The 72,089-nt window shown below is 41.5% G+C and overlaps 1 protein-coding gene across 1 annotated transcript; it reads left to right on the top strand.

The window, feature by feature from the left end:
- The first annotated feature begins 29,137 nt into the window (after positions 1–29,137).
- Positions 29,138–63,098, top strand: CBLN4 (cerebellin 4 precursor). Its single transcript, XM_058177956.1, has 3 exons — positions 29,138–29,428; positions 43,088–43,204; positions 62,901–63,098. The coding sequence occupies exons 1-3, from the start codon at positions 29,138–29,140 to the stop codon at positions 63,096–63,098; spliced, it is 606 nt and encodes a 201-aa protein (XP_058033939.1).
- Positions 63,099–72,089: the final 8,991 nt, after the last annotated feature.

Here is a 72,089-nt window from a genome sequence, read left to right as displayed (position 1 = left end):
ATGGGGACTCCTGGGAGGGGTGGTGTGGGCAGCGCCAGCCAGAGTGGGATTTGGGGGTTCTATGAACTGCATAGAATCTTAGCTAGAGGTTCTCCCGAACCCCTGTGAAATCCCAGCAGCCCACCCCGGTCAAATCCTTCTGTAGCTTAAGCCTATTTTTGGAAGCGTTGGGTATTCCTGCTAGCTTGGGAAGCCCCTAAACTGATTAAGCGCCACCAAAGCTATTAATGTTAATTCACATCTGATTTGTTCTTTTCAAAATGATTCCTGCTTCACTTCATGAATCTGCTTTAAAGTGAGGATATGATGAAAATTCCCTAAACTCAATCACCAGTTAAAATATTTGCACAGCCCCATTTTGTATGTATGTTTGTTTTTACCTTATTCAGGGGGAATCCACGGACTTTATGGGCATTACGGAGACCTGGTTGGGCGCAGAAGGGGGTGTGCCCCTAGTTGAACTGTGCCCTCCAGGTTTCCGAGCATTCCATCAACCGAGGGCCCAGGGTAGGGGTGGCGGGGTGGCGGTTGTTATGAAAGAGGGTCTGGAGCCGAGAGAGACCACTGTTCCTCAGATAGCCGGCTGCGAATCCCTTCTTGTGAAGTGGGGCCATAAGAATCAGATGGGTCTGTTGATCGCGTACCTGGCTCCTTGCTACGTGACTACAGCCCTGCCTGAGCTGCTGGAGGTGCTAGCCGGGGTGGCGGTGGAGATCCCCAGACTCTTGGTCATGGGTGACTTCAACTTGCCATCGGCCGGCTTGTCGTCGACAGTGGTTCAGGAGTTCCAGGCTTCCATGACGGCCTTGGACCTGGTTCAAATAACTGATGGCCCCACCCACACGGGGGGATCCGCGCTGGACCTGATTTATATCTCTGGACAGTGGTTTAATGATCTGGTAGTAAGAGATTTAGTGACGTTACCGGTGTCATGGTCAGATCATTTTCTCCTCCGCCTAGACTTTCAGACCGCTACTCACCACCGCAGGGAGACGGAACCAATACGTTGGTTCTGTCCCAGGCGCCTGATGGACCCTGAGAGGTTCCAGACGGAGCTTGGGCCGTTTCCTGAGGATCTTGCCCATGGCACGACTGAAGAACTAGTTGGCTGGGGCTTTGGACCGTGTCGTGCCTTTGCGGCCTCTGACCCGGCGCAGATCTCAATTAGCTCCTTGGTTCTCTGAGGAGCTGAGAGAGATGAAACGCCGGAGAAGACGCCTAGAGAGTGTGTGGAGGTCCAGCCGTTCCAAGGCTGATCGGACACTAGTTAGGTCTTTTTCAAAGACCTACCTAGTGGCACTGAGGGTGGCGAGGCGCTCCTACGCTTCCTCCCTCATTGCGTCGGCAGATAACCGCCTGGCCGCCCTGTTTCGGGTGACCCGTTCCCTCCTTCACCAGGGGGAGCGGGATGACCCCTTACAGGGACGTGCCGAGGAGTTTAACGGTTATCTATACGATAAAATCGCTCAGCTCCGGGATAGCTTGGACCAAGATTGCGATGATCCGGATGAGATGACTGAGGCGCGTCTTGTTGATATCGTTTGGGATGAGTTCGATTCTGTGACTCCCGAGGACGTGGACAGGCTGCTGGGAGGCTGCATGCCACTACATGTTTACTGGACCCGTGCCCCTCCTGGCTGGTGCTGGCCACTCAGGAGGTGACACGAGGCTGGCTCCAGGGGATTATAAATGCTTCTTTGATGGAGGGGATCTTCCCCGCCGCCTTGAAAGAGGCGGTGGTGAGACCCCTCCTCAAGAAGCCTTCCCTGGACCCAGCTATTCTGGGTAATTACCGTCCAGTCTCCAACCTTCGCTTTATCGCGAAGGTTGTAGAGAGTGTGGTGGCGTGGCAGTTTCCTCAGTACCTGGAGGAAGCTGTCTATCTAGACCCGTTCCAGTCCGGCTTCCGGCCCGGGCATAGCACGGAGACAGCTTTGGTCGCGTTGGTGGATGACCTCTGGAGGGCCAGGGACAGGGGTTGCTCCTCTGCCTTGGTCCTGTTAGATCTCTCATCGGCTTTTGATACCATCGACCATGGTATCTTGCTGCGCCGGTTGGAGGGGTTGGGAGTGGGAGGCACCGTTTATCGGTGGTTCTCCTCCTACCTCTCTGACCGGTCACAGACGGTGTTGACAGGAGGGCAGAGATCGACCGCGAGGCACCTCACTTGTGGGGTGCCGCAGGGGTCGATTTTCTCGCCTCTCCTGTTCAACATCTATATGAAGCCGTTGGGCGAGGTCATCAGTGGCTTTGGGGTGAGCTATCATCTGTACGCTGATGATACTCAGCTGTACTTTTCCACCCCAGGCCACCCCAGCGAAGCTGTCAAAGTGCTGTCCCGTTGTCTGGAGGCCATACGGGTCTGGATGGGGAGAAACAGACTCAGACTCAATCCATCCAAGACGGAGTGGCTGTGGATGCCGGCATCTCGGTACAGTCAGCTGCAACCGCAGCTGACTGTTGGGGACGAATCATTGGCCCCGACGGAAAGGGTGCGCAACTTGGGCGTTCTCCTGGATGGACGGCTGTCGTTTGAAGACCATGTGGCGGCCGTCTCCAGGAGAGCTTTTTACCAGGTCCGCCTGGTTTGCCAGTTGCGCCCCTTTCTGGACCGGGATGCCTTATGCACGGTCACTCATGCTCTCGTCACTTCTCGCCTGGATTATTGCAATGCTCTCTACATGGGGCTACCCCTGAAGTGCACTCGGAGACTTCAGCTAGTCCAGAATGCAGCTGCGGGTGATTGAGGAGCCCCACGTTGCTCCCGGTAACACCACTCCTGCGCAGTCTGCACTGGCTACCTGTGGTCTTCGGTGCGCTTCAAGGTTTTGGTTACCACCTTTAAAGCGCTCCATGGCTTAGGGCCGGGTACTTACGGGACCGCCTGCTGTTACCCTATGCCTCCCATCGACCCGTACGCTCCCACAGAGAGGGTCTCCTCAGGGTGCCGTCCGCCAAGCAATGCCGGCTGGCGGCCCCCAGGGGAAGGGCCTTCTCTGTTGGAGCACCTACTCTCTGGAATGACCTTCCCCCCGGTTTGCGCCAAATATCTGACCTTCGGACCTTTCGTCGGGAATTAAAAACTTACTTATTTATTCAAGCGGGACTGGACTGATTTTTTAGACTTTTAAAATTTCTAAATTTTAATTTTAAATTTTTAAATCTTCTGTAATTTTATATGGGGTATTTTAGGTTTGTCAATTTGACGGTTTTAATTTGGCCACCATTGAATAAGTTTTTTAAATTGATTTTTAACTTTGTATATTTATTGCTTTTTATCTTGGCTGTACACCGCCCTGAGTCCTTCGGGAGAAGGGCGGTATAAAAGTTTAATAAATAAATAAATAAATAAATAAATAAATAAATACCACATTCTCATCCCCCACCCACTAGTGACATCTAATGATATTGAGGGGCAATGGGGAGCCTACTTAGAAAAGCAAGTTGAAATATCCAGCCATTTCCTACTGCTTAGAGAATTAGGAGAGCCATGTAATTTTATTTAGCGAATAAGATGCTCCTTTGTAGTTGTAATCCTTCACAAGAACGTATACATTTCAATGATTACCTTGCCTCCATTTATGTTCCCAAGACTAAGTCTTTTCATTTTTCAACATACTTTCTCGGTTTCATTACTCTACTTAGAGCTAGATAGCGCCTGTAACCAAAGTTAAGCTGATTTAGAGGAAAGCTATTTTTCTTAGGCCTGTTAAGTTCTACGTGGTAAACATCTCTTCATTTTCATCTGAATCGTGTAAAACAACACTGAACCCAACTGGTATTTGATATCATAACCCTCATATCTTCTAGTGCTATAGGCCAGGGGTGGGGAAGCATGGCCCTTTTATGATTTAGGGATCAATTCCCAGAATTCTTGAGCTAGCATGGGAGTTTTGGGAGTTGAAGTGCACAAATCATAAAAGGGCCATGGTTCCCCACCCATACTATAGGGCCTTCCTTCCTTCCTTCCTTCCTCCCTCCCTCCCTTCATTCCTATAAATAATCAGGGATTAGGGATGCGGTGGCTCAGGGGCTAAGATGCTGAGCTTGTCAATTGAAAGGTTGGCAGTTCAGCAGTTTGAATCCCTAGTGCTGCCATGTAACGGGGTGAGCTCCCGTTACTCGTCCCAGCTTTTGCCAACCTAGCAGTTCAAAAGCACATAAAAAATGCAAGTAGAAAAAATAGGGACCACCTTTAGTGGGAAGGTAACAGTGTTCCGTGCGCCTTTGGTGTTGAGTCGTGGTGGCTACATGACCATGGAGATGTCTTCGGACAGTGCTGGCTTTTCGGCTTTGAAACGGAGATGAGCACTGCACCCTAGTCGAGAACGACTAGCACATACGCTAGTCTTTACCTTTTAGGCAGGGATTAATGGAGAAAAAATAATGAAAATTCAAAGGTGGAGCCCTTTGAGCTTGGTTGTTTATTGCAGAAAATTTCATTACTCAACTAGTTAACATCATTATTTTATCATCATTTCCTTCCTCCCTTCCCAGCCAGCGGTCATACAATATTTCACTCAAAGAGAGAGAATGAGTAATATATACATATGCTTGCATGAACATATTGTTCTCAGAGGTGGGTTTCAGCAGGTTTTGACCAGTTCTGGAGAACCGGTAGTGGAAATTTTGAGTAGTTCGGAGAACCGGTAATAAAAATTCTGACTGGCCCCACCCCCATCTATTCTCTGCCTCCCAATTCCCAGCTGATCGGGAGGAAATGGGGATTTTTGCAGTAATCTTCCCCTGGATTGGGGACGGAATGGAGATTTTACATATCCTTCCCCTGCCATGCCCACCAAGCCACGCCCACAAGCCATGCCTCACCCACAGAACTGGTAGTAAAAAAATTTGAAACCCACCCCTGATTGTACTATAGCAAGAAAACTTTGTAAAAGGACAGAAAACCAAACCAAACTGGATAGCACAGCTCAATTTTCCCTTTTTCCTGCCTGCCAAAGAATTCATCCCTCCCGTTTTAAACAGCTAGAGCAATGCAGCTCACGCAGCATCAGGTCACAAACTCTCCTCAAAATCCCCAAGAAAGCCACATGTCGCAAACATCAATGCTGCGTGTGAGGTTTCCTGCAGTTTAAGGTGTGTCATTTCAGCTATGACATGCAAGCATTTCTTCTTCTCGGGAGGCAGTCGAGGGTCAACCAGAAGCTCCCCAATACAGCTCACAGATTAAAAATGGATGCTAACAGCAGAGAGAAAGAAGGAGGGAAAAAGGGAAGGAAAGGGGGAAAAAGCAGGAGAAGGAAAAAACAGCACATCCAACTTCAGGAAGAATCAAAGGATCACTTTGATCACAAGGATTGCTTGTCCATTGTCTGCTGCCTCTTCTTCCAGAAAGGATGCCACACAAAGTGATCATTTAGCTAGAAAAAAAAAAGGGTGGGGAAAGCATTTCATTGGGAATGTAATCAAGACAGTGTTATTATCAGATCCTCAGTCTCCAGTGCAATCTATTACAAACCCTCCCATCTTTTTCTTTAAAAAAATGGTTTTAAGAAGCTTACCATTAGAATATGCCTGAGTTGAGCCCAGAGCAAATGAAAGCTGCATCTACTGATTAGGAGAGGAGGAATAGCACCTTCTACTAACCCTATCCATGTGACAGAGGGTCGTATCTTCTACTGGCTATCCATGAAGCGTTAATGGTAAATCTGACCCTCTTTGAAATATTAAGCTATAAGCATTTAGATCTATCTGACAGGCTGGGGGATCCTGGTCTATTCTTATTGTAAGAAAGAGTGCTTTGTTGACCTATTTGCTGGGCTAAGTATCTTCAAGATGGCTCTCTCGCAATGTGTTGAAGCTGCAACTCTCAGAATTCCAAGGAAGCCTGGAGGGAGGGTGTGGGAGAGATCTTTTGTATGGTAGAGCAACATAACACCAACTTGGGAAAACACCAGACTTCAACTCCAGATTGTTTTAATGAAAGCAACGTTGATTTGGGAATGATCAGAAACGAAGGCCACAGAGCCCTCATGGAGTCAGGTGGCACAAGTTGCATTCAGAGTTTAGGCTCATAACAGATAAATGTGGTCTGAAATATGGTTTGTACAACTTATTGGGTGCCTTTGAATCTGTTGGGATCCTGGACAGAAAGATAAGGAGAAGGAGAAGCTTAGCCCACTCATTGTCAATTAAATAAAAAATGATAGAGGCTGAGCTGGCATTTAGGAGCAACAGCTGAAAGCCAGGCCCTATTGTGACCCAGGCCCAAGTAAGGTAGTTGGAAACTCAGAGTAAAAATAAACTTTATTCGAACAGCTGAGAATTACTTCATTCTCAGCATAGTTCAACTAACTTAAAGCAAATTCCTTCCAACACAAATTCCTGTCCTATCACCAACCTTGGTCCAATTAAAGCCAAAGGCCTTTCTTGGCAAAAGTTCAGAAGACACCGATGCAAAATAAATGCAAGAAGATGAAGTTATAACATTGTTTTCCGGCAAAGCCCAAACATCATTGCTGGTCTTTTAAGCCTTATGGGAGGGGCCAATCATCTCTTGGCCCTACTCCCGAGTCGTCCTCATTGCTTGAGCTGCTCTTGCCTTCTGGCAGCTCTTCTCATGTGTGCATTAGAAACAGGCTCCTCCTGTTCCTCTGCCTCACTACTGTCAGCCTCTGGAGGCTCTGGAGTCCGCACCTCACTCCCCGATGGCCCTGGCCCCACCTCAGTCTCCAATGCAGAGCTGTCATCTGGGCCTTCCCCAGCCTCCAGGACTGGCCCACACTCTTCCTCAGCCTCATCGCTGTCCGACTCCATTGCGAGCTCTGCAGGTTGCTGGCAGACCACAACAGGCCCTCTGAAGTTTTGCTGATTGGGTAGAGGGGTTGAGACTGGGATTGAGACTGTGCTAAAACACAAAACTGGTACAGAGTATCAGCCTCACATTCTTTGAGAATGACCCACTTCCTGTCTTCTATTTTACCTCCACATACCTGTCATCACCATAATACTTTGGTACACACACACACACACACACACACACACACACACACACGTCTCCCCAAAAGCAGCACCATCCCCCAATCTATGCTGTGCAATTTTCTGGTGGTGATCCCCTTCTGTTCTCATGTCATTCATCCCAGGGAGGGGAAGCCAGGCATAGAGAAGTACTTTAGTTTCATCGGCTAAATATTCCCTGTTTTGGTTAGGTTTCAACAAAGTTTTAAACTTACAGATTTTACAAGCTTCCTTGAATACTTTCAGAAGGCGTATAAATGCTGAAAAGCAAACCAGAAAGCAAACTTACTAATGTGAGACAAAGCCTGGAGGACATAGCAAGCTATTGCAGTAACATAACAATGTACCTTTATTACTTTGAGTGTATCCAATTTGCTTCTTGTCCATGGGACTGAAATACTCTGCAGCTAGAAGGGAAATGCAAAACAACAGGAATTTTAAACCAGGAATTTTATCCTTGAAGTTATCTAAAAAGTTCCTAGAGACATTATAGCTAAGGTCCTGAGCATCCTTGCTTTGAAATGAGATTCGGTCTCTTTCAATAGGAATTATTTTCTAAACAAGTTACAGATTGCAAGCTATAGCTTGGGAATGCAAGCAACACTGTATGCTTTGTAAGATAATATTCAATCATGGAAAAGATAGCGATGGATTAAAGTATCATTGGTAAGGCAATAATAGGTAGGAGATGCCCATAGACTCAAAGTAAAACATGGTTGATGCCTTCAAAAGGACACTGGGTTTCCATATTTCTGTTTCTAATCACCTTTGGAAACTGCTTGTTTCCAGCTATTAGGAACTTTGGATAGAGAAGCTAGAGGTGAGTTTCCTTTAATTCTTAGTGAAAGACGTTTTAAATGTAAGTTCAAAAACTTACCCCATCCACCAACCCCACTCCCACCCCCTGGTATACAGAGCCAAAGGTTGATTTTATCAAGTTACAAACAGACTAAGTTCCAGATAAATCTGAAATAAAATTTTGGAATTAATTTACAGTAGCTGTAAAGAATACTTCCTATGAGAAAAATGCATTTGTTTTGAATTATTCTAAAGAAAAAAATATGATTAGATTTTTAAAATTTATTACAATTTTAAAGATTACAGTTAAATGAGAGGAATCCTCAAACTTTACTTACTAGAATGAAGCAAAATATTTTAAAATTGAACATATTGAAATTTATTTTTGAACAATGAGCTCAGAAATTAATTTTAAGAATGTCTGCTTCTAGAACAGGGGTCTCCAATCTCGACAACTTTAAGACTTGTGGACTTCAACTCCTAGAATTCCTTAGCCAGCAAAGCTGGCTGAGAAATTCTGGGAGCTGAGGTCCACAAGTCTTAAAGTTGCCAAGGTTGGAGACCCCTGGTCTAGAGATAGACTCAGTGGTGGGATTCAGCCAGTTCACATCACTTTGGGAGTACTGGTTGTTAACTTTCTGAGCAATTTGGTGAATTAGTTGTTGGAAGAAATCATTAGGGCAGAGAACTGGTTGTTAAATTATTTGAATCCCACCACTGGATAGACTGTCTGTAAAAGTTGCTGTGGAAGAGGTACAAGTAAGGTTCTACATTTAGGCAAAAAAAAAAAAAGTACAGGTACGGTATATGTGGTACCTTGCTCAATAGTAGTAACTGTGAGAGGGATCTTGGAGTCCTAGTGGACAACCATTTAGATATGAGCAGCAGTGTGCAGCAGCTGCCAAAAAATCCAACACAGTTCTAGGCTGCATAAACAGAGGGATTGAATCAAGATCACGGGAAGTGTTAATACCACTTTATAATGCCTTGGTAAGGCCACACTTGGAATATTGCATTCAGTTTTGGTCACCACAATGTAAAAAAGGTGTTGAGACTCTAGAAAGAGTGCAGAGAAGAACAACAAATATGATTAGGGGACTGGAGGCTAAAACATAAGAAGAACGGTTGCAGGAATTAGTTTAATGAAAAGAAGGACTAGGGGAGACATGATAGCAGTGTTCCAATATCTCAGGGTTTGCCACAAAGAAGAGGGAGTCAAACTATTATCCAAAGCACCTGAGGGCAGGACAAGAAGCAATGGGTGGAAACTAATCAAGGAGAGAAGCAACTTAGAACTGAGGAGAAATTTCCTGACAGTTAGAACAATTAATAAGTAGAACAACTTGCCTCCAGAAGTTGTGAATGCTCCAACACTGGAAATTTTTAAGAAAATGTTGGATAACCATTTGTCTGAAATGGTGTAGGGTTTCCTGCCTCAGCAGGGGGTTGGACTAGAAGGCCTCCAAGTTTCCTTCCAACTCTGTTGTTGTTGTTGTTGTTGTTGTTGTTACCTTATATGAATTGAGACTGATTTAAAAGTGGATTTAAAAATAACAGGGTACAAGAATGATATGGAAAAGGATGTTATGATGGACATACAAAAGACACCAGCTCATATGTTACTAATTAAAAGGAATATACAGATAACAGAACAAAAGAGTGACCTGGATAATTTTCTTATATTGGATCTACAAAAGAGGCTAAATTTGAAGAATTTTGTGAACGGAAAAAATATATATAAAGTTGATTTATTTGATCAAGCTTAAAATAGATCTGTTGTTATCTCTGTTAAGCCTGGATGGACTTTGGCTGACATCAGGACTGAAATGATTATGCTTTCTGGATTTGTTTATAGATAAGATATAGAAAATGGAGATCATTTGTTGCATTTGACAGGATGATAAATTACCAAAATTATTTATACTTGTTATGAAGAAGGAGGAAGTCACTCTTTTATATATTTATTTTCTTTTTCTTCACTGTATTCTTATTTTTTTCTTTTTCTCTTTTTTCTTTTCTGCACATTCTTTTTTCTTTTCTTTTTTTACTTTGCATTAGTTTTTATTATTGCAAATTGTAATCTTTACTAAAATTTCTATAAAAAAAGAGAAAAAACTAATAGTATGCCTTTCTAGCTTGTTTCATGCTGATGTTTCTTAAGGGTGGAAACAAAAGACATTAACATGAAGAGAGAGAGAAAAAAATGCACAAATACTCCTGCCTACTATAATTGCCTGATTCTTGAATTTTTGAACAGCTCTTTAATGCTATTCATATGGATGAAAAGCTCATATATGCATATATTATTTCCTTGGCATTAAATGCTTTAACCACGGAAAACCCTGGAATTTTATTAATATTCAGCATCAGAAATATACCAATCTTCAATGGCTGTCAGGGATTAGTGAATTTTGGAAAATCTTGCACCATATTTCACTAACTGAGCCACTTTCTTCTTGATTCATGTCCCTAGCTATTTTCCTATCCCATAAACCTAAAATTATAATACTATTATTAGACAGAAATTATCACTGAAAACAATAAGAGGTAAAGTTTAGCATAGCAGTTTGTGAATGCTAAAAGGCACCTTCCTGATCTTTGTAAACTGCTGAATACAGCTTAGGCACCTTAGGGGAAATGGTTTCTCTGCATTTATTGGGCGTAGCCTGCTGATTATGTCAAAAAGAAAGAATAAAATCACAGTCTTATTGCTCCTTAAGATTAAACTTTATATTAATTCAGCTGCCGTCTCTTGCACCATAACAGCAGGCCCTGATGGGGCTGTGGATCTCCATCTGCATCAGAGTCACCAGCAAATTGGTTTAATAATGATAATCTGAGTGTAATAAACTGACTGCAGAGTTGCCTCACAGATTGACATTTATTGTCATAATAGATGAATAGAGGAAACTGTCCTGATTGCATGAAATACAACATTAAACACATGCTACAATGCAAGCTGTCTATTGTTGGGTCAATCCCCTGGGGTCTCTGGCCATCTTTACTGTCAATTTTGGTAGAGATTCTGTCAGGTCCCATAGATCCCTATCAGGATACTGCCATTCTGGTGGGGAGGGGGCCTCGGGCAGTGGTGGGATTCAATTTTTTTTACTACCGGTTCTGTGGGTGTGGCTTGGTGGGCGTGGCATGGCTTGGTGGACGTGGCAGGGGAAAGATACTTTAAAATCTCCATTCCCACCCCACTCCAGGGGAAGGTTACTGCAAAATCCTCATTTCCTCCCGATCAGCTGGGACTTGGGAGGCAGAGAATAGATGGGGGCCAGTCAGAGGTGGTATTTACCGGTTCTCCGAACTACTCAAAATTTCCGCTACCGGTTCTCCAGAACCTGCTGAATACCTGCTGAATACCACCTTTGGTCTGGGTGCATTTTTTAGTTTATAGCCTTTTTCCTGGTGCCTATCTATCCTGTTTTTTGATTTACCTTCCTGGGAATGTAAGTGGGGGAGGACCATCCGTTTTGTCTCAGCTCTGGAGCCTCCAGCAAGCAACGCCTGAGAACAACTTCTTATCACCTTCTCAGCCTAAAATCTTCTTAGCCTAAAACAACTTCCCGCCTGTGGATTGGCCTATTCAACACCGGACTGAGGGGAGGAGTTTCTAACTGCTTTAATCTAACGGAATTGGGCAGGAATCCTCAGATGCTGCTTTTTTTTGTCTTGCTTCCTTTCAATAAAAGTTTCCTTTTGAAATGCTAAGTGCTAAGTGCTTCAAGAGTTCTACTTTCCTGAGTGGAGGGGAGAGGCAAGTCCTTACAGATTCTCTACTTTACTTGTCATCAGCACTCACAGTAAACTGCAGTGATGGCAAAATGGTGACAATTGCATAATGACGTAAAACACAGATGCCACAATTGTCCCAAAGGTGTTTTTTCCAAAGGCAAAAACTCTTGTTTTCTGTTGCTTCATTCAAGAAGCTTCATTGTCAAAGAAAAAAAAAACCCAAGAAAGTCCAGTTGCCTTTTAGAAAAAGCACCTTTGAGACAACCATGTCCTGAATGGTTGAGAATCTCCATAGACCAGGGTTGAAATCCAGCAGGTTCTGACAGGTTCTGGAGAACCGATAGCAGAAATTCTGAATGGTTTGGAGAACCGGTAGTGGAAATTTTTGAGTAGTTTGGAGAACCAGCAAATACCACCTTTGGCTGGTCCCAGAGTGGGGTGGAAATGGAGATTTTGCAATATCCTTCCCCCAGAACTGGGGAGGGAATGAGGATTTTGCAGTATCCTTCCCCTGCCACGCCCACCAAGCCACACCCACAGAACCAGTAGTAAAAGAAAATTGAATTTCACCACTGCCATAGACACATGCCACAATTGCATACTTTATTAAAATGTTGATGAAGGCACACAGGTTGTGGCATGTGTGTGATTACGTGACCATGCATATGTCATAATTTGCCTGTTTTTGATCTTCTGCAGACAAAAGATGAACACTGCAATTGATCTACAGTATGTTTTAATTTACAAGAAGATTGAAATTACAATAACAAGAGCAATAGCACTTAGATTTATATATCTCTTCATAATATTTTCAGCCCTCTCTAAGCAATTTACAGAATCAGCCCCCCAACAATCTGGGCCCTCATTTTACTGACCTTGGAAAGATGGAGGGATGAGTAAACTTTGAGCCGGTCAGGATCAAACTCCTGGCTGTGGGTAGAGTTAGCCTGCAATACTAGATTCTAACCATGGTACCACCACAGCTCCACCTTAAGTGATATATGTGCATCAATGGACCAACTTTATTTTAGGGTAGTATTATTTGAAAAAGTTGCTTAGATCATTGCTTATGAAAAATATATTAATAATATAATGACATTAACAATAATGCTAATAACTGAATGTTAGCCAATTATTTTGTCACTTTGGTTGCCGCAATGTAAAAAAGGTGTTAAGACTCTAGAAAGAGTGCAGAGAAGAGCAACAAAGATGGTTAGGGGACTGGAGGCTAAAACATGAAGAACGGTTGCAGGAACTGGGTATGTCTATTTTAATGAAAAGAAGGACTAGGGGAGACATGATAGCAGTGTTCCAATATCTCAGGGGTTGCCACAAAGAAGAGGGAGTCAAACTATTCTCCAAAGCACCTGAGGGTAGAACAAGAAGCAATGGGTGGAAACTGATCAAGGAAAGAAGCAACTTCTAAGGAGAAATTTCCTGACGGTTAGAACAATTAATAAGTGGAATGACTTGCCTGCAGAAGTTGTGAATGCTCCAACACTGGACATTTTTAAGAAAATGTTGGATAACCATTTGTCTGAAGTGGTATAGGGTTTCCTGCCTGGGCAGGGGGTTGGACTAGAAGGCCTCCAAGGTCCCTTCCAACTCTGTTGTTATTATTATTTAAAATAATTTAACCTTAATAAAATATAATAGAAATAAAGATGATAGAAATAAAATGCTACTTATGAAAAATACCTTTAAAAAGGTGATTCCCTCAGAGAAAGTGTCATGCACTCAAACAAGATGCATTTATTGGATATTGGAAGCTCTTTATTTCTGTACCTTCTTTCCATTGTCAATTCTTCCTGAGCAATTCAGCCTTCTTTTGTAAACTATATTATTTTGCAGTGTGCTCGTCTGTGTCTTTGTCTGTCTTCTCAGCAACTGTGAAATAGAACAGATTAAATATCATAATTTAGCTCTTGAAACTAAAGTCGTCATCAGTGTCTTAGACATCAATTTCAGAGGTGGCAGGTTTTATACCCCTCACATAGGATAGATCATTGGAAAACATATTCAGACCTTCTCTTGACAGGAAACTTAAACTTCTGGATGTGAATTCATTAGGTTTCCATATGGTAGTTCATAAGAGAGGTAATTGATAAGCTTACTGAGTTTCTTATCCTTCCAGAATGGAAATCTTGAAGGGAAACAGAAAATTGGATACATAAGGCATCCAGCAGCTCAATTGTTGCAGGTGTCCCTGATAATGATGATGGACAACTATCTTTATCATCATCTTCTCAGTTCCCATGAGATCATTGCATTGTACAAGATCTTGAAATTTGATGGTCCAGTGGTAGTCAACCTGGTCCCTACCGCCCACTAGTGGGCGTTTCAGCTTTCATGGTAGGTGGTAGGGGTTTTGTCCGATACTGAAGCACTTTCCTTTTTTTTAATTTAATTGACTTTTAAAAAAAATTTCATAGCATTATTTAAAAATATTTTCATTAGGTTTTCATAAAATTCCCCGTGACAATTTAAATTTCTGAAAATATACTATTTGTATCGCCCATGCAAGTTTAGTTCATGTTATGTAAGTGAAACTAAATGGCGCTATAGTGTGACCGCAAACAAAAGAGCCTTGTCCCAGAATAGCTCGCACATCTCCCCCCACACCACTCAGCTGTAACAGACAAGCAGAGCTGGTAGCCGGTGCCCCCCTCCCTAACCCTACTTTATAAATCCCATTACTGTGGAACCAGTGGGCGGTTAGAAAATTTTACTACTAACAGAGATACAAAAGTGGGCGATAGGTATAAAAAGGTTGACTACCCCTGGTCTAGTTCTTGATGATCTCGTTCAAGAATTCCAACATTTTGCTAAGGCCATCTAAAATCTCAAGCAATGTTGGCATTTTTACCTCGGTGCAAAAATGCTGAAATCTTACAAGATGAAATGTTGGTCCTCTTTGATTTTGTAAATAATATTTTTTTATTGTTAAATGTCTGTAGATGCCATTTTGTAGTTCAGTATGTGTCCTGTTGGGTGGGTATGACTTCCTCCATAACTCCTTAGCATATCATCTTCCAGGAATTGTTTCTCAAATTTCTCTCTCACAATCACTTTCTTCAAATTTCTTCTCACATTACTCCTTTCCTTTCTGTCTTTTAAAGCAGAGATCCTCACCTAATTCCAATTCTTACCTTCAAGCATCACTAGTTAAATATGTGTCACTATGGTGCTGAGTGTAGTTGTTTGCTTGCAGACATTTCATTATCCAAGTAGCAACATCATCACATAATTGGATAATCTTATTATAATGTTATCTAGATGGACAATGAAACATCTTGTTGTGACCCAGGCCCAGGTAGGTAGTAGGAAACTCAGTCAGTATAAAAACAAACAAACTTTATTATAACATCTGAGAATTAACTCATTCTCAGCCTAGTTCAACTAAACTAAAGCAAATTTCTCCCAGTTCCTCAGTTCTATCACCAACCTTGGTCCAATTAGGCAATCTGCCAAAGGCCTTTCTTGGCAAAAGTTCAGAAGACACTGATACAAAACAAATGCAACAAGACAAAGCTATCAATGTTGTTTTCCGGCAAAGAGCCCAAACACCGTTGCTGGTCTTTTAAGCCTTATGGGAGGGGCCAATCATCTCTTAGCCCTACTCCTGAGTCGTCCTCATTGCTTTAGCTGCTCTTGCCTTCTGGCAGCTTTTCTCATGCGTGCATTAGGAACAGGCTCCTCCTGTTCCTCTGCATCACTACTGTCAGCCTCTGGAGGCTCTGGAGTCCACACCTCACTCCTCGCTGGCCCTGGCCCCACCTCAGCCTCCGACGCAGAGCCCTCATCTGCGCCTTCCCCAGCCTCCAGGACTGGTCCATGTTCTTCCTCAGCCTCATCACTGTCTGACTCCATTTCCAGCTCCGCAGGCTGCTGGCAGACCACAACACATCTGCAAACAAACAACCACACTTAGAAAGCACCAAGGATCCCACAGTTCAACCCTGAGTAACAAATATTATCTTCTCTTGGAATACGTAACTATCTCTGCTTATAACTAAATATCTATGGAGATTCTCAGTCATCTAGGTCATGGTTGTCCCAAAGGTGCTGTTTGGAAAGGCAACTGGATTTTATTTTTCCTTGAAGATGTTTTGCTTCTCATTCAAGAAGCTGAAGAAGCTTCTTGGATGAGAAGCGACATGTCTTCAAGGAAAAACAAAGTCCAGTTGCCTTTCCAAAAAGCACCTTTGGGATATCTCTGTTTATGTTAATCTCTTACAGTCTTTCTCTCCATTTTTGGAAAAGGTTAAACTATAAATGCCTTGGGCTTGAGACCTAAGGCATTTATATTTTTTTATTTATACTTTAACCTTGTAATCTAATTTACATAATGGATACTTGCCATGCACATGACAATGGAAGAGTAGTACTGCCCCTGCAATTTTAAAGGCATTAGCTATTTGTATATAAATGAAGATAAGGATTATGAATTTGATATGGCATGCCATTAAAATTACGCTTCTTTATCAGTCTACAAGGCAGTGGCTCAGGTGGTATTTAACATGTAACAAAATCCATTTTATATTTTAATCTATTTTTTACATTTGTAATTACTCCAAATTACTCTCCAGCCATTATATGATTCCTCTTCTCCTTTCCCATTCTCTGCCCTCATCTTGTTCTCATAGTTCTTTTTATGGAGAATCTTAAAAGTTCTCCAGAAGTCATTATGGAAGGGGAGATCGGAACCAGGTCTTCTTGGTTGGGGACTTATATTGTGATTACTACATCACAGTAACTCATTGATTTTGGAGAATGGGTAGAACTTTCTTTTGTAAAATAACATCTTAAACAATCTTAAAGTTCTCCAGAAGTCATTATGGAAGGGGAGATCTGAACCCAGGTCTTCTTGGTTGGGGACTTATATTGTGATTACTACATCACAGTGACTCATTGATTTTGGAGAATGGGTAGATCTTTCTTTCGTAAAATAACATTAAAAAGAAAGGATTTAATTCAAAGATCAAAATGCACAATGTCCCATTTTTCAGCCCTGAAGCCATATTCGAGAATCTTCAGGGCAGCCACAGCAAGGCCGGTTGAAGCTGTGGGAACAGGAGTGGGGTAGATAGAGTTAACTGGGAATGTGTAGCTAAAACAAAATTCTTTCTCCTAGGAACCAAGGATGTTCTCACCAGGTGCTGGGAAGGCGTGGACTGAAATCAATTGGAGTTGGGACTGTGATCTGGTTGAGCCATGTGATGGACGTGTGACCTGGGGACAAGGAGTTTTGAGTTTTACTTCGGGTCTTTCAGAGTTGGGTTTTCACCAACTGTGCCAATATAATAATAATAATAATAATAATAATAATAATAATAATAATAATAATAATAATAATAATAATAATAATAACAACAACAACAACAACAACAACAACAACAATAATAATAATAATAATAATAATAATAATAATAATAATAATAATAATAATAATAATAATAATATTATTTTAATTTGTATACCGCCCTTCTCCCGAAGGACTCAGGGCAGTGCACAGCCAAAATAAAATACAAAAAACAACACATACAATACTAAGAACAACCCTTAAAAAACGTATTCAATTGGCCACATTTAAAATACAATATCACCCTATAAAATTTATAAAAATTTAAAACCCATAAAATCAATTTAAAATTTTAAAAATTCAAGCCAGTCCAGCAAGGCAGAATAAATAAGTTTTAAGTTCGCGGCGAAAGGTCCGGAGGTCAGGTAATTGTCCGGAGGTCAGACCTACCTAGTGGCAATGAGGGAGGTGAAACGTTCTTATGTTTCCACCCTCATTGCATCGGCAGACAACCGCCCGGCCGCCTTGTTTCGGGTGACCCGTTCCCTCCTTCATCAGGAGATTCGGGATGACCCTTTGCAAGGACGTGCTGAGGAGTTTAACGGTTAACTATACGATAAAATTGTTCAGCTTCGGGATAGTTTGGACCAAGATTGCGATGATCCAGCCGAGATGACGGAGACGCATCTTGTTGAGGTTATTTGGGATGAGTTTGATTCTGTGGCTCCCGAGGACGTGGACAAGTTGCTGGGGAGGTTACATGCAACTACATGTTTACTGGATCCGTGCCCTTCCTGGTTAGTGCTGGCTGCTCAGGAAGTGACACGAGGCTGGCTCCAGGGGATTATAAATGCTTCTTTGTTGGAAGGGGTTTTCCCTGCCGACTTGAAAGAGGCAGTGGTGAGACCCCTCCTTAAGAAGCCTTCCCTGGACCCAGCTATTTTGGGGAATTACCAAAACCTTCGCTTTGTGGTGAAGGTTGTAGAGAGTGTGGTTGCATGGCAGCTCCCTCAGCACCTGGATGAAGCTGTCTATCTAGACCCGTTCCAGTCCAGCTTCCGATCCGGTTATAGCACGGAGACGGCTTTGGTCGCGTTGGTGGATGACCTCTGGAGGGCCAGGGATAGGGGTTGCTCCTCTGCCTTGGTCCTATTAGATCTCTCAGCGGCTTTTGATACCATCGACCATGGTATCCTGCTGCGCTGGTTGGAGGGATTGGGAGTGGGAGGCACCGTTTATCGGTGGTTCTCCTCCTATCTCTCTGACCGGTCGCAGATGGTGTTGACAGGGGGGCAGAGGTCGTCCGCGAGGTGCCTCACTTGTGGGTAGGAGCCCCCACAGAGAAGGCCCTCCCCCTGGGGGCCACCAGTCGACATTGCTTGGCTGACGGCACCCTAAGGAGTCCCTCTCTGTGAGAACGCACCGGTCGCTGGGAGATAGAAGATGGCAGTAGACGGTCCCGCAGATATCCCGGTCCTAAGCCATGGAGCACTTTAAAGGTAGTCACCAGTACCTTGAAGCGCACCCGGAAGACAACAGGCAGCCAGTACAGTCTGCGCAGGATGGGTGTTACATGGGAGCTCCGAACTGCTCCCTCAATAACCCACGCAGCCGCATTCTGGACTAACTGGAGTCTCCAGGTGCTCTTCAAGGGGAGCCCCATGTAGAGAGCATTAAAATAGTCCAAGCGAGAGGTAACGAGAGCATGAGTGACCGTGCATAGGGCATCCCGGTCCAGGAAGGGGCGCAACTGGTGGATCAGGTAAACCTGATAAAAAGCTCTCCTGGAGACGGTCGTCAAATGGTCTTCAAAGGACAACAGCCCATCCAGGAGAACGCCCAAGTTGCGCACCCTTTCCATCGGGGCCAATGACTCGCCCCCAACAGACAGCCGCAACTGCAGCTGACTGTACCGGGATGCCGGTATCCACAGCCACTCCATCTTGGAGGGATTAAACTTGAGCCTGTTCGTCCCCATCCAGACATTCCTAATAAATTCATACTTTGAGGAAACTCCAGGCCTGAAGAGTTTTGATTGCATTAGGTTTGTTCTTTGGAACCCTGACACCACTGCAATTGAACCACCTTAAAAATTGAGTATGGACAAAAGGAGGAAGATTTCACTTGTCGGGTAGCCTAGCTTCAGGAATCTTCTATCAAGTCTCTTAAAGGTAAAGGATCCCCTCGCACATATGTGCTAGTCGTTCCCGACTCTAGGGGGCGGTGCTCATCTCATTTCAAAGCCAAAGAGCCAGCACTGTCCAAAGACGTCTCCATGGTCATGTGGCCGGCATGACTCAATGCCAAAGGCGCATGGAATGCTGGTACCTTCCCACCAAAGGTGGTCTTTATTTTTCTACTTGCATTTTTTACGTGCTTTTGAACTGCTAGGTTGGCAGAAGCTGGGATAAATAACGGGAGCTCACTCCATTACAGGGCACTAGGGATTCGAACCGCTGAACTGCTGACCTTTCGATCAACAAGCTCAGCGTCTTAGCCTCTGAGCTAAGAGGCTAAGATACTGTGTAGTAACTCTGGTGTAGATGGTTTCTAAAAGGGGATTGGATAAATTCATGGAAGACAGGCCTATTTAGGCTAAGAGTCTGAAGAGTGATTTTTTTTTTTTTGCTTTGGTTTGGTGAGAGCTTGTTTTGACCTACCAGCTGCAGCAGAACAAGAACAACATGAGAAGGCAGGTTTTTATCACCTGTTGGTGATCACTCCAGCTGCTGTAAGAAACAAAATGTTGGACTGACTTGAATCTTACCCTAATCAGTTGGGCTGTTCCCATATTTTTAATTAGCCTTCCTTCAGAAATGCAGAAGCAATGGTCTTTATTTCCAAATTAACCACAGAAAAAAATATTTGCTTTATTCAAATATCACCACGGCAAATAGAGTTGGGAAGTGAGGTAGTACCATGAGGCAAGCGTTATACATTTGAATCACAATTCTTTGATAATTTAGAGCAAAGGTCTTCAAACTTGGAAGCTTTAAGACTTGTGGACTTCAACTCCCAGAATTCTGGGAGTTGAAGTCCACAAGTTTTAAAGCTGCCAGGTTTGAAGACCTCTGCTCTAGAGCCATGATGAGGCTAGATTATCATTTATAGGGTTGATTACTGCTTTAAAAAACACTTTAAAACAACACTGTGAACATGATGAGCAATTAGGAAAGGTTTAATGTGATTGCCATTTGATTCAGCTTCTCATTGCATCAGCGTGCATATTTCTCCATTTTGGGATATTTATGCACAAAAATACTACAGGGAAAAACTGAACTGGAAAACAGTAACTGTAAAATTTAGTTTCTTAATTGGTTTGCAACTTGCTCCCAAAAAGAAAACATATAATTAGAAATTTAAACACATTAGCACACTTCTGTGTAAACGCATTACACTCTGTGTAATGAAAATGGGAAATTCAGAACGGATCACATAAACTGATTAAGTTCGTTGTCTCTTTAATCCGAAATCATTATTCAATTCTTCCAATCAAGCAGTTGAATTCACACCATTTTTTTCTTCTCTGGTCTAAAACTTGTATGTTATTTCCTAAATCTGATAAATGCACTGCCTCAAATAGAGGTTGAATTTTTCTCATAGCCAATGCACCTGCTTTTGTCTTGGCAATTCTCTACATTAATACGGGTCCATACATAGATGTACATTTATGCACGTAAGTTCTTATTTTTTTTCTCACTTGCACATTCAGCTAGAATGCATCTAAAGGTGATATAAAAATGAAATTAAAAAAAATAAAATTTAATTTTAAATGCTCTGTCAAACCTTCTGTCATTGGGGTTACTTATAAAGTAATAAAGGCAGGATAAAAATCAAATAAAAAAATAAATTAGTGCTGTTTGTCTTCCAGGTCAGTACTTACATATCCTGCAGACAGGCATCCATTGTTTTATCCTAGAAGCAGAAACTATAAACAAAACCTAAGCTAGAAATGTAGCAAGATTTGAAAAGTTCACTAGGGGCTACATTAAAAACATGGTTTGGGTGCAGTTAACATGCTGATATTTTTTTTAATCAACCTTTCTTTTTTGTTTATCCTACAGCAAGAGATCAATTTATTTTATGGCATTGCTGACACACAAGACACTTAAGAGGGAACCAATGCGCTTTTTGAATATAATAATATAACAACATTGCTTTCTCCTTTGAAAAATAGAGCTTGGGGCATGCTAAAATCCACAATCCTATGAATTTTAAACCGAAAATATTGTTTATGATGATGATCTCATCTCAAAGTTCAAGAATAAAAGGCTTTGCTAGCTAATTGGACTGTATTATATATAAGCAGTTAAATTAATATGGAACTCGCACTTTCATGGAAATTCATATCAGCCATCTTTTATTATTTGAAGTGTTGCGAGTCAGGGTGAGAGAATAAAGGAAGAGCTGCAGTGACAACTGATGTCATGTCAGAGAAGAGAAGACAAGGAGGATTGCCAATGATATAATTATACATCAGGGATGCTAAGGTCCTTGGTAAACTGCTAAAATCACCTCCCATCATGGCATCAGGTAGCTTCAACTCGGCAAATAAACAGAGGTATTTCAGATAACTACTTATAGAAGAAGGAGAATTAAAAGGGGGAAGGAGAATGAACTGAAATCAATTCAATCTATTCACACAACACATCTTGCCTGGTTATCAACTTGGCTTATTTTCTGGTTGATTAAGTTAACCAAGTGGGATGAATTAACATAGAATTCTAAACTATCACCATCTCACCAAAATAACCCAAACAAAGACTTTCAATGTGTAGAGCAAATGCAGATGAAAGATGTTTACCTGGCCTGGTTAAGTATATTGTGTGCATATACCTAGCATATAAGAGGAAATTAGATCTCCAGGAGTCCTCGACTTATGACCAGTTGCTTGGTGACTGTTTGACATTACAATGTCCAGGCCCCTCTTGCATAACTGTATTTTGGGTGCTGAGCAACTGACCTGCATTTATGGCAATTTGCAGTGTCCTGTAATCACATTACTGTAATCTATAATGTTTTTGCCGGAAATAGATATTTACTTTCCAGTTTCTGGCAAAAACTCCCCATAGTGAACAATGGGTTTGCTTAATGGCTATGGTGTTCACTTAAAGACCATGGCATTGCTTTACAGACATTACAAAAAAGGTTGTAAAATTGATCACAGTCACGTGATAACCCATTTTAAAAGTATCATGATTTACGACCAAAATTTCAGACCCAATTATGATCATCAGTCCAGGACTACCTATATTTAAGGCCAGTTAAGTCCTAACTTAATTTTTTAAAATGTCTGTGGAGATTCTAGGTCATCCACGTCATAGTTGTCTCAAAAGGTGCTTTATACAAAAGGCAGATGGACTGGGTCTTTTCTGGGGTTTTTTGAAGAAGAAGAAGAAGAAGAAGAAGAAGAAGAAGAAGAAGAAGAAGAAGAAGAAGAAGAAGAAGAAGAAGAGGAGGAGGAGGAGGAGGAGGAGGAGGAGGAGGAGGAGGAGGAGGAGGAGGAGGAGGAGGAGGAGGAGAAACTTCTCATCCAAGAAGCTTCGGTTCTAATACGATGGGTGTGTGCGTGTGTGGAAGGATCATATTTCTTTACAATCTTTTAAATTTTAACACCCACCATGGCCCCCTGAGGTCAAACATGGTCCTCAATGAAATCGAGTTTGACACCCCTAGTCTAAGAGAATGAAGATAAAAGAAAGATCCTATGTACAGAGAAAAAAAACCCCATACAACTATTCCTCAATTTAAAACCACAATAGGGACCAGAAATATTTTTGTTAAGCAGCATAGTTCTTAAGTGAGGCGTCTCATGATACCATCCAATTTTATGAACATTTTTTGCCATGCATCGTTAAATGAATCAGTATGGTTGTTAAGTGAGACATCACTTAACATATGACCTTTCCTACTGGCTTTCCCATTGACTTTGCTTGTCAGAAGCCAGCTGGGAAAGTCACGAATGGTGATCACTTGACCATGGGACTCTGCTATGATTGTAAGTGTGAGAAAGGTGTCAAGTGATAATTTGTTATCTGTATAAACTGTATAAACTGTTACTAAATGAATGATGGTAAGTCAAGGACTACCTGTAGTCACGAAAATGTAGTCAAAGAGCAAGAAATGCTTATGACTTACAGAGGCAGAGAAATACAGTTATTTTGAAAGTTGGTGAAAAGGGCTAAACAAGGAGTCTCCATCTGAATAAATCGAATTAAAAGAGGTAAAGTTATCTGGGATGAAAGTGAAATTTGAGAATGATTGAATGAGCATATCAAAGGTTTATATGGGAATTATAGTGAGATGCCAAAACCTAGAGTAAAAATGAAACGATAAATATTAGGTCTCCTTTTTTAAAAAAAGAAAATGCTATGAGGACACTGAAAAATAGAAAGACTTCAGAGGTAGATAGTGTAATCATGGGTGAAACATGTAGATGTGGGTGTAGTTTGCTCAGAGTGTCTGTCATTCATTTAATAGAGTGCGCAGAGCACATTTGTGGTTAATGACTGGAAGAACGCTATTATTTCCCACTTTACGTAAAAGGAAAAGTGAATGTAAAATGTGAATTTAAAAACCTTGAAGTAATTAATTTGTTAAGTTACCCAGAAAGATTTCGGCAGAATTTCATTTGAAAGGTTATGTCAGCCTTGATAGTTGGGACAGGAAGCACACTTAAATGAACTAATTCTAAGTTATTATAAGTTTACATTAATAGAACCTTGTATTTTCCCCATAACCTTTACAACCCAAGAAACTAGAAAGGGTCCATCTCAGACATCTGTCATGCCCATATTCCAGGCTCAGCTGCCTCTTATCTGACTATTCCTCTGGCTTCAACTCTTTCCCTTGTCTCCCAAGGTCATTCTCATATATCATTACAGGATATGAGAGGGAACAGTGAGCTAATTTTTTTAAAAAAACCAATAGAATGGCCTTATGTCACATCTGTAGAAGCATAGAGATGTCCTTTGAGAAGCTAGGCAGAGGCAGTGATTGTTGTGACCCAGGCCCAAGTAGGTAGTAAGAAACTCAGTCAGTATAAAAACAAACAAACTTTAGTATAACATCTGAGAATTAACTCATTCTCAGCCTAGTTCAACTAAACTAAAGCAAATTCCTCCCAACACAATTCCTCAGTCCTATCACCAACCTTGGTCCAATTAGGCAAACTGCCAAAGGCCTTTCTTGGCAAAAGTTCAGAAGACACCAATACAAAACAAACGCAACAAGACAAAGCTATCAATGTTGTTTTCTGGCAAAGAGCCCAAACACCGTTGCTGGTCTTTTAAGCCTTATGGGAGGGGCCAATCATCTCTTGGCCCTACTCCTGAGTCGTCCTCTTTGCTTGAGCTGCTCTTGCCTTCTGGCAGCTTTTCTCATGCAGGCATTAGGAACAGGCTCCTCCTGTTCCTCTGCTTCACTACTGTCAGCCTCTGGAGGCTCTGGAGTCATCACCTCACTCCCCGATGGCCCTGGCCCACCTCAGCCTCTGATGCAGAACCCTCATTCAGGCCTTCCCCAGCCTCCAGGACTGGAGCATGTTCTTCCTCAGCTTCATCGCTGTCTGACTCTGTTGCCAGTTCTGCAGGCTGATGGCAGATCACAACAGCGTTGGCACATAAAGAGGATTAAACTTTAAGCCTAGGCGGCAGTGAAAAAGCAAATGATAAAGTGAATGGACCTGAATTATGGAAAGTTTTCAGTTATTAGAAAAATGACAATTAGTTGTTACAGGCTATAAAGTAATACATAATGGAAGCAAAGCATGCCCAAAATTAAACAGATTCTTTAGAATATGGTTCAAAATGAAATAGCACAGATGTGTGCTACAAGTTGTGATGAATGATGAACTTCGCATCGTCACATTGGAAACCTTGGCACAAGTACACCATTAATGGGTTTGTGTTACCATGTCAAGTGGCATGTTTCATCCCTTTCACACTTGGCCCACTCCTATGGATGACAACATTGAGCAGGGAATAAGGAAAAGTTGGGTACTGTTTTTTAATGGACTTCTGGTAAAATCTATGTATAAAACTATAACAATTGGCTGTGCTGACAGTCAGTGCATTGGTTTTGGATGTCAATATTTGCATAATTTTGCAGTGAATTATTTTTAGTGAATCTTGGATGGCATTGAAGAAGGAGCCGGATTCTGTAATGCAAGCAGAAATGGTTTGCAAGAACAGGAAGGAATCAGGAGGGAGAATGGATAGTGGTGATGTAAATGAGATTTAGGTATTATTATTATTTCATGCTTTCAGCAGTTTTCATTTACTGTTTACTTATTTTCTGAGCTTTATATAATGTTGCTTAACACAGACAGGAACAGAAGAAATTGAATATGTTTGTGATGCATGAATGTCCAGAGGTCATGAAGAGGCTAGAAAATTCCCATAACGCATCTTCAGAAACTTAATTGTTATAAGAAACTGATAATCAATGTTGAATAACAATAATTACATCACATGGCTTTGTGTGCATGATTGATTTGGCCATATGTGCTGCTTTCCTTAGGAGGTACTTCCTCCAGTGGACTGTTGGAAAATGACTGGCCATGAGCAGGGATGCCCCAGAGTAACTGGAAGCAGTTATTTTGGCAGGAAGCCCAGTTACTGCAAAATATAGCTGTAGAAATCTGTTACTTACTGCTTTTAAATATAGGGTGATGGAAGTCAGTAGTGGATAATAATAATTATAATAAAATATTATAATAATCTCAAGAACAAGCACTACAAACTAATGCCATGAAAGCAAAGATACAAAAATCCACTGACAATCCAAACTGCCAACTTTGCAACAACAAAGTTGAAATTGTTTCATATTTAATATGTGAATGCAGCAAAATTGCACAAACTGATTACAAAGCTAGACACGACTGAGTTGCTAAATTAATCCACTGGTCATTATGTAAAAAATACGATCCAAAAAGTCATGGGAACATAAAGTGGAAAAAGTTATAGAAAATGAGAAGGTGAAGATCTTGTGGGACTTTCAAATACAGACGGATCATCACTTGGAACACAACACACCAGATATCACAGTTGTCAAAAACTGAAACGTACAATTTATTAACATTGCGATACCAGGAGATGCCAGAGTTGAAGAAAAAGAACTGGAACAAATCATGGAATATCGTGACCTGGCCATCGAAACTACACGGTTATGGATGAAACATGTAACAGTGATACCCATTGTCATCAGAGCACTTGGTACCATGTCCAAGAATTGTATAAGAAACAAATTGCAGCTTCCTGCAATAACACCAGCAGAACTGCAAAAAACTGTGCTGATTGGAACATTTATTTTATTTATTTATTTATTTTGTCACAACAATATATGTATGTATCATACAAAAAGATTATATAGTATATAAACACATATATGAGTAAATATAAGGAGATATAAGCATATATATCTTAAGAAGGTACTTGGTTGATACCTAGGATGCTGGCAGCAACCCATATCAACCATTAGTATCAGTCAATGGTATTTGTGACACATTTTTGAATGTTCAGTTGACTGAGTTTCATGTTTAATTAATAAAGTAAGTAATAATAATAATTACAATAATTATTCAGTCTTGCAGAACTCAGTAACTTACAGTGTTTTCCATGACGGTGAGATTAAAGTAATAAACCAATATTATTTCAATGTTTAACATGTTTTTCACATCCAGCCTAAGTCATTCTGCCTAGATATGATGAATAATAATGCTGATAATGGGAAAGAAGGAAGGAAGAAAGGAAGGAAGGAAGGAAGGAAGGAACGAAGGAAGGAAGGAAGGAGGGAAGGAAGGAAGGAAGGAAATGTATCATTTTTGTTTGTTAAATAATATTGCACAGCCTAACTTTAATTATTACTGAATGTTGAACATTACTAGTTTAGAAAAGTTTGGAATAAATGTTATAATGTTTCATAATCAATGTTATAACAATGATACAAAACATTACCCGTGCTGCTAAACTCTTTTTATCAATGTTATCAATAAACAGAATCAACGTGAAGGAGATGAAGGATGTGAAAGTAGTAGAGGGTAGAGAGGGAGGTTGTGAAGAAAGGAAGTGACAATCGGGCAGGCCTGAATTAGTAATAAATAAAAATTAATGATTAATGATGGATAATAGTTTGTACATAAATATGATGTTTGAAAATGGAAATAAAAATTATTTATAAAAAAAAATAAACAGAATCAAGAACTTGCCAAACGTTACGTTGCCATACAATTCAAAGCTACACAATCTCAACTTGACATTACTAGATAATTTGCTGCCAAATGTATACTCATGATCAAAACTGATAGTGGTAGCAATGGGAAGCAAGGATTTCTAATGGTGGCACATCACCTTTGGAAAATTGATTAGTTTTATGTAAGCTGATTGTCATTAAGCTATTACATAACATCTCCTTTTATTTGCAGTTACTGGCTTCATATGGACTTTTTGTGTAAGAAGGAAAATGATTTTGTCATTTTGATGACTAGAAAAAATAGGTTATAGAAAGAAGGGAAATATAATGAAATCTTAGGGTGAAAGGTTTGATTAAAAATTGTTTGTATAACTGTTGAGAAGAAAATTGAAGTATTATATTATTCAAAATACGTTTAGGGACCTTAAAAATCTTAAGTATAAATGTTTCAGTAAATGAATACCACCTGCTGTCTCATTCAAAGTCTTTAACAAATATGAACTCTATCTGTGTCCCTTACTGGAAGGAAGTTGCAAAGAATGAATAACCTAGGTAAGACAGAGAAAACAGTCTTGAAATTCTATTGTACACAATTATATTGCTATTGTTATTTTTCTTCAAGGTATCCTGCCTTTTGTTGTGCAGCTTAAATAAATTAACTGAAACATTTTCAAAAAGAACCACTAGGCAGTGCACTAGAATACAAACCCACCAATCTCAACATGAAAGTGGGGACAAATTATTACTTTTGTTTCAGTTTAAACACTGTTATGTTGTTTCTTCAAGAAACTGAAGCATTTAATAAATACAACAACCTTATCGTGAATATTAAAAGGGTTTTTAATCAAAGGTTTTGTGCACAGGTATTGAAAAATATTGAAAATATTCTACCCTTATGACTGGGTGCAGTGTAGCTTATCCCACAATTTTGATTGTTGGCCGGTTTCTCTGACTTTTATACGGCTCCTGCAGGTTGTTGCTTCCATAAACATTTTAAATGCAACTCAAAACTTCAAATCTGTAAAAAAAAAAAAGTTGTCACCTGATTCCTTAAACTTCTGCTCAGAAACAAACCTCACTGGGTTTTTCAATCACGTTGAGGTTTGCCGTCTAAATACCGCATTGCAATAAGCGTTTTGACTGACGATCGCTCAATAGTTAAACCTGCACAGACGAAGGGCCAACCGCTAATTAACACGGTGTGTGTTTGTGGGAGGGGGTGGGGGAAACATTTGCTCTAACACACGAGTCTTAAGACAACTGACAAAGTTATGCTTGGAATGAGAGCCTCGGAGAAGGCAGTTGCCTGCATTGCTGCTAGTCGCTCCGTTTAAAGACAATTGGAGTGAGCCAGCTGGAGCGAGAGAGCGAGAGAAAGAGAGAGGGCGAGAGCGAGCGAGGGCTGGGCGTGCTTTTGTATGCCATGACGCTGGGGGGAATCGTGGTAAAGAGTGAGGGAACTTCGCTTTTTCAAAGCATCCTGGCAAACGAGCTCAACCACAGTATCTGAGCCAGTTTGGAAGGCAACCCTCTGCTATCAATAGTTGAGCGTGTCGGCGAAATCCCTGCAGGACAAGAATGGGGGGCAAGATGAGACGACTCATTGCTACGTCAAATGTTTTTATTTCTTCTTGATCTCGCTCTCGCTTTCTTTCGTCAATAATTCAACTTAGGGCTCTCTTCCCACCCCACCCCCCCGTCTCCCGCCATAGCTTTCTCCTCCTGGATTCTGGGAGCGGGGGGGAGGCTTTCAATGGCAAAGAAAGGGGCACCGGCAAGAGCTGATTTGGTCCAGGAGGTGTTTGGAAGCACATTTCCGATTGCTTTTTAAAGGATCCTTCCCTCCAAAATCAGACTTTTTCCCCCCTCCGCTGGAAATGTTGAAAATTTTCAGAAGAAGCTGCTTCTGCTGCTGCTGCTGCTGTGCTGGTAGCAAGCGGTGCGTGTGTGCCTGTGTGCCTCTGTCTGTGTAAGAGTGGTGATTTTTTTTCCCCCCTCCGCTGCTGGTTGGGCTGCTAGAGCTGGCTTTGTGGCGTGGTCTGTGTAAGCGTGGAGAGAGGTGGAAAGGAGAGGAACGTTGGGGCGCTCCGCGCAAGGCTTCGCTGTCCGCCGCTCCTGGTGCTGAACATGGGCGCTTTAAGCAGGGCGCTGTCCATGGTGCCCATCCTCCTCCTAACGCTGGCTCTCTCCGCTTTCCCCGTCTGGGCGCAGAATGACACGGAACCCATCGTACTGGAAGGGAAATGCTTGGTAGTTTGCGATTCCAACCCAGCGACCGATTCTAAGGGATCCTCTTCTTCTCCTCTGGGGATCTCTGTACGGGCTGCTAATTCTAAGGTGGCTTTCTCGGCGGTCAGGAGTACCAACCATGAACCTTCTGAAATGAGCAACAAAACCAGGATAATCTACTTTGATCAGGTAAAAAGAACACCCATGAGTATCTTGCCATAAGTAGAAAGACATTCTAACGTTTCCTACCGTGGAGTGGGGAAGTTGGTTTTGCCCGAGTTTCGTTTAAGGCAGGAAGGTTTTGTGTTGTATTTTTTTAAAAAAGTAATTTCACCCCTGGGAAAGGGACTAGGTTAAAAGTGGAGGGGGAGGCAGCTGCTTAACAGTACTGATATGAGATAGGATAAGGACAGTAGGTGGGAATCAACAGGTGGAGTTGATTTGCAAACTCTTTAATCCTCCTTTGAAAGGAGTGGGCTGAAACTTAGGAATTGGAGACAGAAGCTTTTGGTCCATTCAGTTGCTCTGTTCAGTTCACGGATTTTGTTTTTCCTCTTAAAAAGATGGACAGCAATTTCACCCATGCTTTCCTCTGAGAATGAAGTTATTTTTTTTATTACTTATTGATTTCAGTTTCTACATTTCCACTTTACATTTAAAGGCACATGGAGGGTTAAATAAGTTCTGGCAGTTAGGACTACACACACACACACACACACACACACACACACACACACACACACAAGAATCTGTCTCACATTATGACATAAGTAACAATTTTACTATTCTTGATGTACTGGAATAAATGAAGTAATACCAGACAATACAGAATGATTTAATGCTTCAAAGAGGTTAATACTGGGGGAAGACTATAAAAATCAACTTACTTATGTATCCTTGTACTTTATTCTTGAGAATGTTTACTTAGAAATAGTAATGTGTAAGATTTTGGTATTTTAATTTAACTTTGATATCCTGAAAAAAAAAATAGCTGGAAATTTGTTAAAGGCTTTAAAGTGGAGGGAGGAGAGATAAAGTGAAGATATATAAAGAAAACCTCCAGATCTCCAGAAGCTCTTCAGTTGATTAGCAATCAGATTTCCCAGCAGCTTAAATCTTTCATGAGTTTTCAAAATCATTCAAGTCTTTCAAATCTTAAATCTTTCAAATCTTTTATGAGGTTTCTGAACCTTACAGAATCGATATCCTACACCAGACTTACTCTGTAGTTAAATCGGCATGTATTTGGCATGGATATAGATAATGTAGTGATGAAACTGAGTCAGATCTCACTAGTAAAATATGGAGGCAGTCCTTTGGAAAATTCACTGCACCTTAGTAGCATCACTGCAGAATTTTGCAACCTTGGAAGGACTTTCTGCACCCCTCCCTTCTTCCAAATCCATTCCTGAAATAGACAGTAAAAATTCTTTTACCCATATCTTTTGGGAAAAAAATAGAAAAAATGTATTCCTCTTACTTTCCAAAATAACATCTTACATTTCCAGTTTCAATCTAATGCGTCTCAATATAATCAATCTGTTTCAATAGGAAAATTAAACCAATGTGTCAGTTTTCCTGCTGAAAGTGATGCCATTTACAGGATGCAATTTTTGGACTGGCAAAAATCCATGTTTTGAAGGAGAAGACAGAAAGGCATTGGAGTTATATCATGCCAATTCTGGTTTAAAATCCATGTACCATATCTAATATCCTACCATCAGCTGTTTATGCATTGTGTGTGCTAATAGAGCTGTAGATACAGCAGATTTTTGCAAATATTAGCTAAAGGGTTTAATGAAGCCCACAAGTTATTTTTTTAGTTTTTTCAAGGCATATTTTTTGACAGGCTGACAGATCTGCATTTCTCCCAAGTGTTAAAGAGTCCTAGGAATCTTGTAACCAACTCAGTCACATTGTCATTAACCTTTTCAAGAGATCAGAAGTCAGGTGTATATGTAGTGTAAGATATATGCAGATGGTGGAACCCCATGACAGCTACCTGTTTCTCAGAGGAAGTAGTAGAAGGCAAAAGTTCAATATTTTCCCACTTCTATCCAGATACAAGATATATAAGAGAAGACTTTTAAAAGTATATGCTTCAATTATATGCTTCTCCCCTCTACTAGCTGTGTACCACTTAAAAACGCCCTACTCTTTCTGCAAAGTTTTAACTTCCTGTTTTCCTATGAGAGACCATCCACTTCTTGCCTTCATATGTTTCATTTACATCTTCACATTCATTACTGGACATATTAGCCAGCATATGTTACTCATTATATGCAAACAATATTGCTTCTGGAATTGTCATGACAACTGAAGTACGTCCCTACCCTGACTGATCCCAAAACATATTGCTAAGGTACATGCCAATCCTATACATATTTATTGAGAAGAAAGTCCCATTGAATGGAATTTATTCTCCTTTAAGCTCACAGAAATGTATTCAGGCAGGTGGTCAAATAGATGGGGTGAAGTATATGATCTCTCCATTTCACTGATGTTGCTGACATCAAGGCACAGGAGAAGGATTACAACTTGCCTTGTGAAAATGATCCAAGTAGAACTTTTACAAATATTTTTTTTTCTGCAGAGCAGAAGAAGATACGAAGCTATTCTTCCTGTTACTGGTAGTAGTATATTTTTAGATGGTAGAGTCAGAGTATGCAATATTATATTCCATTACTTTTTTGATAATGTATCATTATTATTTAAATAATATGCTATATGTGGTTTTTAATTATAATAATAATGATGATTTCTCATCTAGCTGTTTGTAAACTTTTGTCTTGTGCTGGATCTACAGTTTTGTGTTATTCATTTTAATTTTTTAGTTATATTTATGTAATCTAAAGAAACTGTTTTGGACAGGAGCACTGATAAAATTATGCTGTAATATTTATTCAGGGAGATAGACAGACAGACAGATAGATAGATAGATAGATAGATAGATAGATAGATAGATAGATAGATAGATATGTAGATACACATGTGTGCGTGTGTGTGCACACACACACACAAACACATAATCTCGCTTCTCTTGGGCTGTATCAGATCAGTGGATGATCCAGTTCACAAGACACAATCCTTTCCCATCCTTTGCAAATGATTTGAGAGGGTTTTCTGTTCCCCTCTCTTCCAGATATGTTGGGCTACATTTTTTTGGTCAGCCCCTCATAGAATGATTCGTGGCCAGAGTTTCATGGGTGTTATGGTCAGAAACTTTCAAGGGCATCGCATTGAGAAAGGCTGCTGAAGAAAAATAGGCCTTATATGCAAAGCACATGTTAGGTGGCTGTTATTCCATCAAAGTTTATCGAGAACTTCAGAGGGTGACCTGTTTATATATAAGAAAGGGTTCGTGACTGTGTGGAATTTAACTGAAAGGCAAACTAAAATGTACAATATGCAAAGCGGATATTTCACAGCACATTACATTTATTTTGAACAGTGCCCTCTGGTAAAAGATAACAGGGCAGAGTTAGAGGGAGACACATACAAAGCAGAATAAAATGATAAAGCAATTTTAAAGGCAACAAATTATGAAAAGGCAAACGATACTTTAAAAGGTTCAAAGCACAGTGTTAATACATCTCTGGTACCAGGAGAAGCTGGAAAAGGCATATTATATTAGATTCTCTGATAAATATGTGGCAGAAATGAGAACTGCATGAGTGCATGAGCCATAGTTCAGGTTTTTATAAATTCCTCTGTATTATATAGAAAACCTTGGGATTTTACACTTTTATTAAAAAAAAAAAGTGATTTAATTAAGTGAGGCTCACTCCCCAGTTAATGGATAGAGGATTGCAAAACTGTCCAGGCAGGTAATAACAATAATCATAAACTGTCAACGTTAGGTATATTGAAGTCTAGAAGAAGGTTAGTAATGAATACACCAGAAAATTGAAAAAAGATTTTAAGGTCCAAACTCAGCAGTGGAAATACTATCAAGGCGATTAATACCTGAATAATTGCAATCATGAAATATGTAGCTGGAACAATGGATTTGACGCAAACTAAACTAGAAGTCCTGGATAGGAATCCCCCACAAAATAGTCCCAACGAATTATGTGCTTCATCCATGCATTGATGTTGACAGAATCCACTTAGCAAGGGACATAGATAGGCATGGAATGTTGCATGTATACCAGACAATTGAAGAAGAGAAAAAGGACATTGGAAAAATATCTGAAGAACAGTGTAGAAGATGCACTGAAGCTGGGATAGTATGAAGGCTTACTGAACACCAAAGAGACCAAACTGGCCCATATGAAAGACCAAATGAAGAATAAAAAAACAGATATGGCAAGGCAAGTATATGGCCAGTATATATTTTTTAAAAAAAAAATAACGGGAAAATGTGATAACAAGGCCTGGAAAGGGCTAAGAGCAGGAAAGTAGGAGAACGAAACCAAAGGGCTGAATCTGGCTTCACAAGACCATACCTTAAGAACAAATGCATATAAAGAGCCAAGGTGGCACAGTGGTTAGAATGCGGTACTGCAGGCTACTTCAGCTGACTGCTAGCTGCAATTCGGCAGTTCAAATCTCACCGGATCAAGGTTGACTCAGCCTTCCATCCTTCTGAGGTGGGTAAAACGAGGACCCAGATTGTTGGGGGCCAAGATGCTGACTCTGTAAGCCGCTTAGAGCACTATTTGTACACAAATAGTATATATTTATATATATATATAATGAAGCAGTATATAAGTATATATGTCTAAGTGCTATTGCTATAAAGCCAAAATTGAGAAGCCAGCAACAGACAGCAAATGCCCTCTCTGCCATAAGCTTAATAAATAGTGGACCACCTAGTTAGGTGCTGCAAGAAGTTCACACTGATTGACTGCTAACAATGACATGACAAAGTACCAACAACGGTGCATACCACTTGACTACAAGCAAGAACTGGTAGGACCATAGAATAGACAAAGTAATAGAAAATGAAGAAGCTAAAGCTCTCTAGGATTTCAACAGACAAGCATCTGTCACACAACACCCTAGATTTAGCAATTATTCAATAAGACAAAAATGTCAGGATAGTGGACATTGCAATATCTGTAGACAGCTGAATAGAAGAAAAAGAATTGAGCGGGGGATCACAAAATATAAAGACCTGCAAATAGAATTAATGGCAAAAGTTAACAGTAATAGGTGCTGTGGATGCAATCTCAATATCTCTGGAGTATAATGTGAACACCATTGGCATTAACAAAATCACCATTAGTCAATTGCAAAAGGCAGATTTACTTGGAGCAGCTTGCAGCCTGTAACAATAATGTTACCACCATCAAACAGCAACATCTGTCTATCCCAGATCCTTGGGAAGGGCTCTTTAAGTGGATAAAAAAATCATATTAGGTCTAAACATCTATGTGACAAACAACAACGACAATAAAAGGCAATTTGGATGCAATTCCAAAATAACTTGAGCACCAGTTGAACACCATTGGCATTGACAAAATCAACATCAATCAATTGCAAAAGGCAGTTTTAGTTGGAAGAGCTTACAGCCTGCACCAATACCTTTAACAAACAACACCATCTGTCTATATGTGGTCCTTGGTAAGGGCCTGATAGATTGACAAAAACATAGATCCTGTCTATACATCTGGCTGACTGTATTACAATAACACTAACAACAACAGCAACAACAAACAACAGCAACAACCTGGCCATCCAAACGATTATGGATGAAACATGTAACAGTGATACCCATTGTCATTGGGGCACTTGGCACCATGCCCAAGAACTTTACAAAATAAATCAAGAAATTGCTGTTTCATGCAATAACACCAGTGGAACTGCAAAAAACTGTGCTACTTGGAAAATTGTACATTTTAAGAAGATACTTGGTTGATACCTAGGATTCTGGCAGCAACCCGTATCAACCATCAGCACCAGTCAATGATATTTGTGATACATTTTTAAATGTTCAGTTGACTAAGTTTCATGTTTAATGAATAAAATATATAACAACAACGACAACAACAACAATAACAATAGAGTTAGGGAAAAGAGATTGGCTCAAGAATAGCAAAGAACAGAAATGCATGTTTCTCTTATGAACTCAGCTATCATTTTTGTAAGCAATAAGGATTATGAGATTAAGCACAAGCTTAGTGGGAAAGGTGAGGTTTATGTTAAGGTTGTAAGGAATATAGACAGAGAAATGATATTGCTCAGAAAATGAAGACAACAATTCTAAATAGTTATACTACTAAACTACAGATTTTCCTCAAAAATGCATTTAATTCAAGAATTTTAGTATTGATAAAAAAATACTAGGATAATTACCAGATGATGCATCAATTTTCCTGATGTTGGTGCAATGAATGGCAAAGCCTACTGATTGCAATTAAACTAAGTTATAATAATAGTTAATATTTTTTCATGTATACAGACCTGGCATATGGCCACCCAAATCCAGTTGAACCAAGTTCAACTTTATATAATTGACCCATAGTCATCATTAATACCTAGCAAATGGATTTCTATATTGATTTCTTTTGGAATGACTATTGTTTAAAACTCATAACATGTTAAGATTACAAATGCTAACAGATATTTAGAAGTACAGGTCTCTTTCATAGGAGCAACAGATATCTGCACTCAGTCTAACAGGACAGGTAGGTGAATATTTTGCTATGCTAGAATTGCATAGAGAAGATAACGGAGATGAAGTCCATAAATCTTTGCATTGATTGTTTTAGTTAACAGTTTCATACTATTAAATGTAAGTTGATTAACAGAAAGATAAGAAAGGCTCGTCCCTTATGCCCCCTTTTTTCCTCCTATAATTAAACATTAGAGCCATGGTGGAGCTGAGGTTAGAATGCAGTATTGCAGGCTACTTCTGCTGCCTGCCGGCTGCCTGCAATTTGACAGTTTGAATCTCACCAGGCTCAAGGTTGACTCAGCCTTCCATCCTTCCGAGGTGGGTAAAATGAGGGCCCAGATTGTTGGGGGAAATATGCTGACTCTGTAAACCGCTTAGAGCCCCTCTATGAGGGAGATGGGTAATTAAGTTTGATACATAAATGAATCATCATCATCATTGCAGCAAAAATCATGATGAAGTAACATACCACTAGGGAAATGATAAACTAAGTCACCATATTCAACCAAAGCTAACACGTTCCAATGAAAATGAAGGGGATTGGAAAAGGTGTACCAAAGAAAATGGAAAGGAGAATGGAAGTTGATTGAAGCTCCCCTAAGAAAGAGTATGCAATGCGTCTCCAAAATCCTTGCTGTGCTCTTTCTGAAATCTAAGTCTAAGCAAGACTTGATTTGATAATATAGAAACCTAAGGAGCAGAGGTGGCATTCAGCCAGTTTGGGAGAACTGGTAGCAGAGATCGCGGGTGGGCCTGCCCACCCACCCTGGCGCTATGCCATCCTACTTTTGGGACATTTTTGAGGCCGGGTGCACGCACAGAAGGTGCACGAGCGAGCAAAGCTCATGCGCAGAAGGCCAGGCGCATGTGCAGAATGCATGCGCAGTGAACTGGTGGTAAGTATATTGGAAACCCACCACTGCTTAGGAGGCACCTATGAAACTACAACCCAAGCTCAGAAGGACTGAAAGTACGGAATTCCTCCAAGAGGTTAGGCACATTTCAATCCTAAATAACAATAAGAGACCTGACTGTCCTTTTCAAAAATGCAGTCCAGTTTTGCAAGTACTGTAAAATGCTCGTCAAAGCAAAGAGGCTATTTTTTTTTCCTGTCAAGATCAATATGGCTGAAACATGCCTGAGATTCTGTGGATTGTACCCAAGCCAATGAAGGAGATCCAGCCAATGTAGGAGATCCAGCTATTGTCAGCAACTGAAAGCCTGGAATATATATTTGACACAGGTAAAGCTGGCTGAGGAACTCTGGGAGTTGAAGTCCACAAGTCTTAAAGGGACAAGGCTGGAGACCCCTGCTATAGACAGTTGTTACATTTAATAATTATACCTGCATAATAATTTCTTGTACTTAAGTTGCTTGAAAAGTTTCTACAAACATTTTATTGATTGATTGAATCTATATTCCACCTTTTTTCTGAGACCTTAAAGTGGTGAACCTTCATTTTAATGTAGGATTGGGAGTGTGTAGCCTGAAAACTACAGACAGCCTTTGAAACCCTTTGTGGATTATCTAGAGCTGTGTTGGCAGCTGTGCTTAGAATGCCGTATTGCAGGATAACTCTGTTCACTGCCAGTTCGATTCTGACCGGTTCAAGGTTAACTCAGCCTTCCATCCTTTCAGGTTCAGTAAAATGAGGACCAAGATTGTTGGGGCCAATATGCTGACTCTGTAAACCACTTACAGAGGGCTGTAAAGCATTATGAAGCAGTATAAAAGTCTAAATGATATTGCTATTGCTAGTAGCCTCAGTCTCATTCCTAGCTAGTTTGAGATGGAAGCATTCACAAACTGAACTGTAAACTCTAAAAGAGTCTGCACATAATTTAAAACAAAGAAACAAATTAGCAAAAGCAACAATAACATCCAACCTTGCCTATTTTACATTATAACCTTACCCATTCCGAAGTTAAGTGGGATTCCCCAAGCCACCAAATGTTGAAATTTTCCATGGCACAATCCTTCATAAAGACATAGTCATCCTTCCCACTGAGATGAATGGAGAATCTGTTTCCAGCCGAGGACAATCATAAGAACACTGATGCTCATACAGTTCAAGTCATGGAATAACTTCAGATCATGAGCACAACCTGGATCTATATGCATGATGAAAGATGAGTGCAAAAAATTGTGGGTGGTGGAAATAAGGCATGAATGCACAATGCTAATTGTGTCTGCCAGTTGTCATCTCTCCCTCTCTCTCTCCCTCCTTCTGTCTGTCTATCATCTATCATTTGTACATATATCGTCTGTAAGGGGCGTGCATAAGAGCACCAATGTGTCTACCGTTCCTGTCCTAATGTTCCCTTTGATTGTATCCAATTTCATATAGTTATTACATACTTATGATTATATTTATGCTTATATATCGTATAGTTATTTTATGCTTATGCTTATATATATTGTTGTTACAAATAAATAAATAAATAAATAAAATAAAAATCTATCTATCTATCTATCTATCTATCTATCTATCTATCTATCTATCTATCTATCTATCTATCATCTAAAAATTCCCTTCTTAGCCCTATAGATGGTATGTGTCTTCCTCCATCTTGAGTCCTCTATCAATGGCCTGGGAGTTTGAGGGTTCAATACAATACCTCCTAACTTTGCACTCTTATGAACAAATTGCTCTGAGATTCTTGGAATCAGTTGGAGCCACTCTCCCATCTTAGGAGTCACAGGACAAATGCTTGAACTACTGCTGGGACCACTTTGATCTTTACATTCCACTTCCTCTCTAATTCCTCCTTCAGACCCTGGTACTTCTCCAGCTTCTCATACTCTTCCTTCCTAATGTTGCTGTTACTTGGCACTGCTATATTCTGAGTGGTTGGCTCTACAGCCATGGTTGTACTTATTGTGTATTTATTGGGAACCATGGTTTTGTATCTGAGCATGTTCTGGATCGATTCAGTGTAGCAAATGCCTTGCATTGAGCCATCAATATCTGAAGGAAATTCTGTAGTCTTCTCATTCATTGCCCAAATAATCTTGATGGTTCAGAAGTGTTGTAAAGCTTGATCCACTTCCTTGAGTAACAGCAGTTGGTGGGCAGCTTTATTCAACAACTGGCATTCCTGATATCCTGACCGACCAGGATGGGTCTGCTTGCCGTGTTTTTCATCATGCGGACATTTTCAGCGGCGGACCTTCTTGCCCTACGAGATTCCCCTCTCTCGTGGGTCTGGCCCTCTACGTTATCGAGGGCCTATCTTGAGGACGGGTTTTGGAACCCCGAGAGATGGCATGCCAAGAATAGGAGACTTAGGGGATTTTTAATTAATTGTTTTAACCGATTTTTTAAGGGGAGTTTTAATGGGACTTTTACGGGGAGGGTGGAAATCGATGGGCTTGGGTTGGTGGGGAGGGAGGGTGGGGTGGGGGGGGTAGGGGGGGATGAGGGGGGTAGCCCGTCGGGAGGGAAACCAGTTCCAGCGCATGCTCGTGGCGACTATCAAATGGGTTCGGAGGTTATGGGGCAGTGTGTTCCTTTGTGTGAGGGTGAGTCTATTTGCACGGTAAGTGGGAGGGGCAGATATGGCGGAAGGGGGGGATCGTATCGACATAGGGGGTCACGCGTTCGATGTCTGCAGGCGATCGCGTGCCCCGATCCCCCTGACTTCTCCCGTTCCCCGGATGGTCAAGACCCTCAGAGCCTGGGCCTTCGTCTGATGTTATGCAACGCACGGTCCGTGGCCAATAAGGCCCCCCTAATACATGATCTGATACAGGGGGGTGCCACGGATATTATAGGCGTTACGGAGACCTGGTTGGGCACTGAAGGGGGTGTGCCCCTGGTTGAGATGTGCCCACCGGGTTTCCGTGCATTCCATCAGCCGAGGGCCCAGGGTAGGGGTGGAGGGGTGGCGGTTGCTATTAAAGAGAGTCTAGAGCCGAGGGAGACCACTGTACCTCAGATTGCCGGGTGTGAATCCCTCTTTGTGAGGTGGGGTCATAGATGTCAGATGGGCTTGCTGGTCGCGTACCTGGCTCCTTGCTGCGTGACAGCTGCCCTGCCCGAGCTCCTGGAGGTGCTTGCCGGGGTGGCAGTGGAGACCCCCAGACTTTTAGTCATGGGGGACTTTAACTTGCCATCTGCCGGCTCGTCATCGACGGTAGCTCGGGAGTTCCTGGCCTCCATGACGGCCTTGGACCTGACTCAAGTAGTGGATGGCCCCACTCACATCGGGGGAGGCACACTGGACCTGATTTTTGTCTCTGGTCAGTGGTTGAGAGATCTGGACTTAAAGGAAATAGTCACTGAACCTTTGTCATGGTCAGATCACTCTTCTTCGCGTGGCCTTCCTGACCGCTACCCAACACCGCAGGGAGACGGAACCATTACGGTGGTACCGCCCCAGGCGCCTGATGGACCCAGAGAGGTTTCGGACGGAGCTTGGGCCACTTCCTGAGGGTCTGGCTCACGGCACGGCAGAGGAACTAGCTGCAGCCTGGGAACGGGCTGCGGCTGGGGCTTTAGACCGTGTCGTGCCTTTGCGACCTCTGACCCGGCGCAGATCCCAACCGGCTCCTTGGTTCTCCGAGGAGCTGAGGGGATGAAACGCCGGAGAAGACGCCTAGAGAGTTCCTGGAGGTCCAGCCGCTCAGAGGCTGATCGGACACTAGTTAGATCCTATACCAGGACCTACCTAGTGGCACTGAGGGAAGCGAGGCGTTCCTCGCCTCCTCCTCATTGCGCCGGCAGATAACCGCCCAGCTGCCCCAGCCTGGGTGACCCGCCTCCTTCACCAGGGGAGCGGGATGACCCGCTATGGGGACGTGCTGAGGAGTTTAACGGTTATCTATACGATAAAATCGCTCAGCTTAGGGACGGTCTGGACCAAAATTGTGGCGATTCAGACGGGGTATCTGAGGCGGTCTTGGTGATGTTGTGTGGGATGAGTTTGACCCTGTGACTCCGAGGACATGGACAGGTTGCTGGGTAGATTGAATGCCACCACGTGTTTACTGGACCCGTGCCCTCCTGGCTGGTGCTGGCCACTCAGGAGGTGACACGAGGCTGGCTCCAGGGATTACGAGTGCTTCCTTGTTGGAGGGAGTCTTTCCGGCCGCCTTGAAAGAGGCGGTGGTGAGGCCCTCCTCAAGAAGCCTTCCTGGACCCGGCTGTTTTAGGTAATTATCGTCGGTCTCCAACCCGCCGCGGCGAAGGTTGTAGAGAGTATGGTGGCATATGAGTTTCCCCTGCACCTGGAGGAAACTGTCTATCTGGACCCGCTCCAGTCCGGCTTCCGACCCGGTTACAGCACTGAGACGGCTTTGGTCGCGTTGGTGGATGATCTCTGGAGGGCCAGGGATAGGGGTTATTCCTCTGCCCTGGTCCTATTAGACCTCTCAGCGGCTTTTGATACCATCGACCATGGTATCCTGCTGCGCCGGTTGGAGGGGTTGGGAGTGGGAGGCACCGTTTATCGGTGGTTCTCCTCCTATCTCTCCGACCGGTCGCAGACGGTGTTGACGGGGGGGCAGAGGTCGACCCCGCGGCGCCTCACTTGTGGGGGGGCGCCGGGGGCGGTTCTCTCGCCCCTTCTGTTCAACATCTATATGAAGCCGCTGGGTGAGATCATCAGTGGCTTCGGTGTGAGGTACCAGCTGTACGCTGATGACACCCAGCTGTACTTTTCCACACCGGGCCACCCCAATGAAGCTATCGAAGTGCTGTCCCGGTGTCTGGAAGCCGTACGGGTCTGGATGGGGAGAAACAGGCTCAAGCTCAATCCCTCCAAGACGGAGTGGCTGTGGATGCCGGCATCCCGGTACAGTCAGCTGAGTCCGCGGCTGACTGTCGGGAGCGAGTCATTGGCCCCGATGGAAGGGGTGCGTAATTTGGGCGTTCTCCTGGATGCACGGCTGTCTTTTGAAGATCATTTGACGGCCGTCTCCAGGAGAGCTTTCCACCAGGTCCGCCTGGTGCGCCAGTTGCGCCCCTTTCTAGACCGGGATGCCTTGTGCACAGTCACTCACGCCCTTGTGACGTCTCGTCTGGACTACTGCAATGCTCTCTACATGGGGCTCCCCTTGAAGGGCATCCGGAGGCTGCAGTTGGTCAGAATGCAGCTGCGCTGGTGATAGAGGAGCCCTCGTGGCTCCCGGAGTGACACCTATCCTGCGCAGGCTGCCCTGCCTACCTGTGGCCTTCCGGGTGCGCTTCAAGGTGTTGGTGAACGTCTTTAAAGCGCTCCATGGCATAGGGCCGGGTTACTTACGGGACCGCCTGCTGCTACCGAATACCTCTCACCGACCCGTGCGCTCTCACAGAGGGACTCCTCAGGGTGCCGTCGGTAGCGACAGTGTCGTCTGGCGACACCCAGGAAGGGCCTTCTCTGTGGGGCCCCGCCTCTGGAACGAGCTCCCCAGGACTTCGTCAACTTCCGGACCTCCGAACCTTTCGCCGCGAGCTCAAAACTTACTTATTTATCTGCGCTGGACTGGGTTAGTTTTTTAAGTTATGGGTTTTAATGGTGATTTTATAGTTTAGGGTTTTATATCGGTCGTTTGACCGTTTTTAGTTTTAAATTGGCCGGTTAAATATTTCATTTTAAATGTATTTTAAATTTATTGTGTATCTATGTGTTTTAATAAGGCTGTACACCGCCCTGAGTCCTTCGGGAGAAGGGCGGTCTAGAAATCTAATTAATAAATAAATAAATAAATTCATTGTGCTTCTGTTTGTATCTGCCTGGCTACTTTGGTGAGGCTTACATAACTAAACAACTTGAAGATTTGTGCTAAATGTTTTTAGCTATCTAAGTAATTCAATTCCATGTGATGAGATGACTCACCTGCTTGAAACCCAGCAGGAACTGTAGTGGAACTGAGCAGCCTCTCAGCTGGTTGTACAAAAATATGTCACATGATTCTAAGTATACTCAGAAATAGGTTCCTGTTGCTTTCCGTAACGCTTACTCTCAACTAAGCATGTGGAGAAGTTAAAGAATGTGAGGAAGGAATTTCTATACCTTTAATTGAAAATAAGTAGGTTTTATTCAAATAATAATAGCACACATTACATCTTATAATGAGGGTGTTGGAAGTAAAATCAGATTATTTGCATACCCTTCAGTGTCAGATGAACAATGTGCAAAACCTGTAATTAAACTTGGGTTCATTCAAAATAATTATTTCATTGTTTTCCAGAACTTGGAATGCTTCCATTAATTACTGGTTTCTTTTCTTTTATTTATAGATCCTAGTAAATGTGGGCAATTTCTTTACATTGGAGTCTGTGTTTGTAGCACCGAGAAAAGGAATATACAGTTTTAATTTTCATGTAATTAAAGTCTACCAGAGCCAAACAATTCAGGTATGTTGAATTAAAGAATAATCTTTGAGGTTAGCATGGTTAATGTTTCTCTTTTTCCTTCCTTCCTTCCTTCCTTCATCCCTCCCATCATACTTATATTGGATATTAGCTTTAGTCTAAAAGCATCATGGTGGCTCAGGGGCTAAGACGCTGACCTTGTCGATCGAAAGGTCGACAGTTTAGCGGTTCAAATCCCTAGTGCTGCCGTGTAACGGGGTGAGCTCCTGTTACTTGTCCCAGCTTCTGCCAACCTAGCAGTTCGAAAACATGTAAAAAATGCAAGTAGAAAAGATAGGGGCCACCTTTGGTGGGAAGATAACAGCGTTCTGTATGCCTTTGGCATTGAGTCATGCCGGCCACATGACCACGGAGACGTCTTCGGACAGTGCTGGCTCTTCGGCTTTGAAACGGAGATGAGCACTGCCCCCTAGAGTTGGGAACGACTAACACGTATGTGCGAGGGGAACCTTTACTTTTTTAAAAGCATCATGTTGTAGGTTATTAAAAATATACAACATATCAAAATAATCCAATATAAACATGAATGAAACAATGGGAATAGCTACTGGTAAGAAAGACTAATAGATTTTAACAGAGAAATCAGATTACAGTCTTACATGCCCATTCTAGATATGGCAGCTTGTCCAAAATGACCAAGTTGAGTTTCATGTCACAATTTCTTCATAATTCACTCATCGAAGAGCATTAAATGCTAGGAATGCAATGCAGCCAAAATTAAGTTGGCACAGTTTCTCTATATACTCTTTCTAGAGTCTCAACATCTTTTATATTCCGGCAACCAAAGCTGGATGCAATAGTCTAAGTGTGACCTTAAGAACACAATATAAAGCTGAACTAACACTGCGTGATCTTGAAAAGCAGTACATACATCTAAGAAATATTTTATAAAACATTATCCAGAGAGCTTGTCTATATCTAAAGGCATCAGACCAGCGGTGAAATCCAATTTGTTTTTACTACTGGTTCTGCGGGCATGGCTTGGTGGGTGTGGTGTGGCTTGGTGGGTATGGCAGGGAAAGGATACTGCAAAATCTCCATTCCTACCCCACTCTGGGGCCAGCCAGAGGTGGTATTTGCTGGTTCTCCAAACAACTCAAAATTTCTGCTACCGGTTCTCCGAACTGCTCAAAATTTCCGCTACCAGTTCTCCAGAACCTGTCAGAACCTGCTGGATTTCACCCCTGCATCAGACCTTAAAAACTTAGAAAGTTTGTTGAGATTCTTGTAAGCAGTTTCCTTTGTTGTTCTTTACCTATAGACAGACATCTTGCCAAATTAAAGCAGACTACATTCACCTTAAAACATATACTATGGAAACTATTAGGGAGCAGGTGTCTTCACCCTCTCTCTCCTACATTAAGAGAAGCACTTTTCTTGCTTCTCTGAAATGTAGCCCTTCCTCCTGGGAATCCAGAAAACATTCCATCAAGGTACCACCTGTGTTATTTCTTTCTGTAGCCCTGAGCAACTGTGAGATCCATGGAAACTCCCAGAATTCTTAACAATGGCCATGTGGAGTGGGGAATTTTGGGAGTTGAAGTCTATATGTGCTAAATATGTCATTTTACAAAACACTGATTTATAGGAACAGATGTAAATAATAAAAGGCCACCCCCAGTTATATAGCTTACACAATTTGGAAAACCTCAATACAATGCAAGGGGCCAGGATAGCTCAGGCTGTTAAGAAGCCTGTTATTAGAACACAGTAGCCTGCAATTACTGCAGGTTCAAGCCCGGCCCAAGATTGACTCAGCCTTCCATCCTTTATAAGGTAGGTAAAATGAGGACCCAGATTGTTGTGGGGGCAATAAGTTGACTTTGTAAAAAATATACAAATAGAATGAGACTATTGCCTTATACACTGTAAGCCGCCCTGAGTCTTCGGAGAAGGGTGGGATATAAATGTAAACAAAAAAAAATGCAGTTTTTAAAAGTTCAAAATGCAATGTTAAAATCTGAAATGCTACAGAACAGAGATAAATCTTTAGCTGGAAGAGCTGAGAATTGCCAAGCCAATTCCTGGGATGAGTGGTATTCTAGAAGGGAAATGCCATAGCTTAGAAAAACTTCTGCCTCTGTAGTCATTGGCCTCATTTCACTGACAAGTGTTATTCCAATAGTTTCACTGAAGAATCCTTAAGTGCCTGAGGGCATAGATAAGTATGGTTGGGAATATTCCTTTAGTCTCACTGGTCCTAAATAATTATAGTCTTTACAGGTCAGCACCAAAACTTTGAACTAAGGCCAGAAATGGACAGGAAATAATTGTGGCACAACTGCGGTGGTATAACAATTTTGCATGAAACGTCATTGGCTATTGATAAATGTTCTCAAGAATGAATTTTTAAGCAGAGATATATAGGGTTGAATCATAACAAATCTAGAGCAATGGACCAGAAATTCTTAGAGAAAATAACATTAGGACTGCAGATCATTTCCCTTGAAATACGAAGCCAGCTTTCTAAGATAATGTCTTACACTTTTGTATGTTTAGAAGGCACAAAGTGATACCATATTCATGAAGTTGGTTTGTTTTGGACCCCTGGCCAAAATGACTTGCCTCCAGAAGTTGTGGGTGTTCCAACACTGGAGGTTTTGAAGAAGTCATTTGTCTGACGTTGTATAGGGTTTCTTGCTTGAGCAGGGGTTTGGATTAGAACAGGGGTCTCCAATCTTTGCAACTTTAAGACTTGTGGACTTCAACTCCCAAGCAAAGTTGGCTGAGGAACTCTTAAAGTTGCCAGGGTTGGAGACCCATTAAAGTCTTAAGTTGCTAAGGTTGGAGACCCCTGGATTAGAAGACCTCCAAGGTCCCTTTCAATTCTGTTGTTCAGCTGGCTAGTCACTCATGTTTAGTCCATTGTTTTCCAGGAGCCAAGGAGTTATAAAGGCAGTGATTAGACTTTGACGGATTGCTAGAAGTTTTGGTGTGTGATGATAGTTTAAAAGCATCTTTCATTTCTACTTCAGAATCATTGCAGATGATAAACATCATGGTGGAAGACATACTAAATACTAGTTGTGGGCTTCACTTTTAAACTTCTCATATTTCTGCAACCAACTGCCTCTTAAAAAAGAAGAAGCAGGCAAGATGAGCTATGATAAGGAGGTGGAACGGCATCTGGGGAAATGAACGGTCAACAGAGCATGCCTCTCCTAGGCTTATAATGCCTATCTTCATTTCACTGAATATATTACTGCAATAGCTTGAGAGCAATTTCATCGTAATCTGTTCCTGTATTGCCTGAGCTCATGAGTCTACAGCCCATGCCTCTGAAATGGCGAGAATTGAAGTTAGCAAGGCATGAAGCCTGGAAATAGAGAATTCCTTTATGAAAGCATTAACCAGGTGGCCATAACAACCAATTTTGAAAAAAGCCTGGCTTCCTTCCTCTGCAATGGGAGAAAGAAATTCAGGTTTTTTGAATCGTGCATATATAGGTAGTCCTTGACTTCCACCAGTCTGTTTAGTGACTGTTACCACAGCACTGAAAAAAAGTGACTTAAGATCATTTTTTACACATATGGCCATTGCAGCATCCCCCATGGTCATGTGATTTACATGCATATGCTCGACGACTACCCTGTTTCCTCGAAAATAAGACCCAACTGGGAAATAAGGCCTTGCATGATTTTTCAGGATGTACGTAATATAAGCCCTACCCTCAAAATAAGCCCCAGTTAAGATCATCAGCAGATGGAGGTGTTTAGTACTGTGTTTTCCCCAAAATAAGACCTAACTGGAAAACAACCCAATGCATCTTTTGGAGCAAAAATTAATATAAGACCCGGTCTTATTTTGGGGAAACACGGTAGTTCATATGTGGGACAGTTGCAATGTCCCAGGGTCATGTGATCAACTTTGGTAACTTTCTGTCTAGGAAAGTCAATGGGGTAAGCCAGATTCATTTAACAACCATGTTACTTAACCTAACAGCTGCAGTGATTCACTTAACAAACATGGCAAGAAAAGTTGTACGATGGGGCAAAACTCCCTTAACAAATTTCTCACTTATCAACATACATGTTGGGCTCAATTATGCTCGTATGTTGAGGACTATTTGGATACACGTAATCTGACTGTTCTGTCCCCCCACCTTACCTAAGAAAATACACACGCCGAAGCAATTTATTTACAAGTTGACCTGGTTTCCTTTGGCAGAGGAAAGTTCTGGCAGCTACTCTCCAAGTGCCTGCCAAGTTTCTTATCAGGAGACAGCGTGTTTGCAGTTTGTTGCTGGGGCAACCAGGAGTCTAAAGAATGGTCAAGAGTTACTCACGAAAATCCAAGCCTTAAATCCAAAAACTGTCTGAAGCTCACACAATGCAGTTTTTGTCTGTCACAGGGGCTACAGAGCAACTCCACCCACTTTTATCCCCTGTGGGGTGTGGCTCAGTGACTCAGCACTCTCTGGGCCTGCCATATCTCTTCCTTTGCTGCGCACGCCTCTCTCTCTGACGCTGTCTGGGATCAATCCTCGCCCTCTGTCGGTGGGGGCTCTGACACGCCGTCTTCCTGGCCTTCAGCTGGCACCTGAGGTGTTGTCAGAAAGGAAGGACCTGGAGAGGGAGGCCTTGTCGGCTCCTCCTCCTCACTCTCTGAGTCATCCTCCTCCAGGAGGCCAGGCTCGGGAGCCGGAGTCACAACACTGACTCTTCGTTTGCTAGAGGATGCTTTTCTATCCTTTAAGTTGGGTGACAACAATAAAGACATTTTATATATTCAAGCTGAATCTTAATTTTTTTCTGAGCGCATCAGGATCTGGCAGGAGCTTTTGCAGGCACCTGAGGGCTGCATTGACAGAGGTTACAGCTCTCCTCAGGAGATATATACACACACACACACACACACACACACACACACACACACACACACACACATATATATATATCACCCTTTTCACTCCCAGTTTCTGCTTTTCAAGAAATTAAAATTAAGAATCAATATGAAGGGCAACATGCATTGATAGAGGGTGGTGTGTGTGTTGTGGGAGAAGAGTAAACTGACACGGATAGAGATTTACTGTGAATTTGCATATGTTTCCCCATGCATTCCTTAAAATGCATTGTTTAAAAATGAGAGCCAGTTTGGTATCGTGGTTAAGGTGCTGGCCTAGAAATCAGGAGACTGTGAGTTCTAGTCCTGCTTAGGCATGAAAGCAGGCTGGATGACTTTGAGCCAATCACTAGGAGATTGTGAGTTCTAGTCCTGCCATAGGCATAAATGCCAGGTGAGTGACATTGGGCCAATAACTAGGAGTCTGTGAGTTCTAGTCCCACCTTAGGGATAAATGCCAGGTGGGTGACTTTGGGCCAGCCACTCTTTCAGCCCAATCCAAGGTTGTGGTTGTGAGGAAAATAGGAGGAGGAAGATGTATTAAGTAAGTTTGCTGCCTTAACTTATTAATAAAGTAATGAGTGGAATAAAAAATGAATATATAAATAAAATAAATAGAAGCCCCTCCATTCCTCTGGCATTGTACCCCCGAGACATCTGCAGCATAAATTCAAAGAATGCAGCTGAAAGAACACAACGAAAGCTCAATCTCTTTTTTTTTCTTTACAATCCTTGTAAAAAAAAAAAAAGTTGGGACTTTGATTACCCTCTTCCCCAGTCCTTTTTATGCTATATTATAGTAGTGGCCAAAATTGTGGAAACCTTTTAGGAAAAGTGTATCCTTCAGGTTTGATGGCTAATAACACTATTTGGGGGGGGGCATTTCAAGATAATCGTATTCCACTGCTGGAATGGCCTGGGAATAGCCCAGTTGAAAATCTATAGAGCCAACTAAAGAAACTTGTTAGTCAGAAGCGACTCAGCAATAAAACCCAGTTAATAGAAGTCATCATTCAATCTTGGTTTCACATTATAATAGCTGCAGAGCTAAAAGACTTGCTTCACTCCATGAGAAGACGTTGTAAGGCCATAATTCATGCTAAAGGTTACCCAACTAAGTATTAACTGACATGGTGATAATTTTTGTATATCTCGTTTTTTCTATGTTGATAATTTTTATATATCTCGTTTTTCCTACGTGTTTCACTTTTCTTCTTTATACTGTAACTGCTATTCTTCATAATAGCAAACCCTTCATAAAAGTTATTGCATTACATTCTTGATTAAATTATCTTTCCACTGATATATGAATTTATGGTACTACTCCCCCCAAAAATGGTGTTATTATCTAGTTTTAGAAAATACACTTTTCCCAAAAGATTTCCATAATTTTGGCCACTACTGTATACTGAAAGCTAGGAGAATAAATGATAGCTTTAAGAATGACTTACATACAATTTGTAAGTCAATCTAATTAATTCTTTCCATTCCTGATGTTTGTGCTTTGGAAACTACTTTTCCACAGAGAAAAATAAATAGGATCCAAATATATCTGTTTCCTTGCAGAGACAAGAAGTGTTCAGAAAAGGCATTTTCCAGGGGAAGATCAGCTGGCGGTTTATTTATTTATTTATTTAGTGTATGGCAAATACATGGACTTATAGTGGTTCAAATGTTAATGTCCAGTCCACCTAGCCATTCAAGGACAGGGTGGTCTATGTTGAAAAAAAAAATCAAGCATTGGGCTGGTGTAAGCTCTTGATGGACATTCAGATCAGAGGTGGGTTTCAGCAGGTTCTGACCAGTTCTGGAGAACCGGTAGCGGAAATTTTGAGTAGTTCGGAGAACCAGTAGGAAAAATTCTGACTGGCCCCGCCTCCATCTATTCTCTGCCTCCGAAGTCCCAGCTGATCGGGAGGAAATGGGGATTCTGCAGTAACTTTCCCCCAGATTGGGGAGGGAGTGAAGATTTTATAGTATCCTTCCTCTGCCACGTCCACCAAGCCACACCCGCAGAACCGGTAGTAAAAAAATTTGAAACCCACCACTGATTCAGACACAATGTGATTGATATTTTGTCGAGGAGCACCACAGTCACACTGAGGGGTAGAGACAAGACCCCACTTAAACAGTGAGTCCTGGCAGATACCGTGTTCGGTATGGATCCTGTTCAGAGTTGAATAATGCTGGCTAGGAAGGTCAAAACCTGGCACCTTTTGTGTAGGGTCGTCTATGTAACTGCCTGTATCTGGGCGTTCAGCAGCCCATTTGGCTTTCCACTGTGTGTTGATGTCAAAGTTGTTAGACAGCTGTTGAGCGAGTGCCAGAGAGGGCTTCCTGGATGTAAACATTTGGGGGTGAAGGGGTTTAACAGCATTTTCTATCCTTTCTCTATTTCAAATGACAAAACTTAATGGAATGTAGTATTTAATTTGGGACGCAGCATTGTCAGTATAGAAGCCATTTTAACGTATGTAGGACTCAATGGGATTTGTTAATTTTCCAGATGATTATCTGATGATTGAATAAATATGTATTTAAAAGTTCAATTATCATATCATACAGATGCTCGCATTTCCCCTCAGTCTCAGAAAAATTGCAGTCCAATTCCAACTATTCTCCTTGTGCCTGAAATTGTATGTTGTTATTGGTCACAGCTAAGAGGTGTAAACAGTTCTTTGCACATGAGGATTTCATACATGAAAGCATTAATATTGTCTCACTTTAGCCGGTGAAGGATGACTTTATGCAACTGCAGTTTAGCTCTCATGTAGAAACTCATACAATTCTTTAAATATTTATACCACACTATTCATGAAGGTGATTTTTTCAATGATTGCTAAATTCTGTGGTTTTGTTTGTGTGTGTGCATATGTATGTATATATACATATTTGTTTTCTGAGGTTTTCACGTCACCAAGACACTTCCAATTTTACTTGGGAGAAAACCTGAACAACCAAAGACCTACATATATACATATATGTATATTTGTTTTCGTAGGTTTTCATGGGTATAGGTATGTAGGTCTTGGCATTTTCGGGTCTTTTCCCGTGTAAGATTGAGAGTATCTTGGTGACGTTTCGATGAGGTCTTACTCATCATCTTCAGACTGGTGTCTTCGGCTTCGTGCTTCTCGAGCTATAGTATATAGTATTTATATTGTTTTTAAGTTTGTGTTAGTTGCCAAGAATCATGTTAGTAGGATGGACGGTCATATCAATCAATCAATCAATCAATCTGAGACCCTAGAGTTGGTTACCACCAATTCTAATTCTGAATGTGACAAAATGAGAACATTATTACAAATGAAAAAAGTCAGGGGAATAGTATTTAATTTCACTGAATAGAGGTCAGCTTTTTTGTAGCCCCATTCACTTCTTCATACTGGGCTATATTTTGTTTCCCAGAATTACATCTAAAAACTATGTATGCTATTGGCTTCATCTTTCTTTCCAGTAATACCTGAAAAATTATTGCAATGAATTTGCCTAGCTTTTTCAAAAAGAAAATAACCTGTGTAATATAATGATCCCCAGGATCTACCCACTTTTTTTTCCTTTTGCTTATGCAGATACATAGTAATAACAACAGCACTTAGACTTACACACTGCTTTACAGTGCTTTACAGCCCTCTCTAAGCGATTCACAGAGTCAGCATATTGCCCCCAACAATTTTGGGCCCTCATTTTACCCACTTCGGAAAGATGGAAGGCTGAGTCAACCTTGAGCCTGGTGAGATTCGAACTATCAAATTGCAGGCAACTGGCAGTCAGCAGAAGTAGCCTGCAGTAGCATGCAATCAAATTCAGTTAATGCTTTGGCTCTGTTTTAATTTTTGGAATCATGTTGTATTTTTCTTACAAAAAATAATTAAATTTGACTTAGTAATAATATAATTGTAGCAGACAAATATGCCACGAGCAGTGGCCACCAGAGATATGGTCCGAAGGATCTGCTAAAGAATGCATAATTAAGAGCAGCTAGCATTAGTCAAGGATTGGTAATTCCTTGAGATCCCACTGGGTGTTTCTATCATCAGGTAGTCCTTGACTTATGAACACAGTTGAGACCAAAACTTCTGCTGCTAAATGATATGGTTGTTAAGTGAATCACACTTGATCTTAAGACCTCTTTTTCTGCAGTCTTAAGTGAGTCACACAGTCATTAAGTGAATCTGGCTTCTCCAGTGAACTTTGCTTAGCAAAAGCCCTCTGGGATGGTTGCAAATGTTTGATGGCAAATGTTGATGGCAAATGTTGCATTTAGATATGATTTTAAATGGAAAAAGTTTCCCTCCCAGCTCCAGATACATCAATATGCTGATCACAACCTATAAAGTTCATCCTGGCATAGAATTTAACTATCTAACAATCTATCTATTTTTGCTCATCCTGTATAATCAGCTAGAATGGTCTAGATCCTGTTGATCAAACGATGTCACCCAAGAAGTCCAGGGAAGTCTTGGTCAGGATGCCTTTCCTTTGGCATCTCCCTAGAGCAGGGGTATCAAACTTGATTTCATTGAGGGCCGCATGAGGGTTGTGTTCAACCTTGGGGGACCATAGGGGGGCGTGGCCATAGTGGGCATGGCCAGCTCAACATCACTTGTGTCAGGGGCTCCAGTGGTGGCCCAAGTGCTCTGCCAATGAAAACAGGCTCCCGATGTCTGTTTTTGATTGTGACGGCCTCCTGCAACACACTGCCAGTGAAAAAAGGCTGGGAAGTGGCTCAGGCTGCTAATGCAGCCTGTTATTAACACACAGCTGCCTGCAATTACAACTACTGCAGGCTCAAGTCCCACCAGGCCCAAGGTTGACTCAGCCTTCCATCCTTTATAAGGTAGGTAAAATGAGGACCCAGATTGTTGGGGGGGCAATAAGTTGACTTTGTATATAAATATACAAATAGGATGAGACTATTGCCTTATACAATGTAAGCCGCCCTGAGTCTTCGGAAAAGGGCGGGATATAAATTCAAATAAAATAAAAAATAAAAAAATTTAAAAAAAGTGCCTCAAAAAGAACTGGAAAAATGAGAACATACCATTGGAGGAGGAAACAATAAGGGAAATTCTGGACTGTGCTGAGATGGATAAATTAACAAAGGAGATAAAAGATAAGGAGGATACAGAATATTATATAGTAGGGAATAAATTGTATAATTGTATAGAAATTAGAAATGGTAAATGAGGAAAAAGGGGAAAAGTCACACAAAAAAAGAGGTAGTGCATGAAAAAAAATGTATTGTTATAATGACAGGTATGATGGAATTATATATAGAAATAAGGGATAATGGGACAAAAAGATAAGTATAATTAAAGAAAACGAGAGGGGGAAATGTAAACAATAGAGGATTACCCATATGAAGCTGATGTAAAGAAGGTGTATATGTTTTATGTTAGTGTTTATTATGTCTTGTTGTTTTTTAAAAAATAAAAAGTATAGAAAGAAAGAAAGAAAGAAAGAAAGAAAGAAAGAAAGAAAGAAAGAAAGAAAGAAAGAAAGAAAGAAAAAGAAAAGTACCTCAGGAGGGCCACCTGTGGTCCTCCCAACCTCCATTTTTGCTGGCAAGAACCGTGGGCTGGTTCTTCAATGTTTACAGAGCAGCTCCGCAGGCCAGATCTAAGCACCCCTCAGGCCGGATCTGGCCCCTGGGCCTTGAGTTTGACAACCCTGCCTTAGAGGTTGGTGACCCCTGTCATAGAGCAGAGGTCTTAGAGCAGGGGTCAACAACCTCAGGGACCACTAAATTGATAATTTTAAATCCCGTGGACCACTAATATGATCTGCCTAATGACCAGCTGGGTGAGCATGACTAGGTGGGCATATGACTGGGTGGGCATGGCCACCTCAATGTCACCTCAAGAGGCGCCTTGCCAGCCTCTCTACTCACCCCTCCCCTCCCAGCCACTCCTCCCCTCCCTGCCCGGGCTCCTTAGAGCCCCAAGAAGCAGTTGTTGGAGCTAAGCAGCCATCACACGAAAGAGTTGGCAAAACAGCTCAGTTCAAATTGGATCTAACCAGGAAGGAGGCTCAGTAGAAGCATCTCACTGAGGACTAGGAGCATAGGCTTTCCAAGCAGAGGGAAGACCTGTGGGAGTGCAAGGCCAGGTACCGGTGCCTGGAGGCTCAGCGGGCTGAGATGGTCAGCCAGTTCCAAGCCATGATGCAATCCCACTGGAATAAGGCCCTCGGCTCTTTGCCATCAGCGGCTCTTCCCTCCAGCCTTCAGCCAAAGCTCCACATTAGGAGGCTGAAGCAGACCCCAAGCTGGAATTTCTGCCCCTCTCGGACCCACACAAAAAGACCCTGAAGGGGGAGACTCTCTGCAGCAACACAAACATTCATTATACATATCTGTCCCAAGGGCTGTAGTTTGAGGACTCCTGATTTAGTGCAATATAACAAGTGCAAATAATTTTTCTGTGGACCACCAAAATTTTCTTGTGGACCACCAGTAATCCATGGACCACCAGTTGGTGACCCTGGTTTAGAGCATCACCCCAGACACCAGCATGGCCTCTACCTTAATTATTTTAACTATGCTTTTCCTCCAGACATTGCACTAAGGTGAATATAAGCTCCTTTAGGTTTCAGATGATTTTTTTCTTCCAGGATGCACATTGTTCTGTTCTCAATTTTGCTTGGTTTCCATTGCTTTTAATACTGTACCCAACCTAAAGTCTTCTAAAATTGGGTAGATTTCTCTATTATATAAGTATGAGAGGATGAAACAGATTTTTCTGAATCTATTTCAGGGTTTTATTTTGGGATATGTTACTGAGACTGCTTTTGTGTCACATAAATGACTTGTTCTGGAGATTCAGTTTTATTCCTTCGCTTGGATAGTTTTGATATAATTGACCATGGTACCCTTCCAGGCCATCAAAGTTGGGCTTTGGATGCTCAGTATCACAATAGTGTCAGTTCTTACTGTCAAGATGTGCTTAGGAAGAGATGCTTGGAAGCATGGAAGAAATCAGAATCCTTGAAGACCACCACCACCTCCTCCTCCTCCTTCCATATCCATCATCAGATGTTGGCGATCATGTTGGTGATCCTATTTTTATCAACAGCCACATGAAAAAGTGCTGTTGAGTTTTGTCCAAATCAGCCCCTTAGATTTTGAAGCCATGATGTCCTTCTTCTGCCTGGACTACATTTGCCTTCAATCTTTCCTTGAATACTGCCTAATCTTAATAATAGGCACAATGAGGATAAATAAATTGCAATTAAACCTAGATAAGATAGAGATTCCATTGATAAGGAGAAAGTCACATGCTCACCAGAAAGGGTGAGTTTGTTAATGCAGGGTGTTGTCTAGAAATTTACCAACGTTTGTAAAATGCAATTGGTGCAAAAGTGCAGCAGGCAAGCTGCTGGTTGTTGCTTGATGCAAGATACTGGAATCCTATGATACCTTATACTAAAATGTCTCCTGGCTACCATTTACTTACTGTCTCAGTTTAAATGCTGGTGTTGACCTTTCAAGCTCTAAATGACTTTGGACATGTTCGTTTATGGGGTTAGTTTTCTCTGATATTACAGTTTGTGAGGCTCTTTGGAGTATGCCATCTTTATAAGAAGCTTGGCTACTTAGTTTACAGACAAGGAGTTTCTTCTGTGTGACTCTCAGCTTTAAGGAAATGCAATTGCCTCTCACTTTCTCTCAATGTTTAAGAAAACGGTAAAACGTTTTGCTTAGCAACTGTTTCTTCTAACAATTATTTCTCATGTTGGTTTGGTTTTACATTTTTTTTGTATTTTGTAGTCTGCTTATTTTATGGTAGTGGATATGGTCTGAGAGTTGGAATAAACAGAAAGGTGGGATACACATCCAGGAAGAAACAAAACAAAGCTTTGGGGGATTAGGTAGCAACGTGCCTACCGTTCCTGTCCTAATGTTCCCTTTGATTGTATCCAATTCATAGTTATTTCATGCTTATGCTTATATATACTGTTGTGACAAATAAATAAATAAAAAAAAAATAGGTACTCATTTGTATGCAATTGGTCTTCAGTTGGTGAACAGTTTCCATGAGTGAAATGGGAAAGGACCAGTTCTAGGCTCTTTTGCATTCCTGCTCCCTCTTCTTAAAATGTGCTTGGAAGTTTACCCTTTCTCTGTAGATTCCAGATCCAATACATGGTTGGATACAACTACTTCCATAACCTAACATATCACTTTTTTAAAAAAATAGAATAGAATAGAATAGAATAGAATAGAATAGAATAACAGAGTTTGAAGGGACCTTGAAGGTCCTCTAGTCCAACCCCATGCCTAGGCAGGAAACCCTACACCACTTCAGACAAGTGGTTATCCAACATCTTCTTAAAATTTTCCAGTGTTGGAGCATTCACAACTTCTGCAGGCAAGTTGCTTCACTGATTAATTGTTCTAACTGTCAGGAAATTTCTCCTTAGTTCTAAGTTGCTTCTCTCTTTGATTATTTTCCACCCATTGCTTCTTGTTCTACCCTCAGGTGCTTTGGAGATTAGTTTGACTCCCTCTTCTTTGTGACAATCCCTGAGATACTGGAACACTGCTATCATGTCACCCCTAGTCCTTCTTTTTATTAAACTAGACACACCCAGTTCCTGCAATTGTTCTTCACGTTTTAGCCTCCAGTTCCCTAATCATCTTTGTTGCTCTTCTTTGCACACTTTCTAGAGTCTCAACATCTTTTTTTCATTGTGGTGACCAAAACTGGATGCAGTATTCCAAGTGTGGCCTTATCAAGGCATTATAAAGTGGTATTAACACTTCACACGATCTTGATTCTATACTTCTGTTTATGCAGCCTAGAACTGTGTTGGCTTTTTTGGCAGCTGCTGCACACTGCTGGGTCACATTTAAATGGTTGTCCACTAGGACTCCAAGATCCCTCTCACAGTTACTACTATTGAGCAAGGTACCACATATATGGCACCTGTGTATTTTGTTTTTCTTGCCTAAATATAGAACCTTACTTTTTTCACCATTAAATTTCATTTTGTTAGATAGCGCCCAATGTTCAAGTCTGTGAAGATCCTTCTGTAAAAAAATGAACTTGCCTTCTGTTATTACTGCTTTGCTTTCAAGAATTAGGTATTCACTGTTTAGTTTCACTGTCATCTTTCATCCCTAACCCTGATGAATTTAGATTCTTTTATTATAAGTTCACATGTCATGGATATTGGCTCTTCTGATTCCATTTTTATTTATTCCCACCAATGCTGCATATTATGTTAGTTTGTTTAATGGTTTATTTCCCCATTTTTCCACTTTCCTTTTAAAAGCTTTCTTTCCTTTTGTACTTTCCTTTTTTTTATTGGCATCATTTCAAAACTGCTTATGCCTTTTCTAGTCTGTATTGTGTATTTATTTGAACTCCTATTATGTTTAAAATAATTTCTAAGCTCCCTGAAGCAGTCTTACATTTCTGTCTGTTCCTTTTATATGCCATCTAGTTAAACTTCTCCTTTTAAAGAAAAAAAAAATAAAATCTTCCATTTGAAATTAAATAAGATTCTTTTGAACTTTCCGGGCTATTTTCCAATTCCCTAGGATGTTGTATTTGCTACTATTTCACTATTTCATGGAAATTCAGTGATATTTTTTTTTATTTACATTTATATTCCGCCCTTCTCCGAAGACTCAGGGCGGCTTACAGTGTATAAGGCAATAGTCTCATTCTATTTGTATATTTACAAAGTCAACTTATTGCCCCCCCAACAATCTGAGTCCTCATTTTACCTACCTTATAAAGGATGGAAGGCTGAGTCAACCTCGGGCCGGGCTTGAACCTGCAGTAATTGCAGGCTGCTGTATTCTAATAACAGGCTTCTAACAGCCTGAGCTATCACGGCCCTTACAACTGGAGACAAGTTGATGCTTACAACTTGTCTTACAACTCCAACCTTACAACTCCAATTCCCAAATTGGAGACAAGTTGATGCTTACAACTTGTCTCCAATTTGGGAATAATTTAAGATTATATCAAGAGTCATCTCCCTGCTGCGCTTGCTGCTCACTTATTTGGCAGGTTGTCCACCGAACCAAGTGAGACTTATTTCTTGGAAATAAATAGAAGAATCTTGCAAAATTAGTATTGCAAGGCACAACAATTCGTCAAATCTACAACAGTTGGGAAAAGTCCAGTTCAATGTTAAGCATGTATATATGTCTGCTGCTCTACCTTCTAGGAATGATATAAATTTGTATTTGACCAGTTAGTTTAAGAGTCACTAGGTAATTGATTCTTAAAATATTTTCAGTTCTTCCTTTGGTAAAGATTACCATCTGCCTTTGGTAATTTAAAACAGAAGAAACAGAACAGGTAATTCAAAACAGAAGAAACTGATTTATATCAAGTCTATCAATTCAACTAATTGTAGTACCTTCATTGGCCTTCACTGAACTTTATAAAACTAAGCAGGGTTAGATCTAGTTAGAGCTCTCCCTCCCTCCCTCCCTCCCTCCTTCCCTCCCTCCCTCCCTCCCTCCCTCCCACATTTATCTATCATCTATCATTTTCCTTTCCTTTCCTTTCCTTTCCTTTCCTTTCCTTTCCTTTCCTTTCCTTTCCTTTCCTTTCCTTTCCTTTCCTTTCCTTTCCTTTCCCTTCCCTTCCCTTCCCTTCCTCCTTACCCTTCTCTTTCACCCTTCCATCTTTCCTTGTCTCCCCTTTTATTTCCTCCAATTTATATAGCTATCAATCTTGGAAGCAAGCAGCTCTGACCATTGCAACTCTGAGTAGTGTACAACAGAGCTAAAAACAGTCAATAAATACATGAAAAATATAAAATCCAAAGTAAAACAAAGAACAATAGACAAAGGGCTATTAAAATTAAAGGAGCCACCTGCATAGTTCTGTGACTTAAACTTTTTCTAAGTTATGGTTTGTTTAGCTATAATTTGCGAAATGAAACTCAGTCAGCTCTGCTTACACAGCACAGCAAGGCTAAGCTTTACAAATTATTTTGACTGAGTTTCCAAAATATGCTAAACCAATTTATGGCTCACTGACACAGATTAGTACGGTGTTTATTTTCTTCCAAAACTATGGGACTTTGTGGCTTCCTATTACTAGAATTTGTGGCTCCTTATTAGCAGAATAATGTACTACAGTATGGTTTATCTATGAATTGTCTTCTATTGATTTTCACTGTACTACTAATTTGTGATTAAATAAAGATAGACTCTTTAGTACTGAGTGTTCTGCTTCATGTAATCTTAAGGTTTCTAAAATTCAAATATATCTGTTTTATTATATATATATACATATAATGTGTGTGTGTGTGTTTGTGTGTGTATTACATTTTTACTGAGGAATCTTTTCCCTCCGTTATCTTTATATACTCTTGATGGCAGATGTGGCAAAGTGTATGTGTGTAAATTTGCCTATGTATTTTATGAACATATTCATAAAAGGATTGTTTTGCAATTTTTCAAAAATCAAACACCCATGGAAGAATGAATTTGGGGGAAAATGTTGATGCAGCAAGAACTGAAACTGAGAAAGGGGAATATTTGTAGCTCAGGGTTGAAATGAAGGGTCCTTGGTGCCTGTCGAAGATTTCTTCAGAGGTGCTGAGATTGCAGTTCCAAAATTCCTTGCCAGCATGATGTTTTGGGGAATTCTGGTGACTGCATTCCAACATAGTCCTTTTCAAATCTACTAGATATATTTATTTTATTGATTTCTATCCCACTTTTATTACTTTAACGAATAATTCAAGACAGTGAACATATCCAGTGTATTTTTCTCCTTCTATTTGTCCCACAACAATCCTACGAGGTAAATTGGGCTGAGAGAAACTGACTGGCCTGAAATCAGCCAGTGGCTTTCATAGGTAAGAAAGGACTTGAACTGATGGTTTCCCGCTTTCTAGCCTAATGCTTGTACTACAAGGCCAAACTGGCTCTCCTGAGAGATTCTAGAATATGGCTACTCTGAATCTCTTCCCCTCTTCCCCATCCTGCTTGGATCTGCCCAGTCTTTTAATTTGGGCTTTTCTCTGATGGAATTTACTGTTTCCTCTCTGGAAAACTCTATAGTACCAAAATATTCATCAGACTTTTAAAAGAATAAAAAGATAAATGTTTTCCCTCTCCAGTTGTTTCTGACTCTAGGGGACAGTGCTCATCTCTGTTTCCTAGTTGAGGCAATCAACATTGTCCAAAGACATGTGGCCAACATGATTAAATGGCAAGGCGCACAGAATGCTGTTACTTTCCCACCAAAGTGGTACCTATTTATCTACTTGCATTTGCATGCTTCGAACAGTTAGTTGGCAGGAGCTGGAACAAGAATGGGAGCTCACCCTATCATGCAGAAACTTGTGTTTTGATCTGCCAACCTTTGGGTCAAGAAGCTCAGTATCTTTACCCAGGGGTCCCCAACTGAGCTGTTCAGAACTGGGCCACAGAAGTGATGGGCACATGTGTGCATGTGTACTCCATTTGTCCGGCAGGCCCACATGCCCACCACTACCACAAATGAAGCTGTGTGTGTGCACTTGCTGGCCATTTGCACAGAATCATCACTTCTCCATTTCCTGCTGGTCCAAAAAGCCAGAAAGGTTGGGGAACTCTGTCTTAACCTCTAGGCCACCATACCCTCCTTTAAAAAGATAGCATACCATTTTTTATATATATATTCAAATTCCAGCAAAGCAAATTCCAGTTGAACATCAGGAAAAATTCTATAAAGGGTCAACAATCAAAACAAAATGGTGGGTTCCCTTTATCACGATATTTTTTTTTTTAATTTATTTATTTATTTATTTATTTATTTATTTATTTATTTATTTATTTATTTATTTATTTTGTCACAACAGTATATATAAGCATAAGCATGAAATAACTATACAATATATAAGTATATATATAAGTATGAGTATGCAATAACTAGATTAATTGGATATAACGAAAGGAAACAATAGGAGAGGAATGGTAGGCACGCTTGTGCTCTTATGCATGCCCCTTACAGACCTCTTAGGAATGGGGTGAGGTCAATAGTAGTGTTGTGTCTGCGCCCCCCCAGCCGGGCCTCCTGCCAGAAAGTGACTTGGAGCCAGGCCTCCTGCCAGAAAGTGACTTGGAAAGTGAGGGGAAAGGGCTGTCAGGACTTACCTCGGGAGCACTGGCTTCCCTGGCTCAGCTCCAGGAGCTAGAAGCAGGCCAGGTGGAAGAGATAACAAGGCCTTCGTCCCCTGATTCTTTCCGCCCCCCAGGCCACGCCTCCAGACCCAGCTGATGGCAATCAGGCTTGGTTGGACCCTAGGTTTCGTAGGCAGGAGAGGAGGGAACAACAGAAGCAGGGGTGGGGCAGGCCTAGGAAGTGCTGAGTCGTGGAGCCACACTCCACAGGATATAAAGGCAGCCAGAGGTGCTGTGCCTCTTCGTAGCAGGCAAATTAACTGCTGAACTAAGAGCTGAAGTACTGTTTGGCGTTGAGGGAGATAACGGAGCCACTTGGCAGACACTCGCTCTTTTGCTGCCAGGGCTGATAGTGCCGGCTAATTAAGCCATCGCTTGGACGGAGGCGAGGGAGGACAGAACAAGTAGACAGTTTTTTGTTAGGGTTAGGGTTAGTTCAAAGAGGTAGATAGCTATTTGTCACAAAATCTTAATTTAGATGTCTGCATGGAATGCGCGATGATTTAGATTTGGTATGCCTTCTAATTCTATAATGAGATATCACATGGGACGCTTTCAGCAGTGAGCATAAGAATCTAAGAAAAGCCCTGCTGGATCTCATGTCCACATATCTCTATTAGATTTCCACTTACCCATCAGTTTACAATATGCACATGTGGAGATAGATGAATCTAATTATCTTGATAGGAAGATAAATGAACCAAGGTACAATTTAATTGTTGCACATGTACAGTTGCATGTCTAAGTAACTGCTAAGGAGCTATTGAAAAAGTAGAGGAAGGCAAGCAGTGTAGCATGCCAGTTTTTAGATTCATTTTATAGTTTTCCTAAATAACATTGAGATCATAGCTAAGCCACAGTACAATAGGAACATGGAAAGAGGAATATGCTGGGGAGGACCAAGAGATGTGCCTTCTCTATCCTAGATCCTGGCCTTTGGAACTTTCTCTCTTCAGAGATTAGGCCAACTTTAATCTTGTTGGCCTTTCGTAATGCCATGAAAACCTGGTTATGTGACCAGGTTTGGGGTCTTGAGGATGCTAATGCTTCTGTTTCATGGCTGTATTAATACCTATGGCAATAGTTTATGGCCGTATATATTTTTTAATGTTTTAATGTTTTTTTTATGATATACTTCACCCAGAGTCACTTCTTGAGATGGGTGACTATGGAAATCAAATAAATATTCTTTCATTCCTACAACTAATTTGCTGTCTGTCTTTCTACTTTCATCCCTCCCATATTCAGTTTACCTAATTGTTTATTCCTGCTACTTCTGAAAAGATGTTGAAATTGGCAAATAGTGTCTAGGCTGCACTGGCCTTCTAATGACCCTTCCTACCAGTGGTGGAATTCAATTTTTTTTACTACCGGTTCTATGGGCATGGCTTGGTGAGCCTGGTGTGGCTTGGTGGGCGTGGCTTGGTGGGTGTGGCAGGGGAAGGATACTGCAAAATCCATACTCCCTCCCCACTCCTGGGAGAAGGATATTGCAAAATCTCCCTTCCCACTCCACTCTGGGGCCAGCCAGAGGTGGTATTTGCTGGTTCTCTGAACTACTCAAAATTTCCGCTACCAGTTCTCCAGAACCTTTGAATTTCACCCCGCTTCCCATCAACCTTAGCAGTATTGGATGGCTATGTTTTAACTTGAGTCTTTTCAGGATTTTTAAATTTTTATTATTTTTGGCAGGTGAACTTGATGCTTAACGGGAAACCAGTCATTTCAGCTTTTGCTGGGGACAAAGATGTCACTCGTGAAGCTGCCACAAATGGAGTCCTACTCTACCTAGACAAGGAAGATAAGGTCTACCTTAAACTGGAGAAAGGTAACCTGGTTGGCGGATGGCAGTATTCCACGTTTTCTGGCTTCTTGGTCTTTCCCCTGTAAAATCAATCGCCTTGTGACTTTCACCTAGGTGTGGACCAATCATTGCTTCTGTTCTCTGAAGACCATCTTCTCATCCTCTGGATTGATTTTTCTTTCTTGGTTTCTCATGGGTGAAATCTGGATTCTATTGTATGGCATTTTGACCCTCTTTGAATTCATCCTGAGATTTCAACCAATTTTGTGTGTTTAAATACAGGACATTGGAAGCAAGACTTAAAAGCGGACAATACGTATCTATGCTTGATGTTACAGAATGAAGCTGCTTGCAAGATTCATTCCAGGTTCCTTAACTGGACATATTGGATTTGTGGGAGAAGTCAATAATTATAGTTGCCTCTTCCCTCCCATCCCCCGATTCCATTTTTAAAAGACTGGCAACCAGGTCTATAATTTAAGAATTTCTGGATCAAAACTTCAATCAAGATGAACACATAGCTGCCAAAGAACTGTTCATTAATATATGAATTATATCTTTCTTCCCCTTGTGGTAAAAATTAACATAAATTCATGCTGCTCGGTTGCAAAGGAAGAGTTACTGATAAGCATTTGACTTCATTAATTTTCGTGTATTCTGTTTCTGGAAGAGTCACACATATGTTTTCCTTCAAATAGTGAAACTCAACGAGGATTGCCCTAAGAGAATCTGTAGGTTAGAGTCGGATGTTCTCTGAACACTAAAGGAATTTGTATACCATAGAAAGGATTTTCTAGTTCCAGGAAAGGGTTTATTATGCTAAAAAAAATTGCTTATCAGAGTTAAAGAGAATCATTTTGGCAAACCTCTGCAAAACAGCCGTGTTCCTTTTTTTGTTTTTAAAAAAATACACTTAGACTTTACTTTTAGTTCAATGATTGAGAGTAGCTTCTTCTTAAAAAAAAAATCAGCTGAATGCATTCCTTAGATATAGCTAAATTTATCAGGTGGAGATGGAAATCCTTCCCTCTTATTTTTAAATGGTATCTATTTCTCAAGCCTTCCGTCCTTTTCAAAGCGTTATCTGGTTTTGCCTTAACTCTGTAAATGTATATAATGATGATAACTCTCAGGGGCATTGCCTAGGTAAAGTTAAGCCCTGCCCAACGCAATCCTAGGCATATATACTCAGAAGTATGTTGCTGAATTCAGTGGGAGACACTCCCAGGTATATGTGTAAAGGATTGCAGCCTTAATGTCCCATTGATTTCAAGGAGAAAGATTCTAACTCCAAGTTAATTTCCCCCCCACTGAAATTAGAGGGACTTAAATGCGCTAACTTTGGATGCAATGCCCTATCTTTTCTTTAGCAAATATTCAGTCCAAATAGCCAGTACCTAAACTTGGTGCAATATCTTTTCTGTCTTTTTGTAAAGGCCATATGACTTCATAAATTTATTTATTATGTTGCTGTTACATAATAAAAGTCAATCTATGTTACTGTATCTTGTTTTACCTCTGGGCTTCCTGTTTAAAAAAATTAGGTATTAATGATCATTATTTTATGCAAACCTTTTTTTTAAAAAAAAAGAAAAAAGCAACAACTATAAAAGACAGTCTGCGGATTCTCAATTACCGAAAAAGATCCAGGAAGCAATCAGCGTGAAGACGAGTAAATGACCAATTTCAATTCACAAAGCAACTTTAGACTGTGAAGTGTTTTACATCCTTCTAATTATATCTGCGTGCACAGCAATCCTGTAAATTAAGTTACCCTGATTTCCATTATACAGATTAGGGAATGAAACTAAATGGCTGTGATTTAGCCAAAGCTGAACAATAACGCTAAACGAAAAAGTGAAGCTTATATGTGTACATTCTAGAACAGGGGTCTCCAACCTTGGCAACTTTAAGCCTGGCCGACTTCAACTCCCAAAATTCCCCAGCCAGCTGGCTGGGGAATTCTGGGAATTGAAGTCCGCCAGGCGTAAAGTTACCAAGGTTGGAGACCCCTGGTCTAGACTATTGGTGTCCAAATCTCTTTTTTTAAAAATTTACAAATGGCCCTGATTTTTTTCACAGGTTGACCATGCTGAAGATAACATCCAGCCATTAGAGCTTCTTTGGGAGGAAATAAAAAGTCTTGCAGAAAGTCTGGTTTAAGGACTTCCTCCCTGCTCCCTTAAGTGCTATTGGTTGTGAAAGTTGTCTTTGCGTTAATCATAGAAATGTCCCCTAGTATTTTAATGTTTCAAGTGATGGATGCAGAGGGTTTGAAGACTTATAAGAAATGGAAGAGCTTCATTTTATCTTTTGCTCATGTGGCAGGCCTGGAGTCAAAGAAATAGTCATTGTTTTATTCATCCTGAAGTGTATGACAATTAATTTGGGGTGGGGTGGGGGGATGACCAGGAAAAAAATGAGAGGTGAAAATGCTATGTATCCCAAGAAAAGCAGACAGTTTTTTAATTTTAAAAGATAAAAAAAAACCTATCCTTTTATGGGTAATTTGCTATATCTTTTATATCAAGGGTGGGTGATTAATTTTCCTAAGCGGCCACATGAGAAACTGGAACTGTTATGGAGGGCTACTGCTGCCCCACACCCTTACCACTGCCCTGGCCCCCACAGCTACCCTGCTTCCCCAATCACTAGGCACTTCCTAGTGCACAGTTGCGGGGGGGGGGTCTTTTTCAATTGTCAACTCCTGCTCAATGAGTAGGAGGCAGCTGTGGCCTAGAAGGCCTTTGCACAGCTTCATTTGGTACCCCAGTTGTACCCTTTCCTAGATTGGGGTTCCCTTCAGATGTCATTCACACCCTGGTCATCAGACTTAAGCTGGTTCATAATGCAGTAATATGAGCAGTGATGAGTGTGCCTCAGTATGTCTATGAAACACCTCTGCTTTGAGAATTGCACTGGTGCCAGTTTGCTTGCAGGTAAGATTTAAGGTGCTGGTCACCACTTATAAAGCCCTGCGTAGCATAAGCTTGACAAACCACCAGTTTCTCATAGCGTCTGTCCAGTAGCATCTATATCAGCCGGTTCTCACAGGTTCGATAGAATTGGTAGCTAACTTTTTGTGCAGTTTGGTGAACTGGCTGAATAGCGTGCCTCCCCACGCCTGGCTCCACCTTGCCCTTCCCCTCCCAGCCATTCCTTGCCATGCTGTCCAGCTGCTCATCTGCCCCACCGGCCGCTCGCCTGGCTGGGTGGTAGGGCCATTAGCTGTACATGACAAGGAGTGGCTGGGAGGGGAGGGGTGAGACATGGCCGGGCGTAGCGAGGAGAGACTGGGTGAGACAAGGTGCCCCTTGACGTGAATGATGTTGAGTTGGCCACACCCACCCAGTCACCCAGACACACCTACCCAGTTGGTCATTAGAGCAGAGAACCGGTTGTTACCATTGCATCTGTCTGTCTAGTTGAACTAGCAAGGTGGGCATGCTCCAGATTGCATCAATTAAACAATGCCACCCATTGGGATTCCAGCCACATGCCATCTGGAATGAAGTACCTCTAAAGATCTGAACAGCCTCCACACTACTGTTTCATAGGGTTTTGAAGATATAGCTCTTTGCCCAGGTCTCTGGTAAGGATGAGTGACATCCCTTTTCTTCCTTTTCTTTTTTTTCCAATCCAGGTTTGCTTTCTTTGCCATCTCTGTGCCTTTGGTTTTGGGTGGGTTTTGTATATTTTGTATTGTTCCTTTTTTTTAATGCTTTAAACAATCTAAAGTAGAGTCACGGGAAGTCAGCCAGCATACAAATTCAATATGAGCAGCATATACATTTCATATATTAATATTAATAATAACAAATTCAATGGACCAGAACAAACGCAGACAATAAAAAGGACTATTTTTTAAAAAATTGATCTGCTCAACCCTGCCTGTTTTAAGTTTATAAAAACTCTGCTACTATAAATTGCATCTTTGGTGAATTGGATAGCTACAGCAATCTCTAAAGTTACCTTGAAAAGCATGACTACTGCTGTTCTTTTATCGCAAGCAGATAGTTACAAAAGGTCATAAAAATTCTGGAATGGCTTCTGATGTTCCTTCCAAATTTCTGCCAAATATGGTAGGTCTAGAAGTTGGAAGGAAAGTCCTGATTAGATGTTCCCTGGTTTGAAATCAGCGCTGACAATAGGTATACTGCAGTCGCCTCTCGTTTCCTCTCTTTCTGTTTATCCTGGGCTTTTCCCTTATACTGCAGGAAATGATGACTTCCCAAAGCCTTGGATGGGATTACTCCAAACCAGGGGTGTCAAACTCAAGGCCCGCAGGCTGGATCCGACCCACAGGGTGCTTAGATCTGGCCTGAGGGGGCCTCCTCGAAACAGTGAAGGACTGGCCCACACTGCATCTGCCAGTGAAAATGGAGCTTGTAAGGGCCACTTACAGCCTCCTGAGCTCTGTTTTGCTAGCAATGGGTTGCAGGAGGCTGTCGCAGACAGAAACAGAGGTCAGGAGCCCATTTTCACTGACTTGGCCCACCACAGGTGCCCCCGACATGAGTGACGTCGAGCTTGCTACGCCCACCCTGATCCCTGAGATCAAACACAGCCATGATGCAGCCCTCAGTGAAATTGAGTTTGACACCCCTGCTCCAAACATAGGTATTAAACAGCACCACTCAGTATTATGGGAAGATTATTAAATATTTTAAATTATTAAAAGAAACAATTATATTTACTCTGTTTAATTTACATTAAGCATTTAGACTGGTTTGCTTATTACTTTATTGATTTATTACATTCTGGCTTGTTTTTCTACTACAGGTTATCCCAGTGGTGAAATTCAATTTTTGTTTTTACGGTGGGCATGGCTTTGTGGGCGTGATGTGGCTTGGTGGACATGGTTTGGTGGGTGGGGCAGGGGAAGGATACTGCAAAATCTCCATTTCCTCCTCACTCCTGGGGGAAGGATATTGCAAAATCTCCATTACCAGCCCACTCTGGGGCCAGCCAGAGGTGGTATTTGCCAATTCTCCAAACTATTCAAAATTTCTGCTACCAGTTCTCCAGAACCTGTCAGAACCTGCTGGATTTCTCCCCAGGTTATCCTTGACTGAGAACAATTCATTTAGGGACAGTTGAAATTTACAACAACACTGGAAAAAGTGACTTGGCCATTTGTCACACAACCATTGCAGCATCCCCATGGTCACATGATCAAATTTTGGATGTTTGGCAACTGGCAGGTAGGTGTGACAGTTGCAGTATCCCAGGGTCATTTGAGAACCTTTTACGACCTTCTAACAAGCAAGTCAATGGGGAAGCCAGATTCACTTAACAGCCATGTTGCTAACTTAACAACTGCAGTGATTCACTTAACAACTGTGGTAAGAAAGGTCATAAAATAGGGCAAAACTCACTTAATAACAGTCTTACTTCGCAGCAGAAATTTTGGGCTGAATTGTGGTCATGTCAAGAATTACTTAAAGAGAGAATTCAGGAAACTCACAATTCAATATGAAAGTAGAATATTACTATCCACCAGAAGAGCAAGCCATCAAGGAAAAAGATAATATTACCTGTTCTTACCATCTTAACTAATTTTTTTTTTAATTTTAGGGTTGTCATTTCTTCCAGTGCTGTTGTAATTTCTAACAGTCACTAAGCAAACTGTTGTAAGTTGAGGACTACCTGCAAATGGTGTTGGGCATGAAAATAGTTGATACCTATGTAGCCGATAATGCCACATAGCATTTCCAAAATAAGATAATTATGCAAATACTGGTTATATCTCTAAATTACCATTTGAAAGGCATATGGTGGTAGTACCTTTGAGGAATAGATTTAAGAGCCATGATGGCACAGTGGTTGGAATGTAGTGTTGCAGACTAATTCAGCTGACTGCCAGGAGTTTGATGCTGATGGAGTTTGATGCTCAAGGTTGACTCAGCCTTCCATCCTTCCAAGGTTGATAAAATTGAGGGCCCAGATTGTTGGTGGCAGTAGCTGACTCTGTAAACCGCTTCGAGAGGACCAGTGGTGAAATCCAATTTTTTTTTACTACCAGTTCTGTGGGCGTGGCTTGGTGGGCGTGGCAAGGGAAAGATAGTGCATAATCTCCATTCCCACCCCACTCTGGGCCCAGCTAGAGGTGGTATTTGCTGGTTCTTTGAACTACTCAAAATTTCTGCTACCGGTTCCCCAGGACCTGTCAGAACCTGCTGGATTTCATCCCTGGAGAGGACTATGAAGCACTATGAAGCTGTATACAAGTCTCATTGCTATTGCTATTTCTGGAGAAAAACAGAGATAGCATTTCTGAAGAAATGACAAGATAGTCGTGATTTCATATGACTCTGTCTAGTAATAATTTAGAGGGATATTCTGTCTGGCAACTATTGAGTCTTATTAGATTTCAGCCATGCACATGGTTTTCTTTCTCAGCATGGGCTTTATTCTACACCTTAACTGTATGGAATATGGGATATTGCCTCCCTCTAACCACAGGATTTTGCATCTCTTTTGAAACCAACTGCATGTTGCTATTGTTTTCAGGAAAGACAAATCTGTCACGCTTGGGGAAAAATGGAATTGATTGGCAGAAATATGAAGGGAAAAAAAACTAGAAATAAGTTTAATTTGCCATTCAAATTACTGAATATATGTTTGCATTGTAATGTCTTATGTAATATACATTGGTATACATCAAGTAGTCAAATTTGGGTTCTATCAACAAAGTGCCTTCTAGAAGGATTTCTGTCAGCGTTCCAAAAAACCCCCCAGTAAAAACGCTGAAGCAAGCATTTTTCAAAGTTCTATTTACTAGAATAGGTAAACTGGCACATCTGGGAAAACCTGAATCTGAGAGGTCCAGGTTTTCCCTCAGTAAATCAAAAAACCCCAAACCGTCCCCTCACTCCTCAGTCGATCATATGCTCCAATCACCATCTTTCCCATCTCGAGACAGCACTCCGACCACTCCTTCTCCAGATGCAGGATCGGCCTGACCTTGATCGACAGGAAGAATGCTATTATGTCTAAAGACAACCCCTCTACTAAATCCCCCCTTCTACTTTCCCACATATGAGAAAATGGCAGCCCGGAAGCTTCTGGCCTAATATGGCTTCCAAAGCTGACAATTTCTTCTAAATTTATGTGTTCTTACTGATGATAGCACACAGGAATATTGGTCCCAGGGCAGCTGGGAACCATCATTTTCTTCTGCGAATTCTTCTGCACATGCCCGATATGGCAGCATCTTGAACTCTGCGGAGACAACGGGTCGGGTTTCTTGAGCCGGGAAACCATGTGGAGCCGACTACCGAGCTGCCGAAAGCCCTCCGCCTCTTGCTGAAGCTTTCCGGCGGCCGATGGAGAGGTTTTGGACCTCATTGGATTCTTGGCCGCCGAGAGGTGCACCCGGAGGCTGCAGTTAGTCCAGAATGCGGCTGCGCGAGTAGTAACGGGAGCCGCTCGTGGCTCCCACATGACATCGCTGCTCCGTAGCTTGCACTGGCTTCCTGTGGTCTTTCGGGTGCGCTTCAAGATTTTGGTAACTATCTTTAAAGCGCTCCATGGCTTAGGACCCGGGTACTTACGAGACCGCCTGCTGTTACCCTTTGCCTCCCATCGACCCGTACGCTCGCACAGAGAGGGTCTCCTCAGGGTGCCGTCCGCCAAACAGTGTCGGCTGGCGGCCCCCAGGAGTAGGGCCTTCTTTGGGGCAGTGACGCTCTGGAACGAACTTCCCCCCGGCCTGCGTCAAGTGCCTGATCTTCGGACCTTCCGTCGTGAGCTCAAAACATATTTATTCATTAAAGCGGGACTGGCATAATTAGTGATGTATTTTAATTGGGTTTTAATATTTTTAACTTTTTAACTTAAATTTTAATAATCAGCCTTTAAAATTTGCTCTTTTTAAATGTTGTTTTAAATTGTATATATCTTTGTTTTTATTCTGGCTGTACACCGCCCTGAGTCCTTTGGGAGAAGGGCGGTATAAAAATTTAATAAATAAATAAATAAAATAAATAAATCATTTCACCTTCAACCCCTGATTTATTTGTTCTTTGTATTTGTTCTTGAACATTGAAAAAAAAATAAAGGCCAAATTAGAAAGCAGTAGGTCTTGAGATGGTACTAGAATCTTGGCAAATAACAATAGCAATAGCACTTTGATGTATATACTGCTTCATAGTGCTTTATAGCCCTCTCTAAGTGGTTTACAGAGTCAGCATATTGCCCCTGATAATCTAGGTCTTCATTTTACTGACCTTGGAAGGCTGAGTCAACTCTGAGCCAGTAAGAATCAAACTGTTGAACTGCTGAACTGCTGGATGATGGCAGTCAGCAGAAGTAGCCTACAGTACCGCATTCTAATCACTGTGCCACCACGGCTCCTTGATACTTGTTGATAGTACATATTGATGTTGGGCTTGATCATGACAAGGAAAGAAGATCTCCTAACAATTAACATGTTGACATTATGATATTTTTTGTTCTTATTCTACTAACATTCATTTAACTTCATTCATCTTATCTTGTAGGCTGAGTGTTGTCTGTCATATAAAACCTCTAGTACAGTGGTCCCCAATCTTTCTGGCACCAGGGACCAGTTTCATGGAAGACAATTTTTCCATGGACTGGAGGAGGAGGAATAGTTTCACATACTACCTAAATTTAGTATGTGAGAGAGACGCCTGTCTCTCCAGCAGCCAAATCAGATGAGGAGGTAGAATGGGAGTTGGGGCCAGAATATATATTAAGAGAACCCAGTTGTTCTGATGTACAGAGGCCCTTTTTGTGTCCTTTTTGCTGTCAACAATGGGGCAGAAGCTTACGACTTCAGCGGTGGGCAGGTTGCTCCGTGCCACCATCACCACAGCCTATGATGCACAGTCACTGCCAAGATCCAGAGTGATTATGGCATACTGCACCAGCAGTGCTGCCACGACCATGGCCTGGGCAACACAAACATCGGTTGGAGAAACTGATGGGGGAAGATTTAATGGAGCTGTCAGAGATAGAGAAAGAGGCGGAGTCTGGGCCATCCATTAGCCCCCAGAGGGGGGAGTCAACAGCCCTCAGGTCTGTAGGTGGTTGATGAGGAAGAGGAGCAA

Source organism: Ahaetulla prasina, chromosome 3 (assembly GCF_028640845.1).
Source record: "Ahaetulla prasina isolate Xishuangbanna chromosome 3, ASM2864084v1, whole genome shotgun sequence".
In the NCBI taxonomy this organism is placed as follows: domain Eukaryota; kingdom Metazoa; phylum Chordata; class Lepidosauria; order Squamata; family Colubridae; genus Ahaetulla; species Ahaetulla prasina.
Note: the sequence above shows the minus strand (reverse complement) of the source record. Positions and strands in the feature narration are given on the sequence as shown.

Bases quoted from the DNA above. Each gene is read 5' to 3' on its own strand.
- CBLN4 (XM_058177956.1), top strand. From the start codon at position 29,138: ATGGGCGCTTTAAGCAGGGCGCTGTCCATGGTGCCCATCCTCCTCCTA. The intron at 29,429-43,087 runs GTAAAAAGAACA...TTTTATTTATAG, and splicing joins GGATAATCTACTTTGATCAG to ATCCTAGTAAATGTGGGCAA. The intron at 43,205-62,900 runs GTATGTTGAATT...TATTTTTGGCAG, and splicing joins ACCAGAGCCAAACAATTCAG to GTGAACTTGATGCTTAACGG.